This window comes from Ambystoma mexicanum, chromosome 10, assembly GCF_040938575.1.
Source record: "Ambystoma mexicanum isolate Mex_15411 chromosome 10, UKY_AmexF1_1, whole genome shotgun sequence".
Classification (NCBI taxonomy): domain Eukaryota; kingdom Metazoa; phylum Chordata; class Amphibia; order Caudata; family Ambystomatidae; genus Ambystoma; species Ambystoma mexicanum.
The window spans coordinates 1,080,810,553-1,080,882,641 of NC_090932.1; positions in this window are offsets into that span (position 1 = coordinate 1,080,810,553).

The following is a 72,089-nucleotide window of genomic DNA, read 5'->3' on the forward strand; positions in this document are numbered from 1 at the left end:
GTCTCTGAGCCTATGCAAATTGAAGGGGTTAAAGGACCCTTAACTCAAAAGGAACGTGAAAGGAGGCGGCAGTTAAAATTATGTCTTTATTGTGGCAATTCTGGACACTTTCTACGAGATTGCCCGGCAAAACCTCCCCGAAAGGCGGTAGGAGCCGCTGATAAAAACTATGAATACTCTGTTTCGGGAAAACGACTCCGCCCGACAAGCGTAGGGGTCCGCTTGCCGAGCTTGAAAACTAACTCTCAGACCTCGCATTTCATTGTGCCAATGGTTCTCGTAGATCCAGAACAGCCTAAGCGGTTGCATGCAATAAAGGCATACATCGATAGTGGGGCTATTGGAAACTATGTGGATCGTGAATTGGTCTCTAGGATTAACCTCCCTCTCCGTCCTAAAACCAGCAAAGATGTCATCACCACAGTCGATGGAACTGAAATTGCCTCTGGACCGGTAACACATTCCACTACTGAGGTGACTCTTATTGGTCCCGACGGCCATCGGGAGGGTGCTGTGTTGATGTAATCAAGGCTCCACAGTTTCAGGTTATTCTTGGAATCCCTTGGTTAGAGACACATAATCCTCGAATTGAGTGGCGAGCTAAGAGAATAACCTTCCCGGATTGTACACAAACCTGCTACCCAGAAAACCTGAAGATTAATCTAGCATCTGTAACCTCTGCCTCCATGCAACTACCTCCGGAATACCAAGACTTTCAGGACGTCTTCCTAAAGGAACAGGCCAACACGTTACCTCCTCACAGATCGTACGATTGCCAAATCGATCTGGTGCCCGGTGCACAACCCCCTTGTAGCAGGATTTATGCCCTTACCGAACCTGAGAACCTGCATTTGAGACAATATTTGGATCAATACCTAGCTAATGGTTTTATTCGCCCGTCAAAGTCCCCGGCATCCTCGGCTTTGTTCTTCGTGCCCAAAAAAGAAGGCGACCTTGGAACTTGTATCGATTACCGCGCATTAAACCAGATAACGGTTAAAAACCGTTATCCTCTGCCTCTGATCCCTGAACTCCTTGACCAGGTGAAGGACGCTTGCATATGCACCAAGTTAGATCTCCGGGGGGCTTATCATCTGGTACGAGTTAAAGAAGGCGACAAATGGAAAACTGCCTTCCGTACTAAATACGGATTATTCGAGTACCAGGTGATGCCTTTCGGATTGTGTAACGCGCCGGCTGTCTTCCAATACTTCATGAATGATGTCCTTCGGGAACTCATCGATGTTTGTGTAGTCGTATATATCGATGACATTCTGGTGTACTCCTCTTCGGAATCTGATCACAGAAAACACGTCAGGGCAGTACTTGAAAAACTGCGCCAATACAAACTATTTGCTAAATTGGAGAAATGTGTTTTCCATACCACAGAAGTCGAGTTTCTAGGTTTCATCCTGACACCCAAAGGAGTCCGAATGGACTCAAGAAAAGTGGATGCCATCCTCAAATGGCCATCACCTAGCTCTGTAAAAGGGGTTCAAAGCATGCTCGGCTTTGCCAATTTCTATCGCAGGTTTATCCCGGAATTTTCATGCGTGGTACAACCCATTACTGCACTCTTGAGGAAAAATAAACGTTTTGAATGGTCTGAAAAAGCCGAGCAGGCCTTTCAGGATTTCAAAGCTAAGTTTACCTCCGCACCTATATTGAAACACCCGCGTCCAGATCTCCCTTATGTCGTCGAGACTGACGCATCCAGCCTAGCCATGGGAGCTGTCCTGTCCCAAAGAGATCCCGAAACCAACCAACTGCATCCCGTAGCATTTTGGTCCAGAAAATTCTCGGCACCCGAGGTTAATTATGCAATCACTGACAAAGAACTGTTAGCCATTAAGTCCTGGCAGCATTATCTGCTTGGCGCTCGACATACCATCACAGTGATCACTGATCACTGGAATTTAAAGTATTTGAAAACCGCCAAGGCTCAGTCATCACAGCAGCTTCGATGGGCTTTGTTTTTCGCTGAATTTGATTTCGTGATTACCTATCGACCTGGCTGCAAGAATGGCAAAGCAGACGCCTTATCCCGAATTGGAATGGGAGAATCTGATACAAACTCAGAACCAGTACCAATAATTCCCGAACAGAGGATTCTAGGCATGACTTCGTTACAGACGCTTGAAGACATTCAAGCCAGAGTGAAACAACTCCTGGACCCTACAACCTTACAGGATTGGATACAAAAGGGATCAGACTTTACCATAGATAATGGTTTACCTTATTTCCAAGGACGCTTATTCCTGCCACATAAGGAATTACACGAACTAGTTATTTCCGGGTATCATGATACATTAATAGAGGGACACCCCGGTATTGCCAAGACAGAGGAAAAGGTGAAACGGCAATTTTGGTGGCCCTCTTGGCGAAAAGATGTTAAATCTTTTGTGATGTCCTGTGGTGTTTGCGCTCAAAATAAAAGTCAAAAGAAAAGACCAGCCGGTCTCCTTCAACCTCTAGACATACCGCCAGCACCCTGGCACACCCTATCAATGGATTTTATTACGGACCTGCCTCCTTGTTCGGGGTACAATACTATTCTGGTAATTGTGGATTTGTTTTCCAAAATGGCCCACTTTACTCCTTTGAAAGGTTCACCTTCAGCTTCTGTCCTAGCCAAAGAATTCCTCGAAAATATTGTTTGGCTACATGGATTCCCATCTATACTAATCTCTGACCGGGGAAGCCAATTCATTTCCCACTTCTGGCGCAAATGTTGTCAAATGGCGCAGATCGACGTAAGATTATCGACCAGTCACCACCCTCAGACCGATGGTCAGACCGAGAGGACAAATCAGACCCTTGAGCAGTACTTACGGTGTATGTTACAGCAATCTGAAAGCAACTGGAAAGACATTCTTTGGATAGCCGAATACGCATATAATAATTCAGTACACTCTGGAACTGGCCACAGTCCTTTTTTATACTTTGTTTGGGCATCACCCTCGAACCTCAAACCTTGACTCACCTCAGAACCTCAGAATGCCTGCAGTAGAACATCTGCATTCTACAATTACCCAAGCCTTCAAAGAGGCAACTACGCATTTACAACAAGCCAAGAGAAAATACAAGGAGAATGATTATCTACATCGGAGTGAAGCACCTCCGTATCAGATTGGGGATCAAGTGTGGTTAGCTACCAGACATTTACCACTCAAAGGGCCTCGAACTTTTAACCCAAAATATCTGGGACCTTATTCTATTATGGAAATAATTAACCCAGTGGCTGTTAAACTTGATTTACCAGCTAGTATGCGAATTCACCCTGTTTTTCATGTGTCACTTCTGAAACCAGTGGTACCCGCAACCCGACTACTCAAACCTCCAGAACCTATTCTAATAGATGGGGAGCCCGAATTCGAAGTGAAGAACATTTTAGACTCAAAAATGTTTAGGTCAAAACTGTTCTACCTAATTGATTGGAAGGGGTACGGACCTCAGGAGAGGTCGTGGGAACCCAGCGACCATGTGCATGCACCTCGATTAGTCAGGAAATTCCACCGACTCTTCCCAGACAAACCAAAACCCCCGGAGGGAACAACCTTGGGAGGGGCCTTGGGGGGGAGTTCTGTCATGATGCCCGCTCCCGGGGAGCCGGTTCAAGCCCTGCGTCCCCGAAAGCGGACATCCAGTCCCCAAGGAAGGTCCCAGCAACCCCATATAGGGGCCCTTTGGACAGTGTCCTGGCGCCTATGGCGCCAGGCTCATAAAAGACATCAGTCCTGGCGCCATAGGCGCCAGGCTCATTATGGGAGTGCTTGGGTGCACTTACCTGATGCAGACCATGCTGCAGGATCCCGGCCTCCTTGAGGCCTGAAAGGAACTACTTTACCTGTGGGACTAATTTACCATCTGGGCGTGGTCGGGGAAGGATACATACCTGATTGGAGGAAGGATACATACCTGGAACTTCTTCCAAGGCTATTTAAACCCCACCCGAACAGCCACACGTGCTTCGCGTTGTTCTGCATCTAGCAGCTGGACGCTCACCGTGTCTGCTCCTGCATCCTGACTTCTGCCACGCCTGCCAGCATCCTGGATCACCTTCAAAGGAAGAGAAGAAGAGAACAGAAGAAGGAAAAGTCCTTACCTGCTAAATCCGCATCCCAGAGACATCTCACCGATAATCCTGAAAAGGAAGACTTTTATTTAAAAGCTCATTGCGTCGATCGCTGCAGCGCCGCATTCCACTCACCTTTACAGGGCGCCTCCATGTTCAGCAGCGATCATCCGGATTCGCAGTCACGCCCCAGCGCCTAGGGAGAAAAAGACAAGAACAAAAGGTGAGAGAGAGAAGGGAATAAGGAAAGCTAAATCTCCATGTTAAGACTTACCTGTTGATTCATACTCTCTTCATTTCGGGTCCGCGCCGCATCCTGGAATTTCCGGACCCCGGCCCCTAAGGGGAAAAAAAAGAGACATCAGCGTTAACGAGCGAATGAAAAGACATTACCAAAAAACGCTCATTAAAGACTTACCTGATTTCTACAAGGATTTCACCTCTCATCTCGGGTCGGTGCCTGTTCCCCGGCATTCCGTACCCCGGCCCCTATGGGGAAAAAGACACTAGCATTAGTACATTAATGCATGGACACAAGAGGAACCTCTTATCAAAAAAACTTACCTGGAAGCCAAGCAAGTTTGGTTCTCACCAATCCGAAAATCCAGTGAAGTAACTGGATACCAACGCGCCCCTGCATCAGAAGCAGGATGGAGAGCTCGTCCTTCCAGACCCTAAGGTGAGACGCTACGGGGAATCACAGAAGGGTTTCGAGGAGGGTGAGAGGGGAAAGTGGGAGGCCGATTGCATTACCCCGCAGACAGTTATTCCCCTATTTTCGCCTACAGAAGGATACTTCTGCGAGCCAGACAAACCAGATTTGGGGGCCCCGTCCAGTCCGTCTTCCGAACCCTGCGCATCACCTTAGAAGAGGTCACAGCAGCGCGAACCAGGCCAGCGCCTCCGTGGGAGTCAGGTGAGCGTTACACCCACACCAATTCGATAATAAGTGGCCAGGAAAGTGGGACCTGGAGGTTAGGGGGTATGAGGACGATAGGTGCTAGGGTTAAAGGAGAGAGGGGGAGCATGTGTGGTGGCCTTGAAGCAGTGGGTACCTCTGCTGAGGGTTGGTGAAAGCGTGCAGTGTGGTGAAGAGCAGCCAGCGGCCTTCATGAAATGTCAGCTTTATTATATGGAACAAAGGCTTTACCAGGTAGTAAAGCCTGCATTGCCAGCCATTTGATAGGCTTGCACCACTCCCTGGGTGCTAATAGTACTTAATGAACTCTCTGTATGTCATACTATGAGATAGTCTTATCTCCTACTGGCTGCAGCTTGCTTCAACAAACATTAGGCTTGTGGAAGTATGCAATCATTCTTCCGTTGCGTTTCATCTTTAGCACGACAATAACTCATACATTGTTGTGAGGCCGCAGCCACTAGGGCTGCTGTAACTATGAAAAGTGCTGACAATGCTGGGAAGTCCTTGACCCTGGTAAGTGGTACAAGGCAAATGTTGTAAACGTTTTTGGCATAAAGGTCAGATCGGTATTAAAGAATGGAAACGACCAGGATGCTAGACAGTGAAGAAGGCACCAGGTCATCTTCAAAGTTACCTCAGAGATGTGACATTTTATAGAATGATCGTGCCATGTGATTTAATGATTGGTTTAGTATACTTAAAATGCACAGGACAGGATGACCTACATATGGAGGCTGATTTTAAACTGGTGAACGAAAGGATGGGATACAAACACATAAAAGTAAAGGAATGCTTTTATTTCTTTACGAAATGTAAGCAGATAAGCTAGCTGATGAAATTCCAGGGGAAAACGGTTCCATAGTCTAGGGCCTGATATGAAAAACATCTGTCGCAACTCATAATTCAACATGAGCCAGGAATAACCAGTAAATGTTTGTTCAAAGAATTAAAGGCTGTAAGCAAGTGTTGGAACTGAATCTTAATGCTCAGATAAGCAGGAGTCAGAGCATGGTTACACTTACATATTAGGAAAATGATTTTAAAGGCAATGGGCCACATTCTAAACATAGGGCAAATGAAAGGGGAACAGAGAATGCGCTCATTTCATTTGCGCTCTTTTCAGAAATACACAGATCACCTTATTCACAAACATGGCTGGGAGTGCATTTCACTGAAACGGCCCGTTAAAGGGCCAGTCTCAGTGAATTGACAGAGAAATAAAAGAATGTGCATGTCCATTTCGGGGATGGAAATGCTAGTGTAATAGCCACGGTTAAACGTGTGGCTGTCACATTTAAAAAAACAAATCCTGACAGTGTCAGAAATGATCCTGCCATGATTTCTGCCCCCCCACCCGTGCCTGTTCTAAACAGGCGCAGAGGGAAGGCCCTGATTGCTGGGCATTTTAAAGCACATCATGATGGTGAAGCGCATTAAAATGCCCAGAAACGTTCTTTTTTTTAAGTGTATGCCTTGTTTATTACAAACCTAGCAATATATAAACGGTGTGCTGAAGACTTTGGGGGTTATAACAACAGCTTTCCACTGCCTGGGACATAGAAACAGTTAAAGTATGTAAAAGGAAGGTTGCATCTCGAGTTTCTGGACCAACAGGAAAGATCTCCGATAAAAGATCCAACATATTTCAACAATGGATAAGTACACTCTCTGGTATTACAAAGTTTACTTAAATAATTTCATTAAAAACATTTATGGTAAAATCACGAGACCACAAGCATTTGTGTGAAAAAAGTAATAGCATTCATGGCTTGTTCAAGACAAAATAATGATCAAAACAGTTATTCTTGGAACATCATACACATTTTAAATCAAACAAACTCTATCAATCTGTATACAAAACATAGCCCAGCATGTGTCTGTCCTTATGATGTAACCTAATACAGGACATTCCTCAGGCGCTGAGCAATAGAGAATGTTGATATATTCCTTAGTGCTCTATTAAGTGCTGCATATTTTCTTAGCTAAAACACAAACCCGAGAGACACTATCTTAGTCCAACCATTTAAAGGTTTTTCACAAAGATTCAACTTAGATCTAGAGCATACCCCAGAAAGGACTACAAAATAGTCAGTACCTGATGAATAGTCCATAGTACACAAACAGCGACATAAGTTCACCCAATCTTCACTACCAGTGTGGAAGAATTCAAAACCAAGCCATGTAAGTATGGATACTCTGCAACCCAAAACAAACACATACAAAACAGATTTTAATAGTCTATCCGCTGAAACATATGATCAAAGATTTGGCCATACTAAAGTCCAGATGAAATGGACAAAAGTCCAAAACAAATTAACTTGTACCTACTAGGTCTCCTGTGCCAGGTCTCGGGCATAACAAACCATGAAGAGACCGCAGATTCTCAAAGCAAAATCCACCCTCAGTAAGAAAAGGGTGAACACATGAACAATGTTTTTTTCTTACTATGTATGTATAGACATTGGCCATTTAATGAACAAACCAGAAATCATGCCATGATGGAATGCATCACTAATCCAAATCTGGCTCATGCCCACATCAAAAGCAATCCCCATCAATAGGAGCAAGGCACTGTACATCAATCTGCATCTAAAAGGTCTAAGGCATACCTTCAAATAATACAACCCCAGTAATTACCTTAACGGGAGCCGTTGCATTCACCAACCCGTCTAAATCATCGTCGACACCTTTGAACTCTCCCTTACCCTTTCAATGATTCCAACAAGGGTTGACTCAACATTTGTGATAAAGATCACAAAGTTAGGGCAAGCTAACCCTGCTCAGTGCAAAACACCAACATGGGGTTTCCTCTCCCCAAACACCTAGAATCATCATTCCTAGGTACCACAAATAACGTCCCTTTTATAAGGACTGCAAATGATGTGGTGACACAATGCACTCCTTAAAGAGTATGGTTTTAAATAACATAGTTTGGAAAGAATGATAACATATGACTTATTGGGCCTCATTCCGACCCAGGCGGTAAGTTACCGCCTGGGTCGTACCTTTACCACCATGGCGTAAACTACGTTTACGCCATGGTGGTTGGCGGACTTACCGCCCCATTCCGAGGTTGGCGGGGCGGTAAGTCCCCAATCCCCATTTACCCTTCCCCATTCCCATTTTTGCCCCATAGGGCATAATGGGAGTTGGGAAGGCGTTAATTACGCCACCGTAAACTACGGTGGCGTAATTAACAACAAGGTCCCTTAGCGCCATGGATTTTAACACCTGCTAAAAGCAGGTGTTAAATCCTCCATGGCGCTAAGGGACCTCGGAATCAGGCGGTAAGGGTCGGCGCTGTTTACGCTGCCGTAAACCCCTTACCGCCTGGGTCGGAATGAGGCCCATTGTGATACAAGGTGCAGGGTAGAAAATATTGATCCTGGCACATGGATCTACTAGCAACATCGAAACAAAAAAAGGGTTCCCAAAGTTTAGGGAACTCCCGCCCCCTACACTGTATCAAAAGCTTCTAAAAAGCCAAAAGATTGAGAAGTCCCCTCAAGAGTGATTTGAGTTAAAGTATAGGTACTCTGGTTTGTCTTAAATATAGTTGCAGATTAAGCTGCCTATTCCTTCTACGTTCAAACATTCCATATACATATAAACATTATTTTGCGAAGTGATTTTATCATAAAACATACATTTGTATTCATGTGGTGACCCAACGCGTTTCGAGAAAACATTCTCTTCATCAGGGGTCTTCAAGCAATATTATGATCTACAAATGATCAAAAACATAGTACATTTTCCATACAAGTCTCCTTCAATTATATCAAATTTGCATAATGAAGTATAACATGTACAACCTCAGTTAATAATACCTTACTACCTGTATTTATAAGTTGTTGGTCAAAAAATATCAGCATTAGAACATATCAAGAGGAAGCCTATCAAGAGAAATCATTGTCATCCATATACATTTTCTATAAGAAATAGGTGCAATCATGAACCTACAAATCATGTGACATAAAATACACACCCAAAAAATGTTTCCTTCCAAATCTGTACCTTCAAATTGTCCCCAGTCTTGAGTGGTCCAAGTGTTCTGACAAATTGCACGAAGCATCATGTTTCATATTCCCCATGTGTCATCCTAAGGGGATGATATTGTCGTAGCTCAGTAAGGGGAACCCTCTTGTCGATAATCTAATTTTGTATAAGTATGTGGCTCTGAACTAACATCTAACTATACTCACTCCACATCTTGAGGGGTAGGAATGCTCTTTCCTTAACCTGGAAATCTCCAGCTCTAACCGGTATATGGAGTATTCTGGTAAAAAGAGTTGCTTCTCTAAAAAGCAGGGAGAGAAAGCAAGCTAGTGTGGCCTATCTCTTGGGAATCAATAGAGTATGAGTAAAAAACTAATAGAAATGTAGGTTCCACTTATCATCAGATGTGATGAGTGTGATGTTCAATAGTCAAGTTCTATGCAAAGATGCAAATGAGAATGGCTTGCCTCCACTGGCACCCATGCAGTATTATAAAAATAACCTATGGTTACAGTTGGCTGGTATATGGTGGGCAGATAACAATATGGATAATCATAGTGTAATAAGGCAAATAAGAAATGTGAGATATATCTAATTTACCCACTCAAGGTCTTACAGATTTCACAGAGGAAAATTGCCATGTTACTCGGTGAAAAAGGATACAGAATTGCATCTAAAACGGCCGATATATGTATAGGCGTCCCCAAATCACGTGATGACGTCATGCGTGATGACGGTCATGACATCATAAATGTGAACAAAGTCGCAGCCAATCCGTGCGGCTCCCAGGCTAGTAAAAAAAATAGTTTTGTAAAAAAAGAAGGAAATAATGTAAAATTAGCTGTGAAGTTGTCCTTAAATTGTTAAAAGGATGTGGTAAGGACAACCAATGTATACATCAATGAGGTGCAATTTCACAAATCATTGTGTACAGAGTATGGACATTTTGCTAAACCAGCCATATTCTCCCAAACCTGGGACTAAGCTTTATAGTAGGTGAACTGCTTATAATTTGGACCACACCCCATCTCGAAGGATATGCTTAGACATACAACAATGTTATATTTCATTATGCATTATGATAAAATCACTTCGCAAAAGAATGTTTATATGTATATGGAATATTTAAACATAGAAGGAATAGGCAGCTTAATCTGCAACTATATTAAGGACAAACCAGAGTACCTTTACTTTAACTCAAATCACTCTTGCAGAGATGTCTCAATCTTTTGGCTTTTTACAAGCTTTTGATAGAGAGCAGGGATGGGAGTTTCCTAACCTTTGGGAACCCTTTTTTGTTTCCTTTATAAGGACTGCCCCAGCAACAGCGACCCGCACGAATCACTCAAGGGCCAAAACTCATTACACTGGAAAACACAGAAAAACACTGCCATTCCAAAACATTAGGTGCGCGCAATGATGTTTATTGCAACCCTTTCATATTTTATATCCAATCTTTACAATTCATCCTTTGCAATCCGAATTTCTATATAAACAATTTAATCTAATATAAAAACATCAAATAAAACACATACATCTCAAACTGGCTGACACGGCAAAATTTCATCCAATGCATATACATCTTAAACCGCCTTATAAGGCAATATTTCATTCAAAAATTTCACCACCGCAAAAATCATTGATTGGTTCTCCCCAATTACATACTCCACCAATCTTCCACTGAAATTTTTTTCCTATTTCACATAGATATTTCCTTCTTACGACTGTTAAACTATTACATTCTGCAGTTAGATGTCTCAATGATTCTATCAAGTCACTCCCATTGCAGAATCTACAATGTGGTTTGGAGTCTCCTATCTGTCTGTGTATACTTAACTCCTCTCTGGTAGGCAACAAATTGAATCTTAACCGCATGAATTGGCCACGAATCCGGGGACATGGAAACTTGGTTAAGTATGCCGGCAGTTGGTTAATAGATCTCCTTTCATATTCCAGGTTCAGTGCTAGTCTATATGTACCTCTTTTGGCATGTGTGTTTATCCAATCATGCATCATTATTTTTTGCTTAACCTTCCCAGGGTTTGTCATTAATACCTCCTCCGACAATTCTAGATTACTTGACTAAGCTCTACATTTCTGCTTCCATATATCTAGAAGCCATGCACTTCCCAGGTTTTCCCTGTTTCTTGTGATCTCAAAAGGATGTAGTGTGTTGTGGTTACCACATTTCCAAAACAAGACTAAGGATTTCCATAAAATGGTAGAGTGGAGTGATTGCAGGCTAAGTTTGTATCTAATCAGTGCCATCGGTAGGCTGTTTGGGGGGGTGAAGCACCCTCTTCCAAAAACTACCCTCTATCACTTCCCAAATTTGCCATGGCAGATTCAAAGCCACTTCTACTCCATAGGTCAAAATTGGTGCCACCTTCTGTTTATAGAAGGTTACTATAAAACAAATAGGCCCTCATTCCAACCCAGGTGGTAAGTTTCCTACTTTACCACCATGGTGTAACCTCTGTTTACACCATGGTGGATGGCGGATTTACCGCCCCATTCCAAGGTGAGTGGGGCAGTAAATCCCCAATCCCCATTTACCCTTCCCCATTCCCATTTTTGCCCCATAGGGCATAATGGGAGTGGGGAAGGCGCTAATTACGGCACCGTAAATTACGGTGCCGTAATTAGCGCCAAGGATGCTTAGCGCCTTGGTACTTAACGCCTGCTAAAAGCAGGCGTTAAGGTGGAAATCAGGCGTTACGGGTTAACGGCGCCGACGGCGCCATTAAACCCTTAACGCCTGGGTTGGAATGAGGGCCATAGTAAACTTCCCATACTTGTTATGAAGCACCAGAGCTTGAGTTGCCAGATTAATACATTTCAATCTCAATAACTCTGCCCATCCTTTCTCATTCATACTGCAATTGATAGAGACCCTCAAGTATATAATCAAGTCAACACATTCCAAAAGGTCTGACCTGGCAGACGGGACGGCACCCGCTATTATTAACGGTGCCGGTGCTTCCGTCATCCCCATTCCCATTGAGTCCTATGGGACTCAAATGGGAATGGGTATAAGAAATGTTCTGGCGCCTGACTTCCAAGACCACCGGGGTCGTAATCCCCCAGTGTTTCCGTGAAGCCAGGCGCTGGAAATAATCACAACTCCGGCGGCAGATTGACGGTTTTACTGGCACGGCTACCGCCAGAGTTGTAATGAGGCCCATTGTATTTGGAATGCCAAAAAACTCGACTGACACTTTCCAGGGCATCATTGTCTCCTTGAATAATTATTTTGCCCCGCACAAGAATGTAGATTACGAGCGCTGCATGTTTCACACATCTAAACAAGACAAAGGGGAAAGCATGGACAATTTCGTCATGAGACTGAGAAAAAGGGGAAAATATTGCGACTTCGATCACTATTCAACGGAGGAAGCCTTAAAGTCACAAGCTATTGCAGGATGTGAATCACCTGACTTTAGAAAAAAATTATTGCAGAAATGCAGGACCCTCGAGGAAATCCTACAACTCGCTAGAGCACACTCTGCATTGTCCCTGCAAACTGAATCATTAAGCAACATCAAAATCACGCAGACAGCCTCAACGGCATCCCTATGTCCCATGCATACGTTGAAACGCAACCAGGAATAGAAGAAATGCTATAGGTGTGGCTACAACTTCCCCGACATCTGCCCATGCCCAGCCGTAGGCCACAACTGCGACAAGTGCAGAGGTGAAAAACACTTTCAATCGTTCTGCAAAAACATCACATTTTTCCAGAAGGCCGAGAACAACAGAGAAACTGGATGCCAGGAAAGCCCTCGCCCAAGAACGTGGCAGTCTCCAGCACCCAGTAGACACAGTTTGCACAGCAGGAACAGGAATTCGTCTCAGAGACAGGCGACATGAAGGCTGAAGAGGAGACGCTGGGCATTCACGGGACAAGTGTGAATCGCAGAGAAGAGCGCCACAACAGAGGATAAGATATCTAGAAGCCTTGCCGACGCAGCGAAATGAGTCTGATTCATCTGCATCGAGCGATGACCGGAAAAGAGGTTATGTGCATGCCATAGGAAATGCCACAGCAACACAATACAGCCCGACTCGGCTGTTGCAAATAAATGGGCACAGTCGTGAATTTCTCATAGATACCAGAGCCACTGTTAATGTGATCAACAAAGAGACCTACAAGTCTCTCAACAAAAAGAAATAATTAAAGAATGCAGAAATTGATATATATCCGTAGGGCACAAATGCACTGCTGACTGCAATGGAATATTTAAGGCTACGTGTACATACAAAGACAAGATCATGAAGGTCACGATATAAGTAGTCAAAGGTGAAGTCCCAGGTGGAAGCATCCTAGCTTCCGATCGGCCATCCAGATGGGCCTGGTGCATTTGATGTATCAGATCATGTCAGCATACATGACATCCCGAAAGAGATGATGACAAAAATATTCCCGTCATTATTCAAGGGTCTTGGAAAGTTAAAAGGGAAGCAAATCAAGTTGCATATTAACACTCACGTCAAACCTATAGCACAATATTACCGGTGAATACCCCTCAACATTCAGAAGCATGTGGAGGACGAGATACCATCTCTTTTAGACCAGGACATCATCAAACCAGCATCGGGACCCACCCCCATTGTGCAAGTACCAAAAAAGGAAAATTATAAAAGCATTTGCATATACATGGACAGGAGAGCACCCAATGTTGCGATCGAAAGCGAGCGGCATATGGCACCCCGGATGAACGATATGATGCACCTTTTGCATGGGGCAAAAGTCTTTTCCAAGCTAGATTTAAATAAAGGCTATTGTCAGCTCGAACTATATCTGGACTCTCATTACATAACCAGTTTCTCCACACACTTAGGGCTCTTCAGATATAAACGTCTTAGTTTTGGGGTATCCTCTGCTGCAGAGATCTTTCAGAATGAGATACACCAGGTCATCAAACACATTCCCCATTGCTTGAATTATAGCGATGACATTCTGATCTTCGGAGCGACACAAGAAGCCCATGATGACACGCTTAGGAGGGTGTGTATGGCACTCAAAGATGCAAACCTAACCTTAAACGCTGACAAGTGTGAGCTAAGAAAATCAACGCTCAAGTTCTTTGGGCACATCTTCTCGCACAGAGGTCTGGAACCAGATGCGGACAAGGGGCAAGCACTAGTAGAAGCTCCCACACCAACTTCGATGTCTGCCATTAGATCATTCTTAGACATGGCAAGCTATTGCACCAAGTACATTCAGGATTTTGCCTCAGTCAGCACGCCCCTCCGTTTACTCTCTGGTAAAGGACAAGAATTCTCCTGGTCGACTGACAGTGAGGAGGTGTTTCAAGAAATAAAAAAATGTATTGCCTCTGCCTCATGCCTGGCCTAATATGACCCAGAACTACAAACTGAACTAGCAGTTGACGCCAGCCCCCAGCCCTTTTGGCCTTGGGTCGATCCTAGTGCAAATAAAGCCAGGTACGTCAGCTTCCTCGGCAGGACGCGTAGTGGCCTCTGCAAGAAGCAGCCTATCTGTAACTGAGTGCGCATATTCGCAGCCAGAGAAAGAAAGCCTTGCTGTTGTATGGGCGTGCAAGCATCATCATTTGTTCCTATACTGTTGTCCATTCACCATCATAACGGATCACCAAGCCCTTACGACCATATATGGCAAGCCAACAGCCAAGATGCCACCTCGCATCGCAAGATGGGGACTTCATTTACAAGAATATTCGTTCACCATCAGAAATCGACCGGTAAAAGACAGCAATCCCGCTGATTTCCTATCCAGATATCCTTTACCCGCCGAAGATGAGAGACAGCCTATGAAGGCTATCCAATACTTAACTTACATTGTGAGCAGTGCACTGGCAAAATCACTCACGCTACTGCAAATACTGGGAGAGACGAAGCAAGACCAGCTACTCATAACAGTGAGAGACTGCGTAATATCCGGAAAGTGGCATCAGAAAAATAAGCACAAGAAGCCCCTGTCGGCAGCAGAGAGAAACAACTCCAGACATTCCGCCTCATAAGGCACACAGTGTCCATCTCCCCGGAAGGACTACTATCAAAAGCGAACAGAATCGTCATCCCTGTAAGCTTACACGACCATGTAATTGACTTGGCACACAAAGGACACTGTGGCATTGTATCCACGAAGAGACAACTCAGGATCAAAATACGGTTCCTGCAGATGGATGCCAAGGTTGAACAGACGCTAGGGAAATGCATAGTGTGCAAGGTAGTGACTCTGCGCACGTTCCCTGAACCACTCAAAATGACAATGATGCCCCAGCAAGTGTGGGTCGAGGTCGCCGTCGACATATTTGGTCCGCTCGCCAAGGGCAAAATGTATTGGAAATAATGGACAAGATGTCCAGATTTCCGGAAACACATCTGATTCATTCCACGAGTGCTCAGTCAGTCATTCCAGGGCTAGACAAAATGTTCGCCGACTATGGAATTCCCACCATTGTGAAGTCAGATAACGGACCCCATTTAGCGGGCATGACTTTTCTATGTTCGCAGAACACCTTGGTTTCCAGCACTGCAAAATCACACCCCTGTGGCAACCAAGCCAACAAAACACTAGAGAGCTTTATGGCCATCCTGAAATGTGCTCTCCAAATCTGCTCAATTACCAAGGGATTGTTCATGCAGGCCATCTGTACACTACTCGATAGGAACACGCTGCATAGTTCCATGGGGGGTATGTCCATCAGCACTAATGTTTGGTCGCATGGTGAAGAGCACCCTTCCCCACAATCCCAACAGTGAGACAACTGGCAACAGTGCAGACAAGACCAAAACAAAGGATCATGAAAGCAAACGCAAAATGAAGGAGTATGCCGACCACCGAAGGAAGGCATAGAACAGCAACTTTCATGCAGGAGATCAAGTACCAGTATGTCAAGCACAAGACTCCAAGGAAACCCTTGTGTTCAAACCAGAACCCATGACCGTGACCCACGTCCATGGTACCATGGTAACGGCTGCCAGTCCCACCGGCACTGTCACAAGAAACTCCTCATTCTTCTGATCATTTGAAGGAGAGCTGACTCATGAGAGAGAAGAGTCAACAAACTGTGAGGACTCGTCTGATGCAGATTCTGAGTTCATGGACGGCGACGTGGATACAGATGACAGTGAGAGTGATCGCCACAAGAGATGCACTCCTCACCTGTGAAGCCCCTTCAGAAGGGTGATTCGCAAGCCGTCAGGATGGATTGAAGAAATGGGTTAAGCGCCCCAAGTTGTTTATTAAGCAAGGGGGAGATGTAATGTCCTCTCTCTATGCCCATTCACTATAGGACACAAAGGACAGGCATTCACCTGTCCCCTTTCCATTCCTGTTGTGGGTTGCATCCCACCATGGAAGTTAGAGGCGGGGCTACCGCCTCACGTACCAGTCTAGAGTTTACCATTAAAGAAGCCTGACATACGCTCCAGACCCTCGTGATTTATTTGATGCGTTGTTTCAATTCGGCTTGTTTCATTACATCTGCTATTGCACATTTAACAGAACTGAGCCTTATTTAAATGTCTGGAGATGAAGAACCTACCAAGGTGTTGGGGTAAGCAGGCAGCAGAAGAGGCAGCCAGTTCCTGGGAAGGCATTGAAGGCGTCAGGTTGACAAGAGAGAAGGACCGAAATGACCAAATGGAACTATTTTGTCATTTCCTTTTCCTAACTTTGGTGCCAAGACTATCACAATGTGTTTGTCTCGGTTTCAAAGTATTTTACAAAAAAGAGGGAATACCAGCTGCTCCCCTCATTTTTAATTTGAACGTTCCCCCACATCCTTTTTCAATCAGTTGGATTATTTGACTGTCTTTTTTCAAAAAATAATACTTTCAAAACTATAGGGCCTCATTAGGAGTTTGACGGTTCAGTAAAAATGTAGCAGTAATGAGATTAATGGCACTTTTAACATACTGCAAAATTTATGGTGTCAAATTGATCGGAATGTGTCATTTTTGTGGTGATGGTAGCATGGGCAAGATATTTCCAAAGTGACGTTTGTTTCTGGCATGCTGTTTAAAAAAAAAAAAGATTTTGATTTTTTTTTCTCCATTTCCTGCTGTAACGTTCCAAAATATTCATCCAGTCAAAAGCTTCTCAGTGGATGATACAATCAATGCACCAGAATGTCAATGTCATAAGACCCATGTTAGAACTTAGTCTGGTTAAGAAATGTGCTGTTAATGCTCTTGCATTGCACTAAATGCAGTCAGCCAACGTGTGCCAAGAAGCAGACCAGCAAAGCTGCAGTTCTACGCATTGCACATGCCACTAGCAAATACTGCATTTGTGGGACTTGCAGAGCAATTAAAGTCAATATTGTCCAAAATAACAGACCAGAAAATTCAGCTGCAGGTTTGGTGACTAAGGCAATCAAACAAGCTCTGTTTGTTAGAAACACATTGTGGAGCCACCACCATTAGGATTTTATTTACCTTTTGGTTGACATTTACATAAGTTCCCAGGGTGTAGAAAGGTTCCAAGAGCAAATATTGTGGATAGTGCTTGAGGCTGCCTTTTGGGTTATTAGGTCTACAAGTCTTAAATGAAGACACCTTATCATAAAACAGTAGGTGAATACACCCCCAAGCGGCAATGCTATAGAATCCAGGACTTAAAACAAACCCACATCATGTTAACCATCTCCAGGTAGAGTCCTCGAAGCATTGTACTTCATGTAGTTGACAGTCTGCTGCGTGGAACGGGTGTACACTGCTAGGTTCTTTATCACTAATGGGGCACTGGGGAAGTTCAAACTCTGCAGGCCTTGTAGCACTGGGAGGATTCCATAGCACTGTCTGTACGCATGAAGGAGGCTCACGCTGCAGGTGGACTATATCCCTGACAGGGCACCACTGAAGGTAGCTCACAGTGCCAGGATACTGTTGCCATTGACAGGGCACTGCTGGGTGATGCACAGGCTGCTAGTGTTGGGAAGCAGTGAGAGGGAAGCTCAAACTTCTCAGGCCATATATAAGTAGCAGGGCACTGCGTGGATCATGTAGTACTGGCAATGTACTCATTGTCAGTGAGCAGTTTTTGGAATCTCACGCTGCTTCTGGAGTCATATAGCGTCCTTTGGTGATGATAGTGGGGTGGTCAAAGTTCACACTGCTAAGGTTCTATAGCATTGACAATGCACTGGTAGTGTCCTTCAGAATTGACAGTGTACCTTTGCAGGAATTAGATGCTCCTGTTGTCCTTTAGTTGGGGAAACACATACTGCTTTACAGTTTGTGTTTGAATACAAGCATGCACTAGTTTTTTTTCTAAATAAGTACCTGCAGTTAAACAGTCATCCTCCTTGTAATTTTCTTATCCCAAGTCATCGTGACCATATAAATCATTATGATATTCCATTTAACCTTTTCAGTCTTGGAAAAGGCAATCATAGGAAAACAAAACTAGGGGCTGTGTGACCTTTGGACTTTGATATGTAGAAGTGCCAGTAGTAAGGTAGGATACCTTGCATCAAAGTTTCAGTTGACAGGTGCTACCCCTCTTTAACCCCCACCAAAAAGGTATTTGGCCGCCAAAGCATGCGTATATACATTTTATATACAATTGATAAGTATCCCAATACTTTTTATATACATTTGATGACCTCAATAATTTTGATATAAATTTAACAAGAACTCCAAGAATGTTTAATATAAATTTAATATTAATTTTATATAAATTGATTTAGAATATCAATGGATAGGATATAAATAGGTATATGCCTTTGAGCAGGTTCTAAGGCAGGAGGTTATTAGGCATGGGTCCTACAACATAGCTATATATAGCTGTTACTGTAGGCCTCGAAAACCAGTGCGCTCCTCAGACTTTTTGGGGCTATCCAGCGTGGTGTCAAGGAAACTGTAATTATGAACAGCTACAGTTATGACGAGGGCAAAACAGCTCCCAGCAGCTCCAGGGATTCCAATGATAGTTACACACCTTACTATGTTATGGCAGGATGCAACAGTCTTGATGTAAAGGAGAAATCTCAGGATTTGATGGCACCCTGTGAAGCCGGCGAGTGCTGCAAGAACATGGCTACACTTTCTGTCAGCAGTGAACCGCCTCTGCTATAGATGAGCAGCTGCATGCTTATGCAGGAAATCCAGCCCCCCTGCCTTCTATATGTTGGAAGTCAGAGACTGTGCCACGTGTATCTGCAGTTGTGCCAATACCGCAGTGAGTATTTGAAGAAAGGTATCAACTGAAAAAGCCCTATGGAATGTATCCCCGAAGAGATGACAATCTGAGGGAGGAACTCCCTGAAGGAATATGAAAAGGAGTAAAAAGAGAAGTTAGTGACATCCAAAGGGAGGAGCATGATTTACTGAGAATACTGGCTAAAGAGAAAGCCTGAATCTTACAGAAACTGATGGCAAAGCTAAGAATCGAGTAAACTTTCATATGCAGAAAAGAAGATTGGACATCTGCAAAGTGCTACAGAAATGCAACCGTGGGTGGGGAGGTAAAGTCAAGACCACCTACTGGCACCTGGTTATGAGCTTTCGTGCTGCTAAGTGAACCGAATGTTCCAGACATGGCACGAGCATGCCAACCAATTGTAGATGGCTATATAACGAAGGGCCTTATAGTTTGAGAGCCAATGATAAACCGTGTACTCAACAGTGTTGAAGATGACATGTTTTAGAGGAAGGCATAAATTATCCACCTGACAGTAGTCAGCCAATCACAATCCCAGTACTCATAGAAAGTATACTTAGATGTTCCCCTTGAACCAGTTATAATCGGCTGTAGGTTTCTTATTTTGCCATGTAGTATGACGTAACTTCTGGCGTATTTTTTGTATAAAGTGTATGTTTTATGGGAAATTAGTTGAGAACTGGGCAAATGTCCGTTGATGTCCGTTGTAACCTCCCTGTTTTAAATAATTGTTAATAAAACAGTAGTTTTTGCCATTTTCCTGAGTTGGTTTGATTATTTGGACTCAGAGTTATTCTGTGAACCCCATCCATTGCATGCATTTTACAAAAGAACCATAAGTTCACGTGGTAGCGGTGCGGCTGGTTGGAAAAGATCCAAACCAGTTTGTCTCCAGTGTTTCGGTTGATCGAGTATCCTCCGCCATTAGCTGGAAGATCGCAGGGTTTCCTGTGGAGAGCGGCCGATAGAAATAAACTTGCAAGAAGAACCAAGACGGTGGGCAGGCCCCCCTTTGACGAAATCCCTGCCTGGTTTCCAACGGGCACTCTGCGGACGGAAGGCGAAGTGGTCAGATTGAAGGAGGAGTCGAGTAACAAACAAATGGTGAGCAGACTAAGGGGAATGGCAAATGAAGGGGATGAGATTGTAATAATTTTTAAGTAGCAGGAAATTTTGTGTGAAGAAAAGGTAGGTAGCGCCTAGGAGACCTGAGTCAAGGGAGTTTCAGACGGAAACATTTCAAATCCCAACAGGGGTAGAGCAAAAACATAAAACGCGTAATTAGAATTACGTAAGGCGATGTCTTAAACCCTGTATGGGGTATAAAGTAAAGGTGAGAGAGAATAGGTGATCACTGTGTACAAACACTAATGTGTAATGTCGACTAGTCTGTATTGTGTTTGTTGAGTTAAAATATCGAAGAGCGATAGAAGTTGTGAAGAAATTGAAAAAGTTGAGGACCAATAGTGATTGAGCATAGCGAAGTGATTGGTGCCAATCAAGAGAACAGATAGCCAATCAAGAGAATAGATAGCCAATCAAAAGGTAGAGGTAGCTAATCAAGAAATTAGAGGCTTCAGCAGCGATTGATGGTGCGTTCTCATTTTTGTTGTTTTAAAGACGTTGAAAAGTGGTGATTTAAGCAGAAGTATAAAGGTTCTTTCATAAGTCTTTTAAGTATTTACAGTCAATTGAGAATTGTCATTATGGGAGATACTCGTCTGGTGCACTTAAGTGAAACATTACCAAGGCGCATGCCCAAGCTCAAACAGTATAGTGTGGAATGGGTGAACAGCATGACAGAAAAAAATGTTCATGCCATGGCCACTAGAGGGATCATTGTCAAAAGCGGTATTGCAACACATGACCACATACTTGCATGCTGCGTATACGGGGAAGGAATTAGAGAAAAGATTAGCGATTTTAGAGCTCTGGAAAAGTACCAGGAAGAAAGGGAAGACCATCCACCTGAGGAGTGGATGCTTAGTCAGCGAAAGGAGGAAGGTGTTGAGCCTTCAGCTCCCCTTACCTCATCCAAAGTAAAAGGCACTAGCACAGAAGAAATAGGGTTGCACACTTTAAAGGAGTTGAAAGCGGAGATGGGGTACAGTAATCCGATATATGAACCCCCAGCTTAAAACAGTGATGATAGTATAGAGGAGAATAAGAAAAAAGAAGAGATCTATAAGATCATACAAGACAAAGAAGAAAGGAGTGAGCAGTCGAAATTGTCTACAAAAATTGGATAGGGAAATTAAGAGATGGAAAGGAGAGAAGGATAAAGCTGAAGAGATAGTGCCCATGCAGAATGAATGGATGAGAGGACAGATCTTACTTAAAATAGATGGGAAAAGTATCGCAGAAGTTAGGCATAGAGAAGACAAGGATGAACCAGAAAGAAAGGATAAAGAATGAGAGAAGAGATTGAGAGAAGGTGAGCAGAAAAGGAAGCGCAGAGAGCAACAAGAACAGATATATCAGGAGGAGCAAGAGAGAAAAGAAGAACAGGTATAAGAACAAAGAAAGTATGACAGTTGACAGAGAGTAATAGAAGAAAGAAATAGACAGGAAAGAAAGAAGAGGAGGAAGCACAAAGACAAAGGGACAAAAGATTACAGAGAAGGAGGGAAGAAGAGGAAAGAAGGGAAGGATTAAGGAGAGGGGGAGAATGAAGGCAAGATGAAGAAAGAATTAGGAGGGAGGAGAGAAAATGAAGAGAAAGAGATGAAGAAATGGAACGAAAAAGGAGGCAACAAGGTTTTGATACCAGTCTCACGCGTAAGAAACCAGTAGGGCCAAGCCCAGAAATAAGATGGGATAGAATAGAAGAGTTATTTCTAATAAAGGAAGCAACGCTAGGGGCATCTAGAGTTGGTTAGACGAAGAAAGATTTGATGCGGAACGCATCGGAGAAAGGATCGATAAGGTCTATCAACAGTTGAGATGAAACAGAGAGTATGAAACTCGAGGGAATGATAATCGATCCCCAATGCCTCAATCATGAAGAGAGGAGGGAAGCCTATTCAGTGATGAACGTTGAGCATTGTCTTTAAGTATATTGAATCTGGATAAGGGTGAAGGGGATGATAGTCACACTAGTTGGGGACAAGACATGTCAGATCAGGAAAGATAGTCTACCCTCGAGGTAGGTTGAGGGAGCGTGCGTGCCCCTGAAGGAAGCTTGCAGATGGTTAAAGAAGTGAGATGGTCTGATCTGGTACTATTCTTGGGAAGAGAGCTGATGACATATGGAGAAGAGCAGGTTATTCAAGTGTGACAGCACAGAACACAGTGCATGCCGGAGCAGTGTTTAATAATTGTAGAGCAGATGTTTAGAGAGAACTCAGGGTACAGTATCCTGACACATCAAATATGGGTGCAATCATGACACGTAAGATGAAGGAAGATGAAGAGCCTATTGCTTAGATTCAGAATATTCAGGAGAAATAGCAGCTTGAAACTTGTGAGCCGTGGGGAAAGACACTGGCATTATTTTACCACATTTTAAGTCAGGGATTGCCTGAGCCAGTACAGAGACAGATGAAGAAACAAGTGGGGATGGAAGTGAAGCCTTGGGCTGAGATACACTTGATAATAGTACACTATTGTTGGTTATTACAGGAGACAAATAAGAAAAAAGATGAGAATATGAAAATTGAGGAAGCCAACTTAGTTCAGAAAAAATTGTCAAAGTTTGCCATAGAAGGGGCAGTATAGACAGGCGGGGAAGCACTTGGAATGCAGAAAGCAGTGGGTACATTGCAGGTGACTAATCTGCACCTGATGGATCAAGGTGGATATGGGTTTGTACCACGAGGCAGAGTTATAGGCTATAGAGTGAGAGTAGGAGGATTTCTAAATAATGAAGGTGGGTTTCAAGGTACACAGAATGAGAACCAGATTACTCAAGGAGGGCTTGTCAGACGGGCACCCCCGGTCTGTTGGACTTGTGGGATGACAGGGCACTTTGCACGCGTATGTGGGAGCCAAGGAAATGTATAACATGGTCAATTTTCAAGAAGGGGGACAGTTTATCCTCCACCATATAGCACACAGACTAGAGAAGGATTCTCCCAAGATCATACATTGTATCAGACACAAGCGTCGCAAGTGCAGCAGGTACACAGCAAGAATGAGTGCAAAGTAATCTGCTGCAAGGGCATTCACAACACGCCCCTATGCAGACACAGCAGTATGCAAATACAGGACTAGTACTGACACCCAGGATAGAAGATGTCACTGTGGTAGGAGGGAAACCTTTCACAGGGACGGGGATGAGCGTGTACCCACAATAGGACAGCTCACAGGGTGACATGATGTGTTCAGTACTATCTGCGACACCAGACCCCCAAGAGAAACCAAGGGTCGATGTAACGATAGGAGGCTAATCTTTTTCTTTGCTAGTAGACACTGAAGACACTTGTTCATGTATATGAGAGGGAAAATATCAAATGTCGGGAATTGCCATGAATGCTCAAGGGTTCTCTGGAGCTATGAGTCAAGTTCCTTTTACTAATGAATTACCAGTCTCTATAGGAGAATGTGATATGTCTGTTCCTTTGTTATATTCATGACAGACACCGGTTAACATTTTGGGAAGAGATTTAATGACAAAACTTAACATGACGATTTCATTCACTGATCAACGAATAGTGTGTTCCACTCCAGGAATACTCTATTTGAACATGGGAGAATTTATACTGGCATTCACAGGGCAAGTGGCTCTGCGAGGTGCTCCAGTAGATCCAGAGATTTTTCTATATGCAAAGAGCATTCTACTGACATGGCTTCCTGGTTTAGGGGGAGAATTGTGAGGATACCTGATGAATTTTTGTTTAGACCATGAATACCTATGGACAAAGAGGGGGGGGACAGACTATCCCTATAGAATTGGAAGCAGCCATAGTACAAAAGCAAATGGCAATGCTTGAGGGAGTAGATGATGCGGGTAGACCATGGAGAACATTAATAGCTTTGAAGGAAGGGTATAGATTGACTGACATAACTGATGACATGTTCTGAGAAGACAAAACAGACAATGAAGTAGTGTTCTTCATGATCATTACAAACGGGATAAGAATAGAGGAAAGGGAAGATACACAGCGAATGATGATAATACGGCAATGTCCAGCATTTTTTCAGGAGTACTTGGAAAAGGTCCCAAGTGTCCTTTGGACCACAGGCCCATATGACGTAGGTTTATTGAAGGGAATAGGGCAAGTTAAAATAAAGCTTAAGAGCTTAAGCCAGAAGCGATTTTTACCTTGAGCAAAGCAGTACCCCATGTCTCGAGAAGCTGATGAGGTTATATTTCTGACTATCTCAGCACTGATGAAACAAGGAATTCTGGTGCCATCGGAATCGTCGTGTAATACTGCAGTGTATCCGATTTAAGAAATCTAAAGGAGGTTTGTGGAGATTTATACAAGCTATGTGACCGATTAATCAGATTGTAGATGCAGAGTTTCCTTTGGTTACTAATCCAGAGATAATACTATGTAGTATCCCAGTGGAAGCTCGATATTTCACAGTGATCGATTTGAAGAATGCGTTTTTCTTGATCTCATTGCACAAGGACTCACTGTCATGATTCCTGCCCCTCATGTCCCCAGCCCTCCAAGATATCAGGCTGGAGCCAGGCCTCGATCACCTACATGGCCCTCAAAGGCCTCTCCATCCCTCCAAAGACCCACTTGGAGTCAGACTTGGCGCTTGTGGCACCAGACTCACTCACTCCCATAGGATAACATTGAGGATTGAACTTGTAGTGCATTGATGGGGACAAGATGGATGCCCCCACATATTTTGGTTCCCAGAACTGCATGTGCAGTCTAGTCTTTTGGGTGTGGTTCAGCCCAGAGACACCTGGGACACCCAGAGACTATTTAAGCCACGCCCAGGCTGAGAAGCAAGCTTTGCGTTTTCTGCACCTGCAGCGTGACACTCACCGTGTTTGGATCGGTCTCCAGTAGGCCTGCATCTTTCTTCTGCACTCAGCTCCTGCAAGAACAAGAACACAGTTAGGAACAGCCTTATCTTGCGGCGCTTCTGCCCATCGTTTATCGCTCCTTCTGTTCAGCAGTCATATTCGGTGGTGTCATTCCCATCCCGGCATGCCGCTTCCTAAGGAAAAGGGAAAAGAACAGAAAAAAGGCATTAGTAAGCATTCAGCAAATCTTTGCTTATTTTGAAAGACTGTACAAGCTTCAAACGCTTACCTGAATCCCAGCCGCTCTGGGGGAACTCTGTCTCCGGAACTTCTCATCCATCTGCAAGAGAGAAAAGACACTCCAGGTTAGCGTGGAAATATCTAGAGGCGCCGCATACTGCGCTTACTCACTGCATTTCTTCTTCATAACCGGCATCCACGCTGAAAACGTCGCGGCACCTAAAAGACACAGAAAAAGAACTCAGTTCAATACAAATACGAAAGGGTCGCATTACGCATCGCGCTCTCACTCACCTTCAGCGCTACTCATCTCAGCAGCACGTCTCCATCCCCGGACGCCAGCCATCATCGAAGGAAGGATAGGAACGAATTTAGAGAACTGTTCAAAAGACTCATGATACTTACCTGTCAGACTCTTGCCAGTGAAGTAACTAGGCAGCAACGAGCCTGCATCAATCAACGCACCCCTGCGCTGAAAGCAGGATGGAGAGCACACTTTCCAAGAAAACAAGGTGAGCTGTGGATCAAAGGGAAGGGTTGGACACCAGGGAAGAAGGGGTTCAAGCACACAGAGACAATAGGGGGTTAAGCTCTAACAATCCTGTGTTTCAGGCTCAGTCTCCAGTCGAGTAGACTCCAGGGAAGGCTTCGAGGTCGTAAGAGGTCAGAACAGGCTGAGTGACGTCCCTGTGGATACCAGGTGAGCGTTACACTCACAAGACTTGATGTCATCTACGATCTGCCAAACTCAACTGAAACATACTCATTTGCCCCAAGAGTACTGTGAGTCCCCATTGATCTTTACTAGGGTCCTACAGATGGATTTAGGCAACATTGATCTTAAGAGTGCGGTGATACAGTACGTAGATGACATTTTAATTTGTAGCACCACCGAAGATGAGTGTAGACAACATTCTGTTCAGTTGATGACCATTCTAGCAGACAAGGGATATAAGGTTGACAAGGAGAAGTTGCAATATTGTCAAGAAGAGGTGTCAATTCACATGAAGGAAATAAAGTGACACCTGAAAGAGGTGAGACAATAATGAAAACATCAAAACCAAACACAGTGAAACAGATGCAAAAGTTCTTCGGATTATGCAACTATGACAGAGCATGTGTGTTTTTTTTTACAGTACGTACACAAGACCACTTTTCCAAGCTTTAAAGAAATCACAGGTGGAAAAAGTAAAAACGGAATGGACTGAAGAAATGGAGAAAGGGTTTGAGGAACTGAAAAAACAATTTGTACAGCCCCTGTTTTGGGAATTCCCAATTATGCTGAGGAATTTTATTTATTTTTGCACATAAATGGGACGGTCATGACAGCAGTGCTTATGCAGAGAACTACATTGGGGTATAAACCTTTAACCTATTACAGTGGGATTCTAGACCCAGTTATGAAAGGACACTTTCTTTGTGAACAGTCATTGGCTGCTGCCATGTTTGCAATTGAGAAATCCACAAATATAGTTATGGGCTGCTCCATGACTCTCTTCGTGGAGCATGCTCTGTTTGCTATTTTATAGAAACCCAAAGGCACATTGACATCTCAAAGAGCTTCAGCTTATGAGGTAATGATTTTGAACCCAGTGATTACAATTGTAAGATGTGAAATAGTGAATCCTGCCACGTTTATAGCTGAGCCAATAGAAGAAGGCGATCATGTGACTGTGCTAATTATGTTGAAGTTTATGATGATATACCCCATGTGAAAGAGAATGCTTTCGCAGGAGAGGAAATTCTCTTTATTGATGGTTCTTCTAAAATTGATCAGACTAGTGGGGAAAGGCATTCAGGTGCCGCAGTAGTGATACATAGATTAAATGAAGAATTTGAAGTTGTAGCAAGTGCAAGGCTACTGTCTCACTTTTCAGCACAAGAGTCAGAATTAGTAGCGCTCATTGGCACGCTCGAGAAATACAAAGGACAGGAAGTGACAGTGTACAGTGACTCCGCCAATGTGACGTCATCGTACATGCCTCCAAACCTATTACTAGGCTGGTCATCTAGCGCGCTAAATGACCTGCTCCATGGAGACCAGAAATTTCCACACATTAGAGCTGAAATGACCAATGTTCAGGATATTCAACCGATCCACCTGCTCTACCAACCCCTTACTAGACCCCCGTCACAGGCAATGGGTGCACACATCATCATGGTCTGGAAACAAGCACATGCCTTTATTGGATGGGGTGCTCAAGGTCTCCACGGTACAAGCCGTATTGCACAATAGCAATTTATTTGAACTGAGCAAGCTTAAGGTATGGCCCAAGTAAACAGAGGCAGAGATTGCTAAAGTAAGTGATATTCCCGATGAAGGGGGCATCGCCATGTTTGAAATCCTGCAACAAAGATTCCAACTCCCAAAAACTGAGCATTATCACTACATGCAATTTACTTACGCCCTGCACAAACACATTCCAACTAACACTACTATACCAGAATGCTCCTACTTGGAGCGCAATGTACTTACGGCAAGCATTCCCACTAAACTTATCTCCATTCTATATAATGCCATGACATCCTTTGCTACCCCGGAGCTGGCTAGTCTCAAGGGGAAATGGGAGAGAGATGTAAGAAACATAGAACCAGAGGAGTAGATACAAGTATTAATGCACCCGGGAGAAATCACGATTTCATCCAGACTCCGCCTGATTCAACAAAAATTACCCGCATCGGGTCTACTATCCCAGGACAGCACTATATGGCTAGAGGCGGCTTCAAGTCCAAACTGCTTACGGTGCCACAATGAGAAAGGCACCTTTATGCACATCCTATGGGAATGCCCCCATATCATACTCTTCTGGAGTCAATGTTGTTATAGGCTAACCGGAACTCTTGCCCGTGCCATAACACCAGATCCAAAAATACTGCTCCTGGGCATCCCATATGAAAACGTTGCTAATAAGTGGGAAGGCCTATTTCTATCTACAGCTGCAGGCCTAATGAAACACAATATTGCCCAGAAATTGGACACCCCAGAATGCCCGACCATAGACCAATGGGCTGCCGATACGGACACGTGTGCGGCTCTGGAACACAGAATCTACACAGCAAGAGGCTGCTCAGCTACAGCTGAGAAAATTTGGGGAAAGTAGGAAGATGAGAGGGACTGAACAATCAAATGGAAGGTGACTTGTGAAATCTTCGAGGATTGTTAATATGATCATGTACATGAGAATATCCTATGAGACCTTGACTACGAGATGTGGATGTGTGTAGACATGTGTAAGCTTTTTATGTGTGTTTTTCTTTTTCTTTTTGTTTGTTATCAAAATCAATAAAATGTTTTATCAACAAACAAAAAAATTAACACCTGATGGGAAACTGTCAATTTAATGGAAACCCACCAGTGAATGTGTATAGCAATTCATGTTGCCTTTATTTAAAAAGCATCTAGGCACTATATCCCCAAGGATGTTGCGTTAATTGCAAACACCACCATGGATATATAAACGTGAATGTAGCAATGTGCTATGCATTGCAAACATTTGTTCCAGCAGATGCCACCCTACAATGTACAGCTACTGGCAAAATTGCTACAAAGGGGGTTTTGACAATTTAAAAAACGCCTGTGGAACTTTCATTGAAGCTGGCGGTGTACGACATACAACATAATTTTCTAGCTGTTAATGGATATTGTTTTTTTGATAGGGAGCTTTATATATATAATAATATGCATAATATGCAGCTTTATATATATAATAATATGCATAGTTGCTTATTGGTGCAGTGAACAGCCAGGTGTGTATTAAGTAATTGCGTATATTGCCAAATTTGTAGCCCGATTGATAACTATACAGCATCTGACAAACCCTGATATGCAGTGTGAATAACATTTGAATACAAATTGATGCTGTAAAAGTTAATTAAAATCTGTTGTTTGTAAAATGTAGTTGTGTCTTTATGTATAACAGCTATAGGGTGCAGATGGCCCACGTAAATCTGTCCAAAATATATTACCATGAAGGGGGTGTTGGTATCTATGGAGATCTTGAGGGTTTGTATCATATACTGCGAACTGATGGTGAGAATGTGTCAAGGAGCACTGCCAAGAGATGGCCTTTAGATCAGGAGTCCTATGTGCTACACAAGCCGGCCCGAAAACATTTTAAAAGCCAAATTACCGTGGTGTCTGATATCGATCAACAATGGCAACTGATCTTATGGATATGAGCCAGTTCCAGGGAGACAATGATTGCTTCAGCTATGTTGTAGCCATCATCTATGTCCGATCAAAATATGCTTATGTTGAGGCTTTAAAAGACAAGACGGGTCCCAGTGTAGCGAGGGATTTTAAACTCATATTAACAGCGGTGAGTACCTGCTAAACAACAAACAGATGCTGGTAAGTAGTTTCTAAATAAACCGCTAGAGAGTCTGCTAAAATAACAAAGGGTGCATCACTTGATAACACCTGCCCAAAGTTAAAGCATCTATGTAGCATGTTTTATACAAACTTTTAAAACATGAATCTGGCATTTCTTCACAGCTAAAAACACTTGTATAAATGTGGATGTGTTACCGGCATTTATAAAAGTGTATAACAGCACATATCATATCTATTAGAACTGCCCCCGTAGCTGTCACACTCCAAAATTCCTTGGAGGTCTGGAAAAAACTGTATGACAGCAATGTTTCAAAAAGGAAACACAAACGTCTCTTACAAAGGGTGATCATGTGTGGATCTTGAAACTCAAAGCCGTCTTCACAAAGGGGTATGAGCATAATGTTAGAAACCTGAAGGTGTCTCACCCGCGAGTCCCCAGGGATCTGTCATCCAGGTGTCCAGGGCACGGCAATTGCTTTTGTATCCAGTTCCTGGGGGTGGACCAGTGCAGGAGGATCATCTGGGTGAGGAGTCTTCGGGGAGTGGAAGTGGGAAACCGGAGGGCGAGATGTTGTATCTCCTTCCCTGTAACACCTGTACCCCATCCTACCAAGTAGGATACTTAGGTACTCAACCCCCCACCCCCATTTTCAACACAAACACTTTTTCAAGGACAGCTCACTGTGAAAGAGGACAGACTAACACCCGAGCCATATACCTGACATGTCCCATACAATGGGCAGGCAGGGGTCAGACAATTAATGATCATTACAGACACCTGACTTCAATCACATTTCCCCACATGAATAAAAGGCGGAGCACGAAAGCACACTCTGAGAGAGGTAAAGCACACAAGGAATCAGCAGTTCCAAGATGGCAGTTTAATAGAAGGCAAAAGGCGGCAAGGCCAAAGAGGATTGCAAGGAGGGAAGTGCCCTTGACCTTTTCACTGATGGATCGTTATTTTCATGAACCTTTGAGAATAAGAAACGTAAGACCAGGAATCAAGGCTGAACAATCCTGCATTGTGTGTCGTAGGTACCCGGGGCTCTCTTGCATCAATAGTTAAGGTCAGGGAGAATCACTTGCCATTGTGGTACTGTCCTTGGCTCCTACAACAAAGCAGCGCCAGTGAAGTCAGCACAGCGAGTTGGTGAGACTGATACCAGACTGGTCTGTTTTGAAGCCAAGGTTGCAAGTGGCAAGATTGTATAGTAAAAACTGAAGAGAACAGTGTATGCAGCGTATGTGGCAAGCAACACGAATTAAACAGGAGAGGAGTGATTGAACTTTGAAGCCAAGATACGATACCGTAGACAGAGTGGTCCGGTACCACGTTGGTGCTCATTCGAAAGTCTCTGTTATGTATCCATCTGAAAGGTGACAATTGTAAAAGTGATAAAGAATTGTGAAATCGAAGTGGTCCTGTAATGGGTGCACATTCAGAAGTCTTCAATAGTTGATGCTAGATGAAGTTGGTCCGAGCGCAGCGGAGGGAGAATAGCTAAAAGCTTTTAGTTAAAGCAAGTTTGTATTAAGAGTTCCATTTGAAATTGAAATTGGTCTGAGCCCGGTGGAGGGAGATTAATTGTGTTAAAGGGGATCTGAGCCCAGCTGAGGGGGATCCGGGGCGAACCGTGAGTCACCTGAGAAAGAATATCCTACAAGAAAATTGGATGCATAAATAATTTACGAACATTGTGTTGAGGGGATCTTAGCCCGCCTGAGGGGGATGCGAGGTGAATAGTGAATCGCCTGAGAAATTGAGTACTTGTGAAAATCTGAAAGACGAAAGGAACGTATTGTTTGCTTGTTGCATCAGACCCTCTGAATCAAGAGACTTTGAAAGACAAAGAGACTTGGGCACAGAAGGCCCTAATGCTAATGTTTGAACTGTATCCTCGTGCTAGAGAAGCCAGAGACTGAGCTAAGCTTGAGTGCGCTGCCTTTTCCCGTGTTGAAAACGTGGGGACGGGAGGCTAACGACCTGAAAATCCTGACATATCATTTTGTGAACATTTCTTTCTTTTCGTAACATTGTTTCCCACACTATTTGTATTTTGAGGTAAGGATTGGCAATAGGCTTCTTAGTATAGGCCCTTTTATTTTTACAAGACACCACTATGACTGCGTTATTATTATTTCATGGTTGTAGCTTGCTCCAATCTATAGATTTTAGATAAACAGGCATTTTTCACACCCTTTTTAAAACTCAATAAACACCCTTGAACTGTGGTCACTTGTGTCTGTCTTACTGTTGATACCATGCCTTCCTTTCAATAACTCCAGCAATGAGATCTTTATCATAAATGGAGTTGCTCACCAGGAAGGTCTTTATACATACAGACTAATCGATTACTTACGAGAAGCTGTCCAAGGTGTTTTTTATAGGGAGGAGATCCAGAAAGTCAGTCAAGACTAACACATGAAATTCAACAGTTGGGTGAACGCTGGTTCTCTAGAGGCAACGGGTGTATAGTGGGAAAGTCATGCAGTCTCAACCTTTTTACATTATGCTCCCTAGCAACGCCTCCGCAGATCCATTCCCATAGAACAAAATATTCAACTTCACTGTGAAGCTGGCCAAATCGTACATTTGTAAGGACCGTGGACTGTGGCAATCACTGAAGTTCAATACGTCCGGTCGTGGGATACTTTAGTCAGCAGGGACGCGACGTTCACCATAAAATGAACAAACCCGCCCAGGCTTTCACCGGGATGATTCGCCAAGGCTTATTACCCAGATGTACAGGATCTTGTCAGAGTCATCAACAAAAGCATATTAAACATACAAGAGTATGGTGATACATTGTTACATCTAGACCCGCAGCAGTGGAATGTTTCTCTTCAGGGAATAGGTGCATCTGTCAGGTTTTCAGCAATGGGGAGACTGCATTACATATTGGGAACCGTGTAACAAACTGGTCTTAAACCGTTGGACAATAGCCGAGCTGATATTAACAGGGATTTTTACAGTTTACTGATTTATGGCAATATATTGGAGTATCAAATGGTGGGGGATAGCTATGCACCATTACTTAGAACAGTGGAGATTAGACAAAACAACAATGACATTGTGAACATTAAATACAGAAAACCTGATTACGTTCCCCTGTTTAAAAAACATTTCGACACCATCCACATACAGATAAGAGATGATCAAGGACAATTTGTATAATTTATATAGGGAACAATCTGGCTGCAGCTGAACTTCAGACTTCTCTGGATGAAAGACTAATAGAACAGTGTTACAATGGCCATGGTGAAGAACTGTGGGATCCCCAGGGCCTATATGGAATACTACAGGACCCAGGCTGGCTACAGCAATCAGCCATATTTTAGTGGGTGCCCTGTAATGTATGTAGCAGTGCTCAGTGGTATCCTTATAGGTCTATCCAGACACGCAATGCCCTTCCTATGCCGCAGCTTCAAATTAGCTAAACCACACATGAAAATGGCTTCCACCAGTAATGCAAAAGACGTCATGGGGAGTGTGACAAGAGCGGTTGCCAATCGTTTTGCCAAACTGAAAAAGACGGGGCAGGACGGATCAGGTTTCAGTTATATAGCTTGTAGGAGTGTTAAGAGGAAAGGTCTGCATCCCATCTACACGGATCACTGAAACCCGTTAAGAAAAGAAGGTCCTGGATCTGACGCAGACATCAGCCTAACAAGAAGCATGTCAGCCCTAAAAGACACAAGGATGGTGTGAAATCAGACATTGATCTCTTCAGCATACCGTCAACCCAAACCAGTAATGAGAACAGTTTTTACTGCAGGTGTCACCTATGGTGGTGCTATCACCACTAGCCCCTATATAATTATTTTTCTCGGGATCGACCGACATGTATCTGGATTGCATCTAACTTGTAAAATAACAAATGCCGATGGCACTAGCATCACCGCAGGCACACAAGGTGCTAAGATCGTATACCCCATAGCCACAATGTTCAAACAGGCGGACGTAACACTGGATGAGTGAATGATAACACAGAGTGATAATATGTATGCCTGTAGGGCCTATATAGAGAGCATATTCATTTAGGGCCCAATGCCATGGAAAACCAGCACTTACAAAGACACTGCAGGGCAGTTCAACGGCACTGTTCTGGATGGTGAGAACATGGGGTTCATAAAGAGAGCACACTACGCCAGGCTCAGTAGAACATTGGATTTACTAGGTTGCCTCCATTCTGACCTTTTCTTCCAGTATAAACAGTCGATCAACGGCGTTGGCCTTAAAGTGAAACAATCCAGAAACACAGACGCTTTCTGTCTCATCAGTGGGGATGCCAAAGTACACAAGCTGATCATTGTATTGTCCAGTTTGTTCGTTAAACATGTGCGTGTCTCCGTAACCATTAGACTAGCACATGGAGGTGTTGCAAAATATCTAATGTGAAGTACGCAGTTGAGAGGGCAGCCCTTAAAGTGTTCAGTGTCCCTACCAGTAGCTGGGGTACCAGTGAAGAGAACCTGTTCCAGGGACACCTCCCAAAAATAATCATCATGGGGATTGTTAAAACAGCGCCTCTCACAGGCATATACGCTCAAAACCCCTTTGACTTCAAAGACTGTAACATGAACTATGCAGCCTTGCATAAGGGTAGTGGCTTGATCTCAGCCAAAGCAGCAGACTTAACTTTGGATTCCATACATAATCAGGGAGTACATTGGGCTGTTGTCTATTACGGGAAGTGCATGCGTTATGCGGCAGTTGTATTCCCACGCAATGACTATCCCTGCAGCTGCCCGCTACTGTCCTTCGATCTAAGACCCAACAAACGCATCATCTGGCCATTTTAACCACCTATCGAGGAGTGGGAACCGACGAGCTGATATAAAGTTTGAAGGAAACCTAGCCTCCAGTGTGGAGCATTTTCGATAGCGTTGTCAAGATCACTTCACAACGATACATACTCTTTGATATTTAATGGATAGTCCACAGATAAAAGGATTCTAGCATAATCATAGACACCCAGAAAATATTTCATGGTGTGCATGCCAGTAAAACACGCCCCACTCAACCACCGCGCACCAGGCCGGTTAGCAGGCCTGGGGCGAAACGCATTGCCATTAGGCACTTCATGCTCTGTGGTTGGAGGGGGATATGCTAATGGTCTTTGACAGCTTGGCACACATCCCACAACACCCGATATACGCCAGTGTTTTAATAGATTACATGAAAAGCATTTGTGATGAATCTGAGGAGCTTGTCCCTTCTTCCCTAGCGGGAGACCTTTCCCATGAGCCCAGGGCGGTATGCCCATAGTACAATAGTCCCACTGGGGGTGGTGCGTGGAGGGAGGATCACATGCGGAAGGAATTCGAACGTATCACCCCGTATTACTCGCTTTACCACACCCAATCCCTTTTCCAAGTCCAAGTCCTTCTGTCCCCTCCCTAGATGCAGCTAATATATATATTGCTGTCAAGTTAGCCAAACTAACATACCTTGCAAAACTGAAAACGCAGATAATGCAAAGTATTATGCATATTGCCAAACCAACATACCTGACAACACTGAAAACCTAGATAATACAAAGTATTATACAAATAGCCAAACAAACCACATGACATAACTGAAAACCCAGATAATGTAAATTATTATATATGTAGTCAGATGGTACTGGGATTAAGAAGATGGCCAGGAGTACAAGGATCACTCGCGAGCAACCGAGCAAGGAGTCTAGTTTCCAGAGGCCAGTCATTGGTTCAAAGGAATACATCAGGAGTTTCATCGGCGCTCAGGCTCCAGATCAAGCTCAGGCTCAAACGAAAGTGCCTGAGAGACACGAGAGAAGGAGAGCTGTCCCCTGAAGAGGAATAGCAGGAACCATATATGGACATTAGGCGAACCATGCAGACTGAACACATAACCGTAGAGAAGCCTCAGTCTGCAGGGACACTGCAGATCCCGCTGGACGACCAAACACTCCCGCAGCCTCCACGAAGGATGCAGCTGCCCGGGAACGTACGATACTGCCAAGAAAGAAGCAAACAGGTACACAAGTTGCCAGGGAGCTGTGAGAGGTCTGAGGAAGCATCAGGGTGATCGAAGGAGGTAGAGACAGAAGGTCTGGGCCCCTAAATCAAGCAAGAGGCAGTGAATCAAGTGGATACAACGCAACAGTGTGAGTCTGGGACCCGCACCTAAGAGAAAGAGGGCCTGGAACCCTAAGAAAACAGAGGGTCTGGGACCCTGAGACAGTTGTATACTTGGCAGGAGAGCGAACCAAGCGGATACAATGCAAAGGTACGAGACTGGGATCCGTACCCAAGAGAAAGAGGGTTGGTGACCCTAACGAGAAAGAGGGTCTGGGACCCTGAGGAGCATAAAAGACAGTTGTATACTTGGCAGGAGAGTGAACGAAGCGGATACAATGCAACGTTACAAGTCTGGGACCCGCACCTGCGAGAAAGAGCGCCTGGGACCCTAAAAAGGGAGACGGTCTGGAACCCTGAAGTGAATAAGAGACAGTTGTATACTTGGCAGGAGAGTGAACTAAGTGGATGCAGCACAGCATTGCGAGTCTGGGACACGCAACCATGTGTGAAGCCAAAGTTCAAAGCAAAGAGTGTGTGTGACCATGAGAGAAGAAAAGACCCTTTACAAGCGAAAACACTTGCTTGGCAGGGAAGCGCACCAAGCCGAGTAAAGTGTTGCGACACTGGGACCCACATGAGAGATTGAGCCATCCAGCAACTTCAGATAAGAAGGAGTCTAGGGTGAAGGAGCACAACCCCAGCATTTGGAATCTTGGATCTTGGAACATTGCTTTGCATCACATTTTACTACCAGTGAAACTAGGAACTTTTCTGTTGGTTGAAAGCACAACTGACACTTTTTGCTTTGAGAAGCGACCATCCGTAAACAGTTATCTTAGATTATAAGTGTTACGGACAGAACAGTTCTGGGACACGACAGTCACAGATGTAATGAATCCTATAGACTCCTCAATAAATCCCTACCATAAGTCTGCTCCCATGTGGCCAGGGAAAGGCAGACAATTTCTGATCCTGAGCTTGGGGTGGTGTTCTGCAGGAGGATCACCTGGGAAGAGAAAGGGACCAGAGTAATGAGAGGATTCTGTGGGATGAGACCCTGTACTGGTCTTCCTCTAGGGAGGATATCTCCTCAATGCCAATGTATGAAATGGCTTGTTTTAATAACCATCTTTTTGTCCCACAACCTAAACATATAAACATTAGTGAAAATAATCACAAAGCAAAAGGCATCCGGAGAAGAAAAATCCTTCCAAAATTCTGAAGACTTATAAAGAAAAACCTTGCTAACGCCCAAAGGTGCAGTGAAAGAAAAGCTGAAAATGATAACAGCTTAAAAGAACTGCATTCCTCTTTTCAATCAAGTCTGATACTGATCTTAAAATATTCTGCTAAAGAATATTATAAGGAACAGAGATGAGTTCAAAAGGGAAAATCAAACCCAGAAAACTAACTTCAAGTCCCATAATTCCCTAATTACTAGGACGAAGAAGTTGGCTAAAAAGGTTCAATGTTGCAGAAGCGGTCAGAGCATTAAGTCAGATGGCCTACAGCTGAAGTAGACTGAAAGGCTTAAAAGGCCCCCTCCGGTGCAGGCCAAGAGAGAGAGCAAGGAGCAGAAGCAGTGTGATTTGTGCAAGCAGCAAATATAGAAGCTGGAGGAAGGAGAAGACGCCGGGACCACTGTTCGGCAGATATCAGGTGCCAGTCCCAAGAGTGTCTGTGTCTCCCGAAATCTGAAGGGCAGACAGGGCCAGTCTTACTACAGATTGCACCCCAGGCGGGAAGCATCGTTGGCGCCTCCCTCCCCCGACCTGTGATCTCATGCATGTGTCATGGGCTGAGCAGCGGGAGTGGGGACTATGAGTTAACATAATTGTCAATGCTGGCATCTGCTGAATTTCATGAACCTCGGAAAACAGCAAAAAGAGGGTCAAACCTGAGCAGGCCTGGTTATATTAGTCTGCTTTTGCTCTTCATTTTTAGTAACAATGACCAGTTTGCTGCTGTGACTCAGGTCAGAGATTTGACAATTTCAGATCTACACTAATGTCATTCGTATGACCTCAAACATTTAGCCACTCTTAAAAGGTGATGAACTGGTCTTGAACAGTGTTACTCGAACCTCCAAGAACAAGCACCAGCAACATACCCACCGATAGCTGTACAAGCCTGTCTATCTCAGCATTAAAATACATGCATCAAATATTTCACGGGAAGTTAAATATATTTAGGAGGGACACACGTAAACAATATCACTACTCCATGTGAGTGGTAAAGTCTACTTTAAACATATGCAGAGAGTTGACATGCATGTACAATTCAACATAGCTCCCAATGTTAATGTTGGTGAGGTGGCATTCTAAAATTATGACATTACAATGTGGACTTTACATTGCAACACACTGCAGTGCATTACCGCAGCAGAAAAATGGCAGTTCCGAGTATTGGGTTTTGTTTGGCTAATGCTCGTGAACTCTCAAAATTCTTAAATGTTTCCTTCGTGATCACTCATTTTAGCTCCCAGCAGCACCATGAAAATGTAAAATCGCAAAGAAAAACAATGTCTACCATCCCAACATAAAAACAAAAACAATCAAATTTCTAAAGGATGGAAGGCAACCTTTTCTTGGGACTCGTTAAGTTTACTTTTTGCAAATTACTAGTCGCGTGCTGCTTGAATAACAGCAACCCTTGCACATTGTGCAGTGTATAGACGAATTTCATTTCAAGGGACTTGGAGAACTGCGGGTATCAGGGGAAGCATCTCCAGTGTACCGCAAGCGTAGTGCGCTTTGCCCTCCACCCTCACCCCCGAGCCTTACAGCCCTGCGCTTTTTCACATTCTCCATTATGGTAAAGAACATTGTCCCGAGCTTGGGAGAGAAATGGACTATGCAGAAGGAGCTGCCTTCCCAAGGTGTGTTGAGCTGCTGGTGTATCAAATGCAGAAATGGTTGGCATCAAGAGCCCCAAGCTTTGAAACATCTTTTGCGCACTGGTTGGTCACACGACAGAAAGTGTGAGCAGGTGATTCCCCAACACTTGAACCATTCTTTAGAGACCTGGCTTTGATTAATGTGGCGTTAGCTAGTCATGGCCATTTCCCAGCGTTTGTGTTATAGAAGATCGGAAGCTGCACCGTGCGGGGTATTTTAAAGGCCATGAATTAATGCTACAGCATGTCACCCCTAATGGAACAAAGAAAGTGAAGCATGCATGCTGCAAGTCTGGATATTTGCATTATACGGAAGACGGGCCAACCGTCCACAGAGACGGTTTCTACTGTAGTTGCTAAGTTGCTTTCCCAAGCCACCTGCTGTGCAGACTTCGCTCAGCTTTTGGTCCAAGTCCTGCATCCATCCTTCACACCATCATTCACAAGGCACGTTCGTATAGGTGTTTGTTTATCTCGTTAGACTAGCGTGATTGCTATTCCAAACAAAAGAAGCACAACGACAAAGAAGAGTATAAAACAAGTATGAGCAAACAGTGAAATGTATGAAACTCTTGCACTAAAATAAAGTCAGCAGTGCATGCCCAGGAAAGAGGGAACGACGAACAATATGCTGGGGAGCGGGAACTAGGGGGGGCGTAGTAACCCCCAAATCGGCCCAAGCGTGGTACCGGCCCCGAGGGCCTCGCCCTCAAAGTGATTTTGGCCCGGCCATGGGCCGAATGGCCGACGGACGGACCAATCCAACCCCACTGGAACGTGCAACTGTTTAAGATCTGCTGATGGTGACACTCTGCCCAGGTCTTCCGAGAACCGGCCTTTTGATCTCCTGAGGAGAGTCCACCACCAGTGCGTGCTTCCTTTTTCATGACTACTTGAGCCTTGACAAAAGTGTCTAGCTTTGTGGCCTCCAGATGCTGTTCTTGGATGGCCTAGTCATCTTCGCAATACCATTTTAAAATAAATAAAACGCCTATGCAGCAATAGGCCTCACCTGCGAGGATGGGAGCAGAAGGAAAGAAGTGTGCTTGCCTCGGCAGGCTGTAGTTACTGCCGGGTTTCCTGAAACAAGGCCAATCAGAGAGGGCAGGATGCAGCAACTGTTTGTATTTGCTGATTCTGCTGCTGCTTGGCAGTGTGTGCTTGTGATGGGAACAACTTCAGGATTTAGTGACCCACTCGCTCCTCTTTTCCGTAATGGCTGGGGCATGCCCAGGAAAGAGGGAACGTCGAACAATATGCTTGGGTGCGGGAACTAGGAGGGCGTAGTAACCTCCAAACCAGCCCACGTGTGGTACTGGCCCCAAGGGCCTCGCCCTCGAAGTGATTTTGGCCTGGCCACGGGTCGAATAGCCGTCCGACGGACCAATCCAACCCCGCTGGAACTTGCAACTGTCTAAGATCTGCTGACGGTGACACTCTGCCCAGGTCTTCCGAGAACCGGCCTTTTGATCTCCTGAGGAGAGTCCACCACCAGTGCTTGCTTCCTTTTTCATGGCTACTTGAGCCTTGACAAAAGTGTCTAACTTTGTGGTCTCCAGAGGCCGTTCTTGGTTGGCCCAGTCATATCCGCAATACCATTTTAAAATAAATAAAACATCTATGCAGCAATAGGCCTCACCCGCGAGGACGGGAGCAGGAGGAATGAAGAGTGCTTGCTTCGGCAGGCTGTAGTTACTGTTGGATTTCCTGAAACAAGGGCCAATCAGTGAGGGCAGGATGCGGCAACTGTTTGTATTTGCTGATTCTGCTGCTGCTCGGCAGTGTGTGCTTTTGATGGGAACAACTTCAGGATTTAGTGACCCAATCGCTCCTCTTTTCTGTAATGGCCGGGGCCGACAACACCAGCCAGCCCCAATCGATCCACACTTCAGTGTCAGTGTGCGCCAATAGCATGTAGGAGGGCACACCGCACGTGCGCCCATGGGCCCGGCTGGCGCCAGCAGCGGCGGCACCACCCAGGGCTGGGGAAAGGTAATAAAGCAACAAATGTTGCTAATTTATTTGCCAATTGCCCTGCCCTGCCTGAAGGCCGAGGCCAGGCCTGTTTCTTGGCCCGGCGAAGGCGGGCAACTGCCCGGGGCGCAATAGCCCCGTGGGGTGCAATTGCCCCGGTCCCTGGAGCCTCTGGAGGGGATGGAATTCCCCAGTTTGTGGGGCGGCGCATTGACGTGGGGAAAGTTCCGCAGGTCAGGTGCTGGCGCTGCCCCTTCCAACTGTAATGTCATGTAGTACAAAAGTACTACATGACATTACAGAAGTCAGAGGCTCCCTCTAACCACTTTCGCGCCACTTGGGGTGGGGTGCATAAGCACACCAATAAAAACAATTTAGATCCCCCTGCAGCTATGACCAGCCCCTTCCATCACAATGCTGCAGGAAACTGCTAATGGTGGCCCATTAGTTACTAAATGGTTTTGTGCTGGCATTGAGATGGGAGGGGAGGTGCAGTGGGCTGTGGGGAGTGGGCGTGCCTTGCAGGGACGCACCATGGGCCCCGACACGGTACAAACGGAGACCCGTTTGGGCCCATGGTACGACCCTGAAAGCCCAGAAAATTGCCAAAATAATAGTTTAAAGCAGCGCTATTTTTTTCCTGCCGCTTCTTTTCCAAACTATATATCAATTACACTTTAAACCACTTCCATGGCACTGGTGATGAGTTACTTCACTATGCGGATAATAGTTTTGACCAGTGTTGCTGAGTAAATATTCTTTAAGCCACGAACCGGTTTATTTATGCAATGTTTGTCGGGTGCATGGAGACGGACAATTTATTTATTTATGCAGTGTTTGTCGGATACATCCGACACACATTGCATAAATAAATAAATATGCAGGTACCCGACAAACATTTCATGAATAAATAAATGATCCTGGTCCAGGTATCCTTACAACATTCAAGACTTTACTGCATCAAAGCATACACTTGATTCACATTCAAAGAATGTTAAAGTGATTCTTTATTGGGTTCAGGTGTCTCCTTATCATTGCCCTTTTGGCTTAGGTTGCCTCCAAACCCCCTTCAGCATCTTGTGTTCTTTGTTGGTTGTATATACTGCATCATGTGCCATATTCATGGTCTCTTGGTGTGCCCAGTCCTCATTATCTGCAGCCTAAGTGGAACTGGTGAATAACATTTCTTGGGCACCAGTGAAAAAGTGGCCCACCGTTGCAAATGGCAATTCATTCCTTGTGTGACGGATTTTTTGACTTTGGGTAGGAGTTCCTTAACGGTGAAGTTTGGGAATGACGCGCAGGGTGCAGTGGGAGTGGTGCGCGGGGTGCAGTGGGAGTGGAGCACATGGTGCAGGGGCGCATTCCTAGTGTTTCACCCTGGGCACCAAATGGACTAGAAACTGCACTGGCCGAGGCCATAGCCTGCAGCAGTGCCAGTGGTAGAATACACATGTAACACGTTTCTTTCCTAACATTATAAAAATTAACAGCATTTTAATGTTCATAATGTTAGGAAATGAACCTGTTACATGTGTATTCAAGCACTGGCACTGCGGACTGCTGGTGCAGTGCCCCCTAGAGGCTGACTGATGTCAGGCAGCCGCCTGGGCTGCCTGATGCAAAGACCGGCCCTGAGTGCAGAGGTCGCACAGCAGGAAGCATGCAAGAAGGAAGCTTGCCCTCTGGGGACCTGTTCTGCAGAAGCTGCGCTGCGGGAAGCGAAAGTGAGGGAAGCTTTCCTTCCCAGGAGACTGTCCTTGGTGGCTGGCGTGCAACAGTGGTCCTCAAGGCTGTCTCCGGTGGCTGGCATGCATCAATGGACCTCAGGAGCAAAGGGAGCTCCTGTTGCAGGTACCACGGATGACGGCGGACTAAGAGAAGCAGTTTGCCAGGTCGCAAAGAGCCACAGAAGCAGAAGTCCTGTGAATGGTGAGTGATAGGAAGAGCAAGCCTTACCCGGTGAGTTGACCAGCTGGTAGTGATCCTGGAGCTCTCCGTAACTGCTCACGCATTTGAGGCAGGCATTCATCAAGTAAGCAGAACTTGCATATGAGTGAAAGAGGCTCTAACAGTAATTTTGAATGGCGAACTATTGAAAAGCAGTAAAAGCAGCACTTGCATATGAGTAAAAAGTGCCTCTAAAAGTAATTTGGAATGCCGGACTATAGAAAAGTAGCAAAAGCAACACTCACGTATGAGTGAAAGCAGCTCTAAAAGTAATTTTGAATACCGAACTATTGAAAAGAAGCAAGAGCCTTATATAAAAAAAACAGATGACTATAACTTTATACTTGTGAGTTTGGGGACTACCCAGAAACCTAATGGGGCGATATTGTTAAGAACTAATACCAACAAGCAATGGCCAAGCCAAGAGAGACTAAAATCAAGGCAAATACAATTCAGCAGATATGGCCAACGGCAGAAGGGGCCTTATGAAAGGTCCATAAATTGTGAAACCTGTTGCCCATACTTTTTACAAGATATGGTAAAAGCTGGTATAAACTCATATTGCCAAAGCCAAGGGAGAAATAGAATAAGACCCATCATTGTCAGTGTTTGGTTACTTGTGCAGGGGAGAAACAGGAGTGGCAAAAAGGCTGCCCTAATGGAAAAGGATAGTCAAGAGAGGAGCATTATTTACAGAAGAGTATTAAAGAGCACCAATGTGAATCTTGTTTTCCCTGAAGAGTTGTTAAAAGTGTGAAGCTGCAAAACTGTGAATTTGTTATGAACTTCTTGTCAGTTGTTCTGAATCATAAAAGGCACTTGTGATTGTGAAATGCTGTTCGGGCAGGGAAGTATATCCGAATGGCACACCTTTGGAGTAGTAGACCTGGCATGGAAGTAAATCAGTTAGATGTTGATTAAGTGCTATAAAGTCATCCTGACAAAGACAATTTATGTTGTTTGTGGTGCTGAAGGAAGAACTGTGTAAAGCTACTACAAAGCAGATATATTTCTTTAGAATGTATCAATTGTGGCAAATCATCCTGACCAAGGCAATTAGTGTTGCTGTTGATGAATTAAGAAAATGTTCTTTATCTGAGGAGGATAATCCATACACTTATTCAAAGAAGAGGAAGAACCTTCTATTTTCTTTGTTGAATCACTGGAGTGTTGGAACTTTCTGTTGACAAGTTGAAGTTGCAAAGAACTGTGCTGGAACTTTGTTGCAAATCAGGATTTCCTTACTTTCTTTTTGGAACTGTGAAGCAGAATCCTGCTTAAATTTGTGGAAGGGGAATTCGCCCAGGTTATAAGGAGAGACTGGGGTTACATTACGAATTAAATTATCATATTATTTTGTTGTCCTTAAACTGCCATGTATTTCCTTTTTTGTATGTATAAGTGGGAGACACAGATATCCTTTGTTATAGAGATTCTTCAGTTGATTTTAGGCAGCAAAATCCTCGTTAGGGTAAGGATAATGGGGTGTTCATCCAACGTTCTAATTTAATAAAATGGCATTTGTTCAGAAACCTTCATAAAGTTGTCCGCCTCACATTTCCGACCCCTCACACAGAGCTTTTAGTTTTGGACTTGCTGTCAATTTCATTAGTTCCCTTTGAGGTTGGGATCCCCCTCTTAGCTTTAGAGACACCAAGGCATGTTTGCAACCCTCTTTATATTAATAAAAGTCTATGAGCCTCATTACAGTTTTGCCCATGCAGTAAAAGTGCCGGTAAAACTGCCAGTAATTCCGGCACTGGCACTTTTACCTCACTGGCAAAACACAAGTTTACCAGTGGGGGTACTAATCTACCTCCAGCCAAGATTTGGAGGTAAATCCTGTCCCACCAGCCAAAAAATGCCGGAATTACCGGCACCAGTAATTCTGGTGCTGGTAATTCCATCAATCCCCTCCATGGAGTCCTAGTGGACTCCATGGAATGGGGATTTACCAGCATTTCCGCCACTTGGAATATGCCTGCAAATCCAGCATTCCAAGTGGTGGAAATGGTATTACCGTTTTGGTGGCATCTTGCCGATTTACCGGCAGGATACCACCAAAACTATTGTCAGGTGTGGGATCTGACCTGGTTGACACAAACTGGGGGGCCCTTACCATTACCAAACTTAGTGAGCGGGCTAGTACTGCTACATTAGCCACTAAGGAGTCAATAGGATCTGATCTCTCTAGTAGTAGGGAAATAATCCTAGAACCTGGTGAAAGACAAGTAATACCAACAGATTGAGTACTGACTCCCCATCCTGGGACTTACATCAGGTTGACCTCAAAGTCGAGCCTGGCATGGAAGTTTGGCCTGGTGTACCTAAAACAGACTTTAGAAGGGATGTCAAAATACTACAAAACAATGGCAAACAAACCTATCATGTTAAACCTGGGGACAAGGTAGCTCAAGGTATCCTAGAAAAGGCCCTGTTCCTCAGAATAGAGACAACTGAACTAGCTGATACTGAGAGAGGAGCTAAAGGTTTTCGGGGGGTCATACAAGAAAGCAGTAGTTGATCTTGAGGTAAAAAGGATCCCCCCATTGAAGATGACACCAGAATAATTCTTGATTTAGCCTTCGCCCAGTGTAATGATCCTGTTCTAGCAGAGGCCCTCCTCAAGGTTATTCCTGAGCAAGAAGGAAGAACCAAAGAGGGTTCCTTTTTTTCCTTAGGCATGGGTTACTCTACAGGCGTGATATCAGACCAGATGAGACCCCTCGCTCCCATATTGTAGTACCACGCAACCATAGAATAATGGTCCTTACAGCTGGACATTCCGGGACAGCCAAGACACAGGACCAAATATGAAATAGTTTTGTTATTGGCATGGGTTGCATGCAGAGGTCAAAAATGTTATTATGACTGGCCCCCTGTGCCAGAAAACCAGTACTCGTACTCCCACGCCAGTCCCTTTATAACCACTTCCTGTTATTGATATCCCTTTTTCAAGAATAGGAATGAACATTGTTGGCCTTCTGGAACCTTCCAAACTAGGGAACTGATATATCTTAGTAATAGTGGAGTATGCCAGCAGATATCCAGAATCCTTCTCTATGAGACTAAATACTAAACAACAATTACTTAAACATCTCCTTCCCTTCTTGTCCCAAGTAGGGTTTCTTAAGGAAATCCTAACTGACCAAGGGAACCACTTTTACGAGCCGGTTTATAGCAGAGGTAAAAGAAGTTCTGCAGATCAAGACCCTTAGAATGTTGGTCTATCACCCACAAACCGATGGACTAGTAGAATAATTTAATAATACCTTGAAAACTGTTCTTGAAAGTTTGTTGAAGCAGATGGAAAACAAATTGGGATACTATGGTAACCTGTGCCTTATATGCTATTTGAATACCCCACAAGCCTCTCTGGGCTTCTCCTCATTCGAGCTTCTGTATGGGTGAGACCCTAGGGATGTTCTTGATGTGTTTAGAGAAACATGGTAAGAACGGGAATAGGCCATGTTACTGTTATCCCAGACCGCCCAACGTCTAAAAGAACATATAGCCATATTTAGATCTATAGTCCACTCCCATCTAAATAGATCCCAATAATTTCAAAGGCCTTGCTCATTCCTTTTCTATGGCTCAAAAGGTATTGCTACTCCTCCTGTGAGGTGTCAGACATGTGAGGTGGATAACTCTGTAAAGAGTTTTCAAGATTAGCGGTTTTATTAATTTAAAAGTTTGGATGAATGCCCCACTATCCCTACCTTGATGAGGATTTCTCTACCTAAAATAAACTAAAGGAAACACTCAAACACAAGGATATCTGCTCCTCTCACTTGTGCATTCAATAAAGCAATAAAGAAATGCATGGCAGTTCAATTCAACAAATATATATAGCATACAATTGAATTCGTATTATGATCATTGACTCTTCTCATAACCTGGGTGAATTCCACTTCTTCAGGCTCAAGGTTTTGATCCACAGTTCAAAAGAAATAAGGAAATCCTGGTTTTCCTCAAGGTTCCAACTCAGTTCTTGAAGTTCTAAACTTGATCATAAAAAGTTATGTTGTCTCAATAATGTACACAACGAAATAGTAAGTTCCAATGCCTCCGGGAGCAAGAACAAGTTTCACATTTGTCTTCTTTAAATAAACTACAATTGTCTTTGTCAGGTTGATTTGCCACAGACTTTGATTTCTGAAGAAATGGCACTACTCCACAGCATGTTTACACAATGCTTCTTTCAATATCACAATTAACATGAGTTGCCTTTGTTAGAACCACAGGTCAGCGCTTTTATCAACTACCAACTTGTTTATTCCCATGTCAGCCCTTCTACATGAACAACTTGCCATACAGGTATACTCTCCTACCTGCTCAATACTTCACAAAAGAACAGAGTGTGCTTCAGTGGTAACTTCCAACTTAGAACAACAACAACTTCACAAGGATTCTTTGGCATCAAACATGAAACCAATTTTAGGGAAACAAGGAATCTCATTAGTGCTCTTTATGGCTCCTTTGCAACTATGCTCCTCTGCCCCTGGATAACCTTCTCCAGAAGGGCAGCCTATTGCCCCTTTCTTTCCCCTTCACACCAACAACCAAATTGTAACCAGGATATGGTCTTACTCTGCTTCTGTCTTGGCTTTGGCAATGTGTGCTTATGTCACCTGATGTCCCTATGGCACAGCAAGCAAGGGACAGACTATGGTTATCCATGGTAGATTCTCCCACATTCTGTGAATCTCCACTCATCAAACAGTAGCACTTCAAAGTCAGTAATCCAATAGCACCACCAACGAATACAGTGCTCCTTGGACACACACAGAGGTCAATGTCAACCTCTATCTCTTTGCAGAGTGGCATGTCATACATGTATGACTGTGTATTGGGTGATGGCAGAGCAAAAGGAGCATCCGGCAGTGGGGTGAATGCACTAGCGGGGACTGTGGTCCGCTAGCAAACTGTGGCATTCGAAGAGTGGGGATATAGGGTGGAACTCCCCATAGAGTTGGGGATGTGGCAGCCTTCAGCCACAGTGGTGTGGAAGAGGCCCCACTGTCGGAGGTGCAGGGGGCTGGAGTTAGAGGGGATGCAGGGTGATTTGCAGCTGACAACCAATAAGGAAAGAATCAATGCAGCATCAGCAATGGGGTGTGAATTTGGACACTGGTAGTCAGGAGACAAGCCCTATTCGACAGGAAGTATTTGGTGAGCAGGGATCTAACAGTGAGAATCTCGCTAAGAAGAGATTCGGCAGACCCACATCGAACCATCCATGACCTGTCCTTGAGCCATTTGTAGTTTGAACTACTTACCTAGGGTCAGTCCTACACTTTATCATTGGGTGAGCATGATAAAACCCTGGACAACCATGGTTTACCATGAACTTCTTATATATCTTATATGGACAACTGCTGACACGTAACCCTGCAGCTCTTTAACTACAGAAGAAGAAATGTCCAATAACTCGGCTCAGACACCAACATTCTACATCCACAACTCATTGTCTTAAGTGAATTCCTTTCAGCGAGCTGGGCATTGAAGTGTGTCTCCAGAAACAAGAAAAGCCAAGCGGTTCATCAAAGCCGGTGAGTCGATGGGAGGACCGATAAGAAACCGAACTGTGTTGAAAGAGACTTGCAAATGGCAAATTAAAGAGAGAACCAGCTGCAGAGGGGTCTGGCACCACGTGGGTGCTCAATCGATAGACACTGGGTGATTCTGCTGTTGTTGAAACTACCAATACCAGAAGGCTTTAGGTGAGCCTCAAGGAAAAGGTCAAAGTAGTCATACCGGGGTCTAGCAAAAACCCTAGTACAGTCGAAAGTCTATGACCGACACGTAATTGGAAAGCTAAGGAAAATGAATCCTGCATAGTGAGAAAGAGGAATGAACTGTGTGTTTGGCAAGAGTGAACCCGACGGAGGGATGCCGACAGAATGGGGCGAAACATGATTCCCCAATGAACATTGTGTTGACAAGAGTGAAACTGATGGAGGTATGTCCACAGTGGAGTATTTAAAAAGACATTAAGATTTGTGAATGCAAAAGGAGAAATCTTGTGAACCCGACAGAGGGAGGCTGCTATTTGAGAGGGAACTGAGCACAGAAGAGTGGGATCCAGGATTGAAAAGCCATCACCCACTGTATATATACAGAAAGGAACATTTTGTTTTGTTATTTATTCCCGTCAGGTCCTGAGAGCCAAGATACTTTTTTATAGAAAAGAGACTTAACCACCGAACATTCTGATACCTGAGAACGCAACTGTAATCTTGTGCTGGGAAATCTCTAGAGTGAGCTATACTCAGGGGTCCCTCCTTGTCCCATGCTCAAAACATGGGGAAGGGAGACCCCTAGCTATAACATCCTGACTTATCATTTGTGAACACTTCTTTCTTTCTTGTGATCACTACCTCACACTCTTTTTTTATTTAGTTGTAAGGATTGGCAATAATTTTATTTTTAGTATAGGCCCTTTTATTGGACAAGAAGCCACTAGGACTGCCTTATTATGATTTGATGGTTGTAGCTTGCTCCCATCTTAGATTTAGGTTTAGATTAGGTGTTTTTCCAACCTACCTATACAGTTTAATAAACACCCTTGAACTGTAATCATTTGTGTCTGCCTTTACTGTTGCCACCATGATTTCCTTACAAAACACAAGAAAGTTATAAACCTCCTCGGCCAATTTTTTGGTAACATGGACAGAAAAGCAGGCTTTGCTCTGAAAGGTTGTGGATCATTGGTTAGTTGCAACACAGAGCAGTGTTGCCCCCCTCACTTCCTTCGGCAGCTTGGCAAAGAAGGCTGGCAAATAGATCAAGTCTCTTAGACTCTTCGCCGAGCTCACCGTCGCCTGCCACAGGACTCTCTCAACTGGTCTGGGCTTCCTTTCTCTTGCACCTGATTATTATTTGCCTTTCTTGCTGCTAGGCCGCCTTGTGAGTTTGTCATGCATTGCAGCTTCTCCCTCCCTCTCTTTCTCCCTCTTCCTTCTCTCTGCTCTCTCCATCCATGGTGCTTTCCATCTCTCCTATATTCTCTAACTGGTACTCTATCACCTATCCTATCTCTCTTTGTGAGTCTGGAAGGAAAAAGTTAAAGAAAGATCTCCTGGTCTACAATCCTGGCATGTCCATTGCTGACACCTACGTCAACGCTTCTTTCAGGTAGACTGACACTGACATTCTCTTTGTCATTCCCTCCCCAGACCTTTGAATTCCACATATGGTCTCTGTGCTCTACCCTTTCTCTTCTTCATCCATTAATGGTGGAACCCGATGGGAAGTACTCTTGACATATTTTCCATTCTCTAGGGGCATCATTAATATCTACCAGAATGGCACTGCCATGGTCCAAGCTTTCGGCCCAACCTCCTCCTTCTTCATAGGCATCCTCTGCCTCTCATCAACTTCCTCCCATCTCCTGCCACTCCTCCTTCTGCCACCGCTCTGCCTCCTTCGCCACCCACTGACGGACGCACCACATTACTGTACCCCTCCTTGGAAGACCTTCAAAGGGTGCAGCCAGTACCACTTAGCCAACTCTCTCTGCCGTTAAATACTCCACTGACATCTGTCACCTCCTTGAAGACTTCGACCTTGACATCGTCGCTCTCACCGAAAAGTGATTCATTGCCAGCTCTGTCCCTATTTTTGGCACACTCCTCCCAGAGGGTTAAAAGATCCTCTCTCAGCCCAGGCCTTACAAGTCTGGGGGTGGAGTGGCTCTGATATTCCCTGAATGGGTCCCTGCTACTATCATGCCCACTTAAACCCCCTCTTCTTTGAATGCCTCATCTGCAGGTGGGAATCCTCTCGCTGACTCTTGCCACCATTTACAGGACCCCATGTCCGGTCTCTTTCTTCCTTTCGGAGTGGTCTGGCCTCACTTCTTCTCTCCTGGAATCCACCTCCAAGCTTCTCTTGCTCTGAGACTTCAGTATTCACCTTGACTCCCCTGATGTGGCCTCTGGACTCTCCTGCAGCTTCTGCGACTCTTTCCCTCACCATTCTTCCCTTCGGTCTGATGCACTCAGCTGGATACATTTTGGATGCTCATATCTCAGCAGACATCCCCATCTTCAACCCTCTCACTACACATCTCTCCTGGTCTGAACATGCTATCCTGTCCTCTCACCTGGATATATTGGGTCTCCCTGCTAAGCCTGTGCCCACACTGCCAGTCTCCTTCCCCGTCATTCCACTGATGAAGTGAGTGTCAGTTGCTGCTGATGCCGCCACTTTCATTCCCCCTCTCACTCTGGCCACTGACACTCATACTGACACAGCGCCTGCTAACCTTCACCTCTCCATCTCCAACAACTCAGGACATCTTGCCCCTGTCATGAGGATCCGCATGAAGGCTGCCTCCAAGCACGGCACCTGGTATATATACAACCTAGGCTATCTGAAACGCAAGTGCAGAGTTGCTGAGACAGGTGGCGGGTTTTGACCAAATCGTCTGACTGACTAGTCTGCCACCTGCTCCGAAGGCAATACAGTCTCTCTATCCACTTGAAGAAGATGTCCTATATCCAAATTCGCATCTCTGGGGACCTAATGACGAGGCTGAACTGCTCAAAATCTGCAAGGAACTCGCCAATCCTACTGCAGATTCCACTTCTCCTCTGCCATCCCTGACCCTCTGCATGGCACTGGCCTCTCACTTCATAACCAAAACTCAGGACATCCTGTCCTCACTCCCCTCCACACCCCTTCCTTCTCCCTACCCAACTTTCAGGCCTCCCTTCACTCCCCTCTCCTCTTCCCTCCTGCTTTTCTCTTTCTCGCCCCATATCACCGGATGAGGTCTCTAGACAAGTCCTCTCTATTAAAGCCTCCTCTAAACAAGTGCCCCCCTGCTCCTCCATAACTATCAAGGACACCATTGCCTCCCTTGCTCCAGCCTTGGCTGAATCCTGCAATCAACTATTTGCTACTACCTCCTTCTCGCTACCCCTCAAGCACTCCCTTGTGCACCTTCTCCTCAAAAGCCTTCTGTCTACCCCTCCTGCCTGGCTAACCTACCAACCTATCTCCATCACCCCCTTTCAGTGCAAACTCTTGGAGAAGCTGGTCATCTCCCAGCTGATCCACCACACTGAATGTGTTGGTTGTCTCTAGGACCACCAGTATGACTTCAGAGCAGCCAGAGGCATGAAATCTGCACTCCTAAACTCCCTTGAAGACTTGCTCACAAATCTCGATTCCAACTCTCCTTCCGTTCTCATCCTTCTTGGCCTTTCCTCTACCTTTGAAATGGTCTGTCATACCACCCTTATAAATTGGCTAAATGAATACCCTTGACATCATGAACCTGGAACTGGACTGGTTGATCTCCTTCCTCTCTGACCGACCATCCCAGGTTCAACTGGGCCCTTTTCTGTCCTACATCATACGCCCCACTTGCAGTGTCCCTCAGGGCTCCATCATCTTGCCCTGGCTCTTCAGCATCTACTATGCCCCTCAAGCCCATTTGATCTCTGCCTTTTCTACTCACTTCCAGTGTTATGTGGTTGATATGCAGCTCTCCTTCAAGCTTCCCTCCACTGTGTCCTCTTACTCCTCCATCTTTCCTGACTGTCTGACTGCTATTTAGACATGGTGTGCAGCTAACAATCTCTGCCTTAATGCCAGTAAGACTGAGATCCTTCTCATTGAGACCCAAGCTCCCTCCCTCCCTCCTACTCTATGGCTGCCCTACATGGGACCCAAAAAACATTGGTGTCATATTTGACTCCTCTCTCTCCTTCTCTCCTCACATCGCGACCCTTGCCAAGAAGGCCCACTTTCAGCTTCACCTCCTCAGAGGCATGCTCCTTTTCCTCAACTTCCCCAGAAACGCAATGTCTCCAGAGCTCTGGTCCTCTCTAGGCTGGACTACTGCAACATCCTTTTCCTCAATCTGCCCAAATCCTCCCTTTGACCCCTTCAACTAATCCAGAATAGGACTGCAATACTTATCCTCGGCCTTAAGCCTAGGTAATGCATCTCTCCAGCCCTAAAATCTCTCCACTGACTCCCTGCTGTTGTGAGAATAAAGTCCAAGACCCTCTGCATCATCCACAAGTAAACAAATAGAAGACCCCCCATATAGCACAGTCCACATATCTTCCACACAGACTTTATGACCTTAAAGTGTATCCCTGTAGGACCGGGATGAGGAAGAAGCCAATAGGAGGAATGCACACTTCTAGTCAGTTTCACCACTTTAGTATTGAGTCAAGGAAGATACCTATAAATGATCAGGCATGTCCTGGGGAAATACTGTGTCTCACCTGGAGACGTCCACTCCCCAAGGTCACTCCACCCAGCTGATCCTCACTCGAATATACACCCCCAGGGTTAGGATCCAAAAATGATGGCCTTTCCCTGACCACCTGAGAGGAGGAAGTTGGGGAGTATGAAGTGAGAATGCCCTCATGTTTCTTACATACCCTTCCCCTATGCACAAGAGGCATATGTTGATAGCTTCTCAGGGGGGCTAGGGTTCAGGAGGTATTTCACGGGACTTGATGGCCAGTCCTATAACAAACCACGGTTTAAAAAATGGTTCCTCTTGCCAGGTTCTAAATGGTAAGAATTGTGATGGGGGATTGTAGATTCCTGTTATTAATGATGGAAGTTGGGGAAGTCCATCCCAATGATGGTCTCTTCTGGCAGTCCTGGGGTAATGGCTGAAGGGAAATTGGCGATTCTCCCTTTTACTTGGATTAGTATTGCCACCTTTTTATAAACTTCCTGATCTCCATGAACACATGTTATTTTCACTGAGGAAGTGTTAGAGAGAATTCTCATTTCTGTGCTAATTCCCCTCTGCCTTAGAGACCCCCAGCTCTTTTGCTGGACTTTGGGACTTTTTGATTTTCCATCCTGCAAAGAGTGAGTCCTTTTTTTATCACTCTTGCATGTATTTTTCTCTGATTTAAACTCTGTGTTCCTTTTGATTGTGGAGCCTGACAAAGTCCATAGGCATCACCTTTTATATTGTGACACACAATACCCTCAGTGCAGTGTCACAGAGAAGTCCTTTGGATTTCTCTTAAGGTTCAAATACCTTCTCTTGGATAAACTACTATTTACAAGAGTAGTATAGTGAAATTGACATTACTTACCTTTTTCTCTTTGTAGACCCAGCACACACAATCTTATGTGGAGTGCTCGGGGGTTACTTAGTATACCTTTTGTCTACTTTCTCATGTAACTATTTTATGTTACCCTCACTAAAGTTAATGGCTGGTGGCAGTGGTTTAATTGTCCTACCTTTGTGCGTTTTTACCGCAGGCTGAATTCTCAGCTGCGGTATTGCACCCATGGGTGCCCATTTTGTCAAAATGGCCCGGTCTTCTTTTTTCACCATTTGTTGCTTGATAGGCCTTTCTTGGATTTTACTCTGTGTGCCATACTAGGTTTGACCTGGACCCACTTTTGGATTGCTTAGCCTCCCGTTTTGTACTGACAATTCTACCCGGGTGTTGCCAAACCTGTTTCTGTCTGGATTCCCTCTTGCGCTTTGCAGAAACTGACTTTGCCCTCCTTTCTTCCGCTGTCTGCGCACGGACTAGAGACTGCCTTGTGTGCAATCCAACTGCGGTTAGGCATCCTCATGTCGTTGGGTTAGGTGGCTCACATGACTCACATGGACTAGCGACTTTTGCCACTCCTCGATATAGGCGTCCTTGTGCAGTCGGGATAGTCTGTCTTGCTGGATTGCCTCTTCCTCCAACGCTTGCTGAGGGATTCTGGATCACCCTTCAGAGCATCTACAGTTCTCCACACACAGCAAGCCCCGGTACCTACTGGTTAGTTCATAGAGTCCCTGCCCCTGTCTTCACGTAATAGCGTACCCTCACTGCGTATTGCAGGTACATTGCATTCTTGGGGAAGGCTGAAGGTAGACTCCATTCCCAGAGCTCTAGAAACTATCCCTACAGGTTTGCACTTTTTTGTGTGATTGCTTGAAATCTATGTGTTATTGGTTTTTCTCTCCAATTGATGGTGTTGTTTTCCTTTGCAGCCTATGGTCTGTGTGCTGTGTCCTCTCTTCCAATTAATAGATCCCTCTGTATGTAACCTTTCATCCAGAGGGGTACATTGGTAGGAGGAACTTGTCGCCTACACTACGAGTTCAACTGCCCTAGACTTCCAGGCATGTTCTGACAGTCGACAACCTAAGGGAGGAACTCCTTGTAGGAATATGAGAAAGAGCAAGGAAAAGAAGCTGGTGACATCACAAAACGTGTGCACAACGTCGCAAGACACTGCCTGAAGAGGATGTATAGATCCTAAAGAAACTAATGATGAAGTAAGGAATCAAGTGAACTTTTAAATACGAAAAAGAAGACTACACTTGCACAAAGTGCTGTAGAAAATTAACCATTCAATAAATGTACAGATGCTGAAACGCAAGTTAGACGAAGTCATTACAGAAGCTGTCTATATGTAGTGAATAGAACTCAGGTGAAGCAGCCATTATATAGAAGCTGGACATTGGTATCATGAATTTAGTAAGCCAGGACCCATGAAACGGGAAGGGAAAACGGTGTTGCAGCAAGAATAAGCAGAATCGTGGAGCTGCAAGACGAGGCTGTCTGTCATGGAGTCAAGACTGAAGCAGCTATGGTCAGTTATCTATTCTGGAAATGAGCGAACGTGCAAATGATGAATCATCCCTTGTCAAGGTGCAAAGAAAGAACACCAAGAGTGCCAAGTTTAATTCATTTAGAGCATTATAAACCTGAAAAATGAACTAAATCGTGGTCTCCTGTCACGTGAGCCAAGTATGAAAATAGAGTTTAAACTTGGAGTTCCAGAACACGACAGTGAGTCCTCTCACTCCTGTGTATTCTAAAAGGCAAGGATACTTTGCAAGGCCAAGTTCAAAGACAATCTTCATGGCAGAAGGCATGGGCGATAAGAGATGCTGGGATAATTAGGTTGTGGGGTACCGTCATGCCCCATCTCCTTGCACCTGGGTCTGGGTTTATGTGCTGCTAAGTGAACGAATGTTCCAGACCTGGCAAAAGCGGGCCAACCAATTGTATTTTCATCAAGTGTAACTTCACAAAACACATCGCATAATGGAGCTCCATGAAATAGTTGTAGGGCAGATGTTTGGAGGGCTCTCAGGGTACAGTATCCTGACACATCGGATATGGGTGCAATTATGACACATAAAATGAAAGAAGATGAATACCCTATTGCTTATAATCAAGATATTCAGGCGAAATGCCAGATTGAAACTCGTGAGCTGTGGGAAAAGACAGTGGCACTATTTTACCATATTTTATGTCAGGGGTTGCCAGAACATGTACAGAGACGGATGAAAAAACAAGTGGGGATGGAAGTAAAGCCATGGGCTGAGATACAGTGGACAATAGTACACCATTGGCAGTTATTACAAGAGAAGAACAAAAATAAAGATGAAAATAGAAAAAATGAGGAAGGTATGTTGATTCAGAAAAAGTCCAAATTTGCCATAGAAGGGGCGGTATTGACAAGCGCAGAAGGAATGGGGATGCAGAAGCAATGGGTGCATCACAGGCAAATAATCTGCACCTGATGGACCAAGGTGGGTATGGGTTTAGGCCTCGAGGCAGAGGTATGGGTTATAGTGGAAGAGGAGGCGGATTTCAGAATAACCAAGGTGGGTTTTACAACACACAGAACGAGAACCAGATTGTTCATGGAGGATATAACCAAGGAGGGTTTATTAAAAGGGCTCCCCCAGTATGTTGTAATTGTGGAATGACAGGACATATTGGGCGTGTATGCGAGAGTCGAGGGAGTGTACAAAATGGGCAGTTTATCCTCCACCATACAGCACACAGACCAGAGAGGGCTTTGCCCAAGATCACACATCTTATCAGGCACAAGCACCGCAAGTACAGCAGGTGCTACAGTAGGGACAAGCACAAATGCATTCACCAGAGGGGCAGTCACAACAAGCCCCTATGCAGACATAGCAATTTGTGAATGCAGGACAAGTACTGACACCTAGAATAGGAAGTGTCACTGCATAAGGAGGATATCCTTTCACAGGGACGGGGATGAGCTTGTACCTGCAATTGGACAGCTCACAGGGTTACTTGATATGTTCAGTGCTATCTGTAACACCAGACCCTGAAGAGGAACCAAGGCTCGATGTGACGATAGGAAGCACATCTTTTACTTTTCTTGTAGACACTGGAGCAACTTGTTTGTGTATATGAGAGGGAAATATCCAGTGTCAGGTATTGCCATGAATGCTCAGGGCTTCTCTGGAGCTACAAGCCGAGTTCCTTTTACTGATACATTACTGGTCTCCATAGGAGAATGTGTCATGTCTGTCCCTTTGTCATATTCACGACAGACACCAGTTAACATTTTAGGAAGAGATTTAATGACTAAATCTAAAATTACGATTTCATTTACTGATCAAGGAATAGTGTTCTCTGCTCCAGGAATACACTATTTAAATGTGGGAGAGTTCATACTAGCGTTCACAGGGCAAGTAACTCTGCGAGGCATTCTGGTAGATCCAGAGAGTTTTCTATATGGAGTAAGCATTTTTTATTGACATGGCTACCTGGCCTGGTAAGGAAGATTGTGAGGATACCTGACAAGTTTTTGTTTAGACCACAAATACCTATGGATGAGGAAGGTGGACAGACTATTCCTATAGAGTTGGAAGCAGCTATAGCACTAAGAGATGGCAGTTCTCAAAGGGGTAGATGATGAGGGTAGACAATGGAAAATAGTGATAGCTCTTGAGGAGGAATACATACTGACTGATATAAACGATGATGATATGTTCAGGGAAGACCGAAGCAATGGCAAAGTGATGTTCTTCATGAGCATTACTTACTGGATAAGGATAGAAAAAAAAGGAAGTCCCACAAAGAAAGGCGATAATGCAGCAATGACAAGCATTTTTTCAGGAGGATCTTGAAAAGGTGCTGAGTGCCCTACGGACCACAGGCCCCTTAGACGTAGGTTTATTGAAGGGAACAGGGGAAGTTAAAATAAAGCTTAAGCCAGGAGAAATTTTACCCAAAGCAAAACAGTACCCCATGTCTCAATAAGCTGATGAAGGCACATTTCAGACTATTTCAGCATTGATGAATCTGATGAATCAAGGGATTCTGGTGCCATCAGAGTCATCTTGCAATACCGCAGTGTAGCCGATTGAAAAATCTAAAGGGGGATTGGGGAGATTTATCCAGGATTTGAGATCTCTTAACCAGATTGAAGACGCTGAGTTTCCTGTAGTTCCTAATCCTGTGACAATATTGTGCAGTTTCCCTTTAGAAGCTTGCAGTGAACAATTTGAAAAGTGCATGTTTTTCCATTCCATTGCACAAAGACTCACAAGACTTGACTTCCTTTAGGTTTAGACAAAAGAGACTAAAACATATTCATTTGCTCAAGGGTACTGTGAGTCTCCATCGATCTTTAACAGAGTTCTAGAGATAGATCTAGGCAACATTGATCTTAAAAGTGTGGTGATAGAGTACGTAGATATTCTATTGATTTGCAGTAAAACAGAGGATGAGTGTAGGCAAGTTTCGGTCCAATAGATGACTATTTTAGCAGACAAAGGATATAAGGTGGGCAAGGAAAAATTACAGTATTGCCAGTAAGAAGTGTTATACATAGGTCAGTTAATTTTGCATGAAGGAAAGAAAGTGACAACTGAGGGACCTGGGGCAATAATGAAAACACAAAAACCAAACACAGTGAGACAGATGCAGCAGTTTCTGGGTTTGTGCAATTACATTACAGCCTGGGTGTTTGATAAAAGCACGTACACAAAGCCACTTTTGCAAGCATTAAAGAAAGCAAAAGTTGTTAAAAGCAAAACTAGAATGGACTGAAGAAATAGAGGATGGATTTGAGGTATTGAAAAGAGCAATTTGTACAGCCCCAGTTTAAGGGATTCCCAATGATGGCATGGAATTTTATTTCTTTTCACACATAAATGGGTCAGTAATGACAGCAGTGCTTCCACAAAGGGGTATAAACCTTTGGCATATTACATTGGGATTTTTTACCCAGTTATGAGAGGACACTTCCCTTGCGAAAATCTTTGGCAGCTGCCGCATTTGCAATTGAGAAGTCCACAAGTATTGTCATGGGCTGCTCTATGGCCCTTTATGTGGAGCATACTCTGTTTGCCATTCTAGAGAACCCCAAGAGCACATTGACATCCCAAAGAGCTTCAGTTTATGAGGTAATGATTTGTAACCCAACGATTAAAATTGTAAGATGTAAAATAGCGAACCCAGACACATTCGTAGCTGAACCCATAGAAGAAGGGGATCACGTGCATGACTGTGCCAATTATGTTGAATTTTATGATGTTATACCCATTGTGAAAGAGACTGCTTTGGCGCGAGGGGAAATTATTTTATTGGAGGTTCTTCGAAAATTGATCAGGCTACTGGGGAAAGGCATTCAGGCGCTGCAGTAGTAAAACCCAGATTAAATGGGGAATTTGAGGTTGTGGCAAGTTCAAGACTACTGTCTTACTTTTCAGTACAAGCAGCAGAATTAGTAGCCCTTGTCGCTCTTGAGAAACATGAATGACAGGAAGTGACAGTGTACAGTGACTCCGCCTATGTGATGTCATCCGTACACGCAGTGTTGTCACGTTGGAAAAGGAGGGGCTATCTCCATGCAGACGGCTCTCCAGTGCAGCATGCATCCTTATTGGATAGGCTCATTGAGGCACTACAACTCCTAGTAGCCATAGCGTTCGTAAAATGTGCAGCACATACCAAATGAACAGACTGCATCTCTTGCGGGAAGCTGTAGACATAGAAGGCAAAAGGGTTGCATATTCTCTGGAAATGTCGATTTTTGATACTAAGGATATTATCGAAAATTCAACTACAACCATGTGTAATGCTTATGCGAAAATTTGAGCTAAAAGAACATGGCAGCCATCTTGGACATTCACCTCCTATCACTGTAATAAAGCCTATGTTTTTCGTAAACTCAGCGAGCTCAGCAGAGTAGACATGCATCTCGGTAGTAAAGGTAAAGCAAGGTCACGTAAATATTTTTTGCTAAATGGACTTACTGTGGAGAATAGTTATGGTATTGTCCATTGAAGAACGAACTGAAAAGGGAGTCGGAGCGCACTGCAAGTGCAGTGATAAGGGCTCCTGGAAATTAATCTGAGGAGAGGGAAGCTGGGATTTTCCACTTCTGGCTGTTTTTTCCAATCTTTGCCCCTCTTACTTGTGATCTGCTCTTCGGCCAAGGGCAGCCATAACTGAAAGAGGTGGGGGTATGCCCCCATAAAAGAGAAGAGGCTTGTAAGCCAAAGAGTCAGTCAGAATTTGGATCCCCGGATGATGTAGTCTCACTGGTTGGGAGGGCGCTCCGCTCCAGACCCTATTATTGCGTGTGGTCTCTTTGCCTACCTGCTTTGGGACTAAGCAGTGCCCTAGTGGCCAAGATGAAGGTGTCTTCTGCAGCAGCATTAACGGTGATGATGTTTCCTTTCCATGTTCTTGTAGAACTAACTACATGTTTACTTGGTGTTTTATATACATATATACATAAATATATATATAAATATTACATGGCCACAATAGTGGCCATGTAGTTATGGTTAAGTTGCTGTTTCCATAGGAAGAGCACTTTTTGGGCGGCTTATAACTTGGCTCCCCCTGGACGAATCCTCACCAAACTTTGCAAAAAAAGTATATGGCCCACTCTGAATTTTGGTCCAGGGGGGGGGGGGGGCAAAGTTATAGGGGGTGGTCCCAAAACTTTTTTTCCCCATAGACATAATGGGGAAAAAACTTTGCTCACACCTACAACCCAAACCGCTGGACGGATTTACACCAAATTTGCAGCAGGAGTGGTGGCTTGGTCCCAAAAGCGTGCTTTTTTTAATTTGGTGTAAATACGTCAAGTAGTTTTTAAAAAAGACAAAAATGTAAGTGAAGAAAATGAGTGATATCTGTGTCCGCAGACAGATCGGGGATTGGGCAAGCGACTTGTGTGATGTCCGCGGACATCTGATGTGCTCTCCCATTGGCTGCAGTAAAGTGTGCAGTGAGTCTTATTTTCAGAGACGGCCGCCATCTTAGTTTATTGTTCGTATATTGGCACCTCGGTGACTTCAGACTTCACAAGTGATTATCACAATGTAACAAGCGAAAATTCCGATGCGATAAGATCAGAGGACAGCAGGACCTCCAATGGGGCTGTGTGAGGTTCATGTGCATTACACTTCCTGAACATCCCAGGATGCTGCAGACTTACAGGAGACACGCCATCGGTACAGAGTGGCCTGCGGAGGATCGAGGAGCCGATATCCCGTTCCCCCCACCCACCTCTCATTACCCGTGTCTCCCTCCTGTACCCTCCCACCCCCCGCTCATGGCCCGTGTCTCTCTCTTGTTTCCCCCCACCCCTGCTCATGCCCCGTGTCTCCCCTGTTCCCCCCACCCCCCACTGATGCCCCGTGTCTCCCTCGTGTTCCCCACCACCCCCCGTTCATGCCCCGTGTCTCCCCTGTCCCCCGCCACACCCCGCTCATGCGCTGTGTCTCCCTCCTGTTCCCCCCACCCCCGTTCATGCCCTGTGTCTCCTTCCTGTTCCCCCACCCCCCTCTCATGCCCCGTGTCTCCCTCCTGTTGCCCCCATCCCCCGCTCATGCCCCGTGTCTCCCTCGTGTTCCCCTCACCCCCGCTCATGCCCCGTGTCTCCCTCTTGTTGCCCCCCACCCCCGCTCATGCCCCATGTCTCCCTCGTGTTACCCCACCGCCCGCTCATGCCCCATGTCTCCCTGCTGTTGCCCCCCACCCCCCGCTCATGCCCTGTGTCTCTCTCCCTCTCCTGTTACCCCCCACGCCCCGGTCATGCCCCGTGTCTCCCTGCTGTTGCCTCTCACCCCTGCTCATGCCCCGTGTCTCTCTCCTGTTCCCCCCACCCCCACTCATGCCTTGTGTCTCCCCTGTTCCCCCCACCCCCCGCTCATGCCCTGTGTCTCCTTGCTGTTGCCCCCACCCCTTGCTCATGCCCCGTGTCTCCCTCCTGTTGCCCCCCACCCCCCACTCATGCCCCGTGTCTCTCACCTGTTGCCCCCCACCCCCAGGTCATGCCCTGTGTCTCCCTGCTGTTGACCCCCACCCCTACTCATGCCCCGTGTCTCTCTCCTGTTACCCCCCCAGCCCCCACTCATGCCCTGTGTCTCTCTCCTGTTACCCCCATGCCCCGCTCATGCCCCGTGTCTCCCTCCTGTTGCCCCCACGCCCTGGTCATGCCCTGTGTCTCCCTGCTGTTGTCCCCCACCCCCCACTCATGCCTGTGTCTCTCTCCTGTTACCCCCCACCACCCGCCGCTCATGCCCCATGTCTCTCTCCTGTTACCCCCCACGCCCCTCTCATGCCCCATGTCTCCCTGCTGTTGCCCTCCACCCCCCGGTCATGCCCCGTGTCTCCCTGCTGTTGGCCCCCACCCCCTGCTCATGCCCTGTGTCTCTCTCCTGTTACCCCCACCCCCGCTCATGCCCTGTGTCTCTCTCTTGTTACCCCACACCCCCCGCTCATGGCCGGTGTCTCTCTCTTGTTTCCCCCCACCCTCGCTAATGCTCCGTGTCTCCCCTGTTCCGCCCACTCATGCCCCGTGTCTCCCTCGTGTTCCCCACCACCCCCCGTTCATGCCCCGTGTCTCCCCTGTCCCCTGCCACACCCCGCTCATGCGCCGTGTCTCCCTCCTGTTCCCCCCACCCCCGCTCATGCCCCATGTCTCCCCTGTTCCCCCCCACACCCCGTTCATGCCCTGTGTCTCCTTCCTGTTCCCCCACCCCCCTCTCATGCCCCGTGTCTCCCTCCTGTTGCCCCCATCCCCCGCTCATGCCCCGTGTCTCCCTCGTGTTCCCCCCACCCCCCGCTTATGCCCCGTGTCTCCCTCTTGTTGCCCCCCACCCCCGCTCATGCCCCATGTCTCCCTCGTGTTCCCCCAGCACCCGCTCATGCCCCACGTCTCCCTGCTGTTGCCCCCCACCCCCCGCTCATGCCCTGTGTCTCTCTCCCTCTCCTGTTACCCCCCACACCCCGGTCATGCCCCGTGTCTCCCTGCTGTTGCCTTCCACCCCTGCTCATGCCCCGTGTCTCTCTCCTGTTCCCCTCACCCCCCACTCATGCCTTGTGTCTCCCCTGTTCCCCCCACCCCCCGCTCATGCCCCGTGTCTCCCTGCTGTTGCCCCCACCCCCTGCTCATGCCCCGTGTCTCCCTCCTGTTGCCCCCCACCCCCCACTCATGCCCCATGTCTCTCACCTGTTGCCCCCCACCCTCAGGTTATGCCCTGTGTCTCCCTGCTGTTGACCCCCACCCCTACTCATGCCCGTGTCTCTCTCCTGTTACCCCCCACCCCCTCTCATGCCACGTGTCTCTCTCCTGTTACCCCCCACCCCCCGCTCATGCCCTGTGTCTCTCTCCTGTTACCCCCCACGCCCCTCTCATGCCCTGTGTCTCCCTCCTGTTGCCCCCCACACCCTGGTCATGCCCTGTGACTCCCTGCTGTTGCCCCCCACCCCCCACTCATGCCTGTGTCTCTCTCCTGTTACCCCTCACCCCCCGCCGCTCATGCCCCGTGTCTCTCTCCTGTTACCCCCCACCCCCCGCTCATTCTCCGTGTTTCCTTGCTGTTGCCCCCACCCCCCGCTCATGCCCCATGTCTCCCTCCTGTTGCCCCCACCCCCTCTCACGCCCCGTGTCTCCCTCGTGTTCCCCCCACCCTCCGCTCATGCCCCGTGTCTCCCTCCTTTTGCCCCCACCCCCCTCTCATGCCCCATGTCTCTCTGCTGTTACTCCCACCCCACGCTCATGCCCCGTGTCTCCCTCTTGTTGCCCCCCAGCCCCTGCTCATGCCCCATGTCTCCCTCGTGTTCCCCCCCACCCCCTCTCATGCCCCGAGTCTCCCTCGTGTTCCCCCCACCCTCCGCTCATGCCCCGTGTCTCCCTCCTTTTGCCCCCACCCCCCTCTCATGCCCCATGTCTCTCTGATGTTACTCCCACCCCACGCTCATGCCCCGTGTCTCCCTCTTGTTGCCCCCCAGCCCCTGCTCATGCCCCATGTCTCCCTCGTGTTCCCCCCACCCCCGCTCATGCCCCGTGTCTCCCTCTTGTTGCCCCCCACCCCCCGCTCATGCCCCATGTCTCCCACGTGTTCCCCCACCACCCGCTCATGCCCCATGTCTCCCTGCTGTTGCCCACACCCCGGTCATGCCCCGTGTCTCCCTGCTGTTGCCTCCCACCCCTGCTCATGCCCCGTGTCTCCCTGCTGTTGCCTCCCACCCCTGCTCATGCCCCGTGTCTCTCTCCTGTTCCCCCCACCCCCCACTCATGCCTTGTGTCTCCCCTGTTCCCCCCACCCCCTGCTCATGCCCTGTGTCTCCTTGCTGTTGCCCCCACCCCCTGCTCATGCCCCGTGTCTCCCTCCTGTTGCCCCCCACCCCCCACTCATGCCACGTGTCTCTCACCTGTTGCCCCCCACCCCCAGGTCATGCCCTGTGTCTCCCTGCTGTTGACCCCCACCCCTACTCATGCCCCGTGTCTCTCTTCTGTTACCCCCCCAGCCCCCACTCATGCCCTGTGTCTCTCTCCTGTTACCCCCCATGCCCCGCTCATGCCCCGTGTCTCCCTCCTGTTGCCCCCCACACCCTGGTCATGCCCTGTGTCTCCCTGCTGTTGCCCCCCACCCCCCACTCATGCCCGTGTCTCTCTCCTGTTACCCCCCCACCACCCGCCGCTCATGCCCCATGTCTCTCTCCTGTTACCCCCCACCCCCCTCTCATGCCCCATGTCTCCCTGCTGTTGCCCCCACCCCCTCTCATGCCCCGAGTCTCCCTCGTGTTCCCCCCACCCTCCGCTCATGCCCCGTGTCTCCCTCCTTTTGCCCCCACCCCCCTCTCATGCCCCATGTCTCTCTGATGTTACTCCCACCCCACGCTCATGCCCCGTGTCTCCCTCTTGTTGCCCCCAGCCCCTGCTCATGCCCCATGTCTCCCTCGTGTTCCCCCCACCCCCGCTCATGCCCCGTGTCTCCCTCTTGTTGCCCCCCACCCCCCGCTCATGCCCCATGTCTCCCACGTGTTCCCCCACCACCCGCTCATGCCCCATGTCTCCCTGCTGTTGCCCCCACCCCTCGCTCATGCCCTGTGTCTCTCTCCCTCTCCTGTTACCCCCCACACCCCGGTCATGCCCCGTGTCTCCCTGCTGTTGCCTCCCACCCCTGCTCATGCCCCGTGTCTCTCTCCTGTTCCCCCCACCCCCCACTCATGCCTTGTGTCTCCCCTGTTCCCCCCACCCCCTGCTCATGCCCTGTGTCTCCTTGCTGTTGCCCCCACCCCTGCTCATGCCCCGTGTCTCCCTCCTGTTGCCCCCCACCCCCCACTCATGCCACGTGTCTCTCACCTGTTGCCCCCCACCCCCAGGTCATGCCCTGTGTCTCCCTGCTGTTGACCCCCACCCCTACTCATGCCCCATGTCTCTCTCCTGTTACCCCCTCAGCCCCCACTCATGCCCTGTGTCTCTCTCCTGTTACCCCCCATGCCCCGCTCATGCCCCGTGTCTCCCTCCTGTTGCCCCCCACACCCTGGTCATGCCCTGTGTCTCCCTGCTGTTGCCCCCCACCCCCCACTCATGCCCGTGTCTCTCTCCTGTTACCCCCCCACCACCCGCCGCTCATGCCCCATGTCTCTCTCCTGTTACCCCCCACGCCCCTCTCATGCCCCATGTCTCCCTGCTGTTGCCCTCCACCCCCCGGTCATGCCCCGTGTCTCTCTCCTGTTACCCCCACCCCTCTCTCATGCCTTGTGTCTCCCTCGTGTTCCCCCCACCCCCGCTCATGCTCCGTGTCTCCCTGCTGTTGCCCCCACCCCCCGCTCATGCCCCATGTCTCCCTCCTGTTGCCCCCCACCCCCGCTCATGCCCCGTGTCTCTCTCTTGTTACCCCACACCCCCGCTCATGGCCCGTGTCTCTCTCTTGTTCCCCACCACCCCCCGTTCATGCCCCGTGTCTCCCCTGTCCCCTGCCACACCCCTGCTCATGCCCCGTGTCTCTCTCCTGTTGCCCCCCACCCCCCACTCATGCCCCGTGTCTCTCACCTGTTGCCCCCCACCCTCAGGTTATGCCCTGTGTCTCCCTGCTGTTGACCCCCACCCCTACTCATGCCCGTGTCTCTCTCCTGTTACCCCCCACCCCCTCTCATGCCACGTGTCTCTCTCCTGTTACCCCCCACCCCCCGCTCATGCCCTGTGTCTCTCTCCTGTTACCCCCCACGCCCCTCTCATGCCCCGTGTCTCCCTCCTGTTGCCCCCCACACCCTGGTCATGCCCTGTGACTCCCTGCTGTTGCCCCCCACCCCCCACTCATGCCTGTGTCTCTCTCCTGTTACCCCTCAACCCCCGCCGCTCATGCCCCGTGTCTCTCTCCTGTTACCCCCCACGCCCCTCTCATGCCCCGTGTCTCCCTGCTGTTGCCCTCCACCCCCCGGTCATGCCCCATGTCTCCCTGCTGTTGGCCCACACCCCCTGCTCATGCCCCGTGTCTCTCTCCTGTTACCCCCACCCCTCTCTCATGCCTTGTGTCTCCCTCGTGTTCCCCCCACCCCCCGCTCATTCTCCGTGTTTCCTTGCTGTTGCCCCCACCCCCCGCTCATGCCCCATGTCTCCCTCCTGTTGCCCCCCACCCCCTCTCATGCCCCGTCTCTCCCTCGTGTTCCCCCCACCCTCCGCTCATGCCCCGTGTCTCCCTCCTTTTGCCCCCACCCCCCTCTCATGCCCCATGTCTCTCTGCTGTTACTCCCACCCCACACTCATGCCCCGTGTCTCCCTCTTGTTGCCCCCCAGCCCCTGCTCATGCCCCATGTCTCCCTCGTGTTCCCCTCACCCCCTCTCATGCCCCGAGTCTCCCTCGTGTTCCCCCCACCCTCCGCTCATGCCCCGTGTCTCCCTCCTTTTGCCCCCACCCCCCTCTCATGCCCCATGTCTCTCTGATGTTACTCCCACCCCACGCTCATGCCCCGTGTCTCCCTCTTGTTGCCCCCCAGCCCCTGCTCATGCCCCATGTCTCCCTCGTGTTCCCCCCACCCCCGCTCATGCCCCGTGTCTCCCTCTTGTTGCCCCCCACCCCCCGCTCATGCCCCATGTCTCCCTCGTGTTCCCCCACCACCCGCTCATGCCCCATGTCTCCCTGCTGTTGCCCCCACCCCTCGCTCATGCCCTGTGTCTCTCTCCCTCTCCTGTTACCCCCCACACCCCGGTCATGCCCCGTGTCTCCCTGCTGTTGCCTCCCACCCCTGCTCATGCCCCGTGTCTCTCTCCTGTTCCCCCCACCCCCCACTCATGCCTTGTGTCTCCCCTGTTCCCCCCACCCCCCGCTCATGCCCTGTGTCTCCTTGCTGTTGCCCCCACCCCCTGCTCATGCCCCGTGTCTCCCTCCTGTTGCCCCCCACCCCCCACTCATGCCACGTGTCTCTCACCTGTTGCCCCCCACCCCCAGGTCATGCCCTGTGTCTCCCTGCTGTTGACCCCCACCCCTACTCATGCCCCGTGTCTCTCTCCTGTTACCCCCCCAGCCCCCACTCATGCCCTGTGTCTCTCTCCTGTTACCCCCCATGCCCCGCGTCTCCCTCCTGTTGCCCCCCACACCCTGGTCATGCCCTGTGTCTCCCTGCTGTTGCCCCCCACCCCCCACTCATCCCCGTGTCTCTCTCCTGTTACCCCCCACCACCCGCCGCTCATGCCCCATGTCTCTCTCCTGTTACCCCCCACACCCCTCTCATGCCCCATGTCTCCCTGCTGTTGCCCTCCACCCCCCGGTCATGCCCCGTGTCTCTCTCCTGTTACCCCCACCCCTCTCTCATGCCTTGTGTCTCCCTCGTGTTCCCCCACCCCCCGCTCATGCTCCGTGTCTCCCTGCTGTTGCCCCCACCCCCCGCTCATGCCCCATGTCTCCCTCCTGTTGCCCCCCACCCCCGCTCATGCCCCGTGTCTCTCTCTTGTTACCCCACACCCCCGCTCATGGCCCGTGTCTCTCTCTTGTTCCCCACCACCCCCCGTTCATGCCCCGTGTCTCCCCTGTCCCCTGCCACACCCCGCTCATGCGCCGTGTCTCCCTCCTGTTCCCCCACCCCCGCTCATGCCCCATGTCTCCCCTGTTCCCCCCACCCTCCACTCATGCCCCGTGTCTCCCTCGTGTTCCCCACCACCCCCCGTTCATGCCCCGTGTCTCCCCTGTCCCCTGCCACACCCCGCTCATGCGCCGTGTCTCCCTCCTGTTCCCCCCACCCCCGCTCATGCCCCATGTCTCCCCTGTTCCCCCCACACCCCATTCATGCCGTGTCTCCTTCCTGTTACCCCACCCCCCTCTCATGCCCCATGTCTCCCTCCTGTTGCCCCCATCCCCCGCTCATGCCCTGTGTCTCCCTCGTGTTCCCCCCACCCCCCGCTTATGCCCCGTGTCTCCCTCTTGTTGCCCCCCACCCCCGCTCATGCCCCATGTCTCCCTCGTGTTCCCCCAGCACCCGCTCATGCCCCATGTCTCCCTGCTGTTGCCCCCACCCCCCGCTCATGCCCTGTGTCTCTCTCCCTCTCCTGTTACCCCCCACACCCCGGTCATGCCCCGTGTCTCCCTGCTGCTGCCTCCCACCCCTGCTCATGCCCCGTGTCTCTCTCCTGTTCCCCCCACCCCCCACTCATGCCTTGTGTCTACCCTGTTCCCCCCACCCCCTGCTCATGCCCCGTGTCTCCCTGCTGTTGCCCCCACCCCCTGCTCATGCCCCGTGTCTCCCTCCTGTTGCCCCCCACCCCCTACTCATGCCCCGTGTCTCTCACCTGTTGCCCCCCACCCCCAGGTTATGTCCTGTGTCTCCCTGCTGTTGACCCCCACCCCTACTCATGCCCCATGTCTCTCTCCTGTTACCCCCCACCCCCTCTCATGCCACGTGTCTCTCTCCTGTTACCCCCCCACCCCCCGCTCATGCCCTGTGTCTCTCTCCTGTTACCCCCCACACCCCTCTCATGCCCCGTGTCTCCCTCCTGTTGCCCCCCACACCCTGGTCATGCCCTGTGTCTCCCTGCTGTTGCCCCCCACCCCCCACTCATGCCTGTGTCTCTCTCCTGTTACCCCCCACCCCCCGCCGCTCATGCCCCGTGTCTCTCTCCTGTTACCCCCCACGCCCCTCTCATGCCACGTGTCTCCCTGCTGTTGCCCTCCACCCCCCGGTCATGCCCCATGTCTCCCTGCTGTTGGCCCCCACCCACTGCTCATGCCCCGTGTCTCTCTCCTGTTACCCCCACCCCTCTCTCATGCCTTGTGTCTCCCTCATGTTCCCCCCATCCCCTGCTCATTCTCCGTGTCTCCCTGCTGTTGCCCCCACCCCCCGCTCATGCCCCATGTCTCCCTCCTGTTGCCCCCCACCCCCTCTCATGCCCCGTGTCTCCCTCGTGTTCCCCCCACCCTCCGCTCATGCCCCGTGTCTCCCTCCTTTTGCCCCCACCCCCCTCTCATGCCCCATGTCTCTCTGCTGTTACTCCCACCCCACGCTCATGCCCCGTGTCTCCCTCTTGTTGCGCCCCAGCCCCTGCTCATGCCCCATGTCTCCCTGGTGTTCCCCCCACCCCCGCTCATGCCCCGTGTCTCTCTCCTGTTACCCCCCACCCCCCGCTCAAGCCCCGTGTCTCCCTTCTGTTGCTGCCCACCCCCGGTCATGCCCCGTGTCTCCCTGCTGTTGCCGCCCTACCCCCCTCATGCCATGTGTCTCTGTCCTGTTACCCCCATCACCCTCTCATGCCCCGTGTCTCTCTCCTGTTGCCCCCCACCCCCCGGTCATGCCCCGTGTCTCCCTTCTGTTGCCCCCCACCCCCCGGTCATGCCCCGTGTCTCCCTGCTGTTGCCCCCCACCCTCCGCTCATGCCCCGTGTCTCTCTCCTGTTACCCCCATCACCCTCTCATGCCCCGTGTCTCTCTCCTGTTGCCCCTCACCCCCAGACATGCCCTGTGTCTCCCTGCTGTTGACCCCCACCTCCGCTAATGCCCTGTGTCTCTCTCCTGTTACCTCCCACCCCCTCTCATGCCCCGTGTGTCTCTCCTGTTGCCGCCCACCCCCCGGTCATGCCCCGTGTCTCCCTTCTGTTGGCCCCCACCCCCCACTCATGCCCCGTGTCTCTCTCCTGTTACCCGCCATCACCCTCTCATGCCCCGTATCTCCCTCGTGTTCCCCCCACCCCCTGCTCATGCCCGAGTCTCCCTGCTGTTTCCCCCTACCCCCTCTCATGCCCCGTGTCTCCCTGCTGTTGCCCCCCACCCCCCGCTCATGCCCGTGTCTCCCTGCTGTTGGCCCCCACCCCCCGCTCATGCCCCGTGTCTCTCTCCTGTTACCCCCACCCCTTGCTCATGCCCCCTTTTTCCCTTGTGTTCCTCCCACCCCCCACTCATGCCCCGTGTCTCCCTGCTGTTGCCCCGACACCAGCTCATGCCCCGTGTCTCCCTCTTGTTGCCCCCACCCACCGCTCTTGCCCCGTGTCTCTCTCCTGTTACCCCCACCGCCCTGCTCATGCCCCGTTTCTCCCAGCTGTTGCCCCCCACCCTCCGCTCATGCCCAGTGTCTCCCTGCTGTTGCCCCACCACCCCCCGCTCATGCCCTGTGTCTCTCTCCTGTTACCCCCACCCCCCGCTCATGCCGTGTCTCCCTCGTGTTCCCCCCACCCCCTGCTCATGCCCCGTGTCTCCCTGCTGTTGCCCCGCAACCCCTGCTCATGCCCCGTGTTTCTCTCCTGTTGTCCCCCACCCCCCGGTCATGCCCTGTCTCCCTGCTGTTGTCCCTCACCCCCGCTCATGCCCCGTGTCTCTCTCCTGTTGCCCCTGCTCATGCCCCATGTCTCCCTGCTGTTACCCCCCAACCCCTGCTCATGCCCCATGTCTCCCTGCTGTTGCCCCCCACTCTCTGCTCATGCCCCATGTCTCCCTGCTGTTGCCCCCCACCCCACGCTCATGCCCCGTGTCTCTCTCCTGTTACCCCCCACCCCCCGCCCATGCCCCGTGTCTCCCTGCTGTTGCCCCCCACCCTCCGTTCATGCCCCATGTCTCTCTGCTGTTGCCCCCCACCCCCCGCTCATGCCCCATGTCTCTCTCCTGTTACCCCCCACCCCCACTCATGCCCCGTGTCTCTCTCCTGTTACTCCACACTCCCGCTCATGCCCCGTGTCTCTCTCCTGTTGCCCCCGCTCATGCCCTGTGGCTCCCTGCTGTTGCCTCTCACCCCCCGCTCATGCCCCGTGTCTCCCTGCTGTTGCCCACCACCCCCGCTCATGCCCCGTGTCTCCCTCCTGTTACCCCCCACCCCCCGCTCATGCCCCGTGTCTCCCTCCTGTTACCCCCCACCCACCGCTCATGCCCCGTGTCTCTCTTCTGTTACCCCCCACCCCCCGCTCATACCCTGTGTCTCCCTGCTGTTGCCTCCCACCCTCCGCTCATGCCCCGTGTCTCCCTGCTGTTGCCCCCCACCCCCGCTCATGCCCTGTGTCTCTCTCCTGTTACCCCCCCACCCCCTCTCATGCCCCGTGTCTCTCTCCTATTACCCCCACCCCCTCTCATGCCCCGTGTCTGTCTCCTGTTACCCCCCACAACCCTCTCATGGCCCGTTTCTCTCTCCTGTTGCCCCCCACCCCCCTGTCATGCTCCATGTCTCCCTGCTGTTGCCCCCACAACCCTCTCATGGCCCGTTTCTCTCTCCTGTTACCCCCCACCCCCCGGTCATGCCCCGTGTCTCCCTGCTGTTGCCCCCCAACCACCGCTCATGCCCCATGTCTCCCTGCTGTTGCCCCCCACCCCCGCTCATGCCCCATGTCTCTCTCATGTTCCCCCACCCCCCGATCATGCCCCGTGTCTCCCTGCTGTTGCCCCTCACCCCCCGCTCATGCCCCGTGTCTCTCTCCTGTTACCCCCCACCCCCCGCTCATGCCCAGTGTCTCCCTGCTGTTGCCCCCCGCTCATGCCCCGTGTCTCCCTGCTGTTGCCCCCCAACCCCCACTCATGCCCCATGTCTCTCTCCAGTTACCCCCCACCCCCCGGTCATGCCCAGTGTCTCCCTGCTGTTGCCCCCACCCCCCCGCTCATGCCCCGTGTCTCTCTCCTGTTACCCTACACACCCCTCTCATGCCCCGTGTCTCTCTCCTGTTGCCCCCCCACCCCCGGTCATGCCCTGTGTCTCCCTGGTGTTGCCTCCCATCCCCCGCTCATGCCCTGTGTCTCTCTCCTGTTGCCCCCCATCCCCCGGTCATTCCCCGTGTCTCCCTGCTGTTGCCCCCCACCCCCGCTCATGCCCCATGTCTCTCATGTTCCCCCCACCCCCCAATCATGCCCCGTGTCTCCCTGCTGTTGCCCCTCACCCCCCGCTCATGCCCCGTGTCTCTCTCCTGTTACCCCCCACCCCCGCTCATGCCCCGTGTCTCCCCTCTGTTGCCCCCACTCATGCCCCATGTCTCCCTGCTGTTGCCCCCCACCCCCGCTCATGCCCCGTGTCTCTCTCCTGTTACCCCATCCCCCTCTCATGCCCCGTGTCTCTCTCCTGTTACCCCCCAGCCCCCTCTCATGC